The sequence below is a fragment of the Mytilus californianus genome, unplaced genomic scaffold (genome assembly GCF_021869535.1).
Source record: "Mytilus californianus isolate M0D057914Y unplaced genomic scaffold, xbMytCali1.0.p SCAF_6, whole genome shotgun sequence".
NCBI lineage: Eukaryota > Metazoa > Mollusca > Bivalvia > Mytilida > Mytilidae > Mytilus > Mytilus californianus.
The window spans coordinates 60,632,897-60,704,985 of record NW_026262712.1 but is presented as its reverse complement, the minus strand read 5'-3'; the positions used below and the strand labels follow the sequence as shown (position 1 = coordinate 60,704,985).

The 72,089-nt window shown below is 32.3% G+C and overlaps 1 protein-coding gene across 1 annotated transcript; it reads right to left on the bottom strand.

The window, feature by feature from the left end:
* Nucleotides 1–40,630: 40,630 nt before the first annotated feature.
* Nucleotides 40,631–71,711, bottom strand: LOC127706563 (uncharacterized). Its single transcript, XM_052211219.1, has 5 exons — nucleotides 71,346–71,711; nucleotides 55,161–55,257; nucleotides 48,998–49,128; nucleotides 43,155–43,251; nucleotides 40,631–40,863 (listed from the first exon to the last, which is right to left on the bottom strand). The coding sequence occupies exons 1-5, from the start codon at nucleotides 71,655–71,657 to the stop codon at nucleotides 40,631–40,633; spliced, it is 870 nt and encodes a 289-aa protein (XP_052067179.1). The 5' UTR covers nucleotides 71,658–71,711.
* Between the last annotated feature and the right edge of the window lie 378 nt (nucleotides 71,712–72,089).

Below are 72,089 nucleotides of genomic sequence, written 5' to 3'. Positions count from 1 at the left end.
AACAGCAATATCATGAAAAGAGGCCTAATAAGCTATAAAAATTAAAAAAAAAACATTATGACAAGATAGATTTTCCTGCTTGGGAGTAAAACAGTTTTGTTTTTTCCTCATGAAAATTCTGCAGGATTAAATAGGAGGGTCTGGATAGAGATTAATGCATGTAATGTGCACAATAAATAAAGAAGATAGAAAAATAGACAAAACTATAAAGAATAATGGGGTATTAAATTATAAGATATGCAGAAAAATGGGAAAAAGAAAATAAAAAAATAGAGAAAAATGGTAAACAAATTAGAGAAGAAAAAAATGAAGGACCCTCCATCTAGATCATCAGATAGGAAAGGTAGTTTGTGAAATGATTCATTTAAAAAAAAATATTATACAGTCTACATGTATATAGGGAAATATTCGAAACTTTAACAGTGTGCATGCTTAATCAAAAATGGCTGGACTAAATGGTGCTTCCATAAAATGTATTTTAACAAGTTCATGTTCTTGGCCAAATAACATACATTTTTAATTTCATTATATAAAACCTCAGTGAAATGACCCTGTAAACAGGAATTGGTGCAAAAAAAACAACATTATTTGCGAAACAAATGCATGTGACGACTGGAATCGGGTCAAAATCACCTGCATTCGAATATTCCAGGTATGCAACAAGAACAAACGAAAATTCTGTTTGCAAAAACCTCCTACTTTTCCCTATCAATAACTTATTGAAGTGCACCTCCCCCCCCCCCCCCCCCCCCCTAGCTTTTCTACCATAAACCCAAATGGTCCTCCCCCTATGGAGATGTAAACACACATGAACTCTAAGGTCCACAAATTATCAAATAAATTACAAGGAGTGAAGTACCATGAGATATAAGTTATATTATTTCCTGATATAATGGTGGAAAATGGAATTACATATATCACATCATTTCAACTTAATGAAATTGGAACATGACTGGTTAAGTTGAATAATTTCCGGAGAATGTTCACAACGTTGAGTAACGCAGGGTTAACACTGAACAAAGACAAGTTAAAGACAATCAAGTAAATAATTCCAATGATTGCACTGAAGGTTTCCAACACTAAATGCTTTCTTCCTATCAACCTCTTTTAAAAAAATACAGTTGGAAACATTTTTTTAATTTTGATTGATGGAGATAGAATTTACCTCTTTGAAAAAGTTGATGAAGTCGAAAACTATGATTGTTTATTAGAGAAAAATTCAGATTTGAATAATCTGATTTGCTACGCCCTACAAATTTGATCTGTCCTCAAAAAGCTATGATTTAAGGCTGATTCTGCTAACAAAAGGTAATTTCAATCAATCTGAGGAACAGTTTTAAATGTGGAAATCCTAGAAAGGGTCACAATTTTGTCTATTAATTTACCATCAATTTTCTGACTTTTGATTTAAGAGAAAGAAGTCATTGAAGGAAATGAAATCATTTTTGTAAAAGATTGTTAATGCGCTTGAATTCAAAATTCTGGGGAAAAAATGACAAAAAATGGTTCAAATGTGTTCAAAAGAAATTTGGTGAAGTGATGTAAATATTACAATTATTTCTTTCAAATGGATCTAATCTTTTAATTATTTTGGCAGTATATATTTTTAGGACCTCAACTATGCCATTAGTTTTTTCCACGATAGTCCACAGAAGGTTTGGAATGGCTTATTCCACTTCCAACTAATGTGAATACATGAATTCATTTAATTCCAGTCCATTTTAAATAAATTGCTCCACAGGGTGGAGCCCGATACGACCGCAGAGGTCAAACTTAGAAATGGACAAAACATTCAAGCTTGATACAGCTCTGAATTTGGATTGTGATTAAATATTTGACACAGCATTATGCAAAATATCATTATTTAGCACATGTTTATCTATGTAACATTCATTTTTGTGGAACGTTGAATTGCTTGTTTTTAATTTCACAGTTAGATATATTGATGATGTTTTTCCTAAAACAAGCCAAACTTTTCTGATTGGGTTCCATTAATATATCTTCCAGAACTCGAAATTAAAGGAACAACAGACATGGCTTCCTACGCCTCAATTTTAGACGTATATTTCGAATTTGACATCAGCGATCATCTCAGTTCAAGAATCTATGACAAAGGAGACGATTTTAATTTTGAAATTATCAATTTCCCCCATCTTAGAAGCAATGTTCCAACTGCACCTGCATATGGGATATACATTTTCCAACTCATTCGGTAATCAAGAGCTTGCAGCTGCTACTCAGAATTTGTAAAACATCACCAGTGACTGAGCAAAAAGTTGATGAACCAGTCTAGTCTTTTTTCTAAAAAAAGTTCATCGGAAGATACCAAGACCTTGTTGATAAATATTCCATATCAACTTCACAAAAAATACATGATGGTCTTGAGGTAATTATAGATTCTAGGTACTGACGTTGTTTATCATCTTAATAACGTGTTATAGTGTTCTTTAATTTATTTTGTAAATTATTAACGTTTACTGTTTGGTCCATTTTTGGTAATATCCTTTAGACGTGGCTCGGTACTTGTACATCCCGCTATTATGTTGTTGTGCTGTTGTCATTGTTTTGTATTCTTGTGTTTCAATGTTGCGTATGTGCTTTGTCTATATGCCATTTTGTTTTTCTTTGTTGACATATTTGTTTGTTTATTATAGTGATTGAGATAAACACAATGTTGACTGCTGTACCCCTATTTTTGACATTTTTACCTATTATGTCTGTTTGTTTTGTTCACACATTGTTGTCAATATAATGGAATTTTATGCGACTGTCATACAAGTGAGAGGTTTAGCTAGTTTTAAAACCAGGTTTAATCCACTATTTTCTACATAAGAAAATGCCTGTACTAAGTAAGGAATATAACAGTTGTTTTCCATTCGTTTGATGTGTTTGAGCTTTTGATTTTGCCAATTGTTAAGGGACTTTCCGTTTTGAATTTTCCTTGGAGTTCGATAATTTTGTTGTTTTATTTTTTGTTATGTGTATACCTTCGAATATTATAAGTATACTTTTGCAGATTAAAATTGTACTTTTGTAAATTAAAAGTATACTTTTGCATAGTATAAGTATATGTATCATTTTGCACTTAATAAATATACTATGCAAATGCAAATCATACGTATTCTGTTTCCAGAGCAAAGTTAAAAGTACAGTTTAAAAGTATATCGAATGGCATAAATTTTTATACTTTAATAACCGTATTTTCTATAAAAAAAAGACCATAGAGAAATTAGAATAGATATTGCATAACAACCGCAGATTTATAGTATAGCTATATGTGGAAATTTATATAAGTTGACTATTTAGGACATTTGAACAGAACCACTTGAGTTTGGCAAAGAAATTGATAATACACTTCCTTATTCTAATACTCTGTAAATGCTACATACAACCATATCACAGTTGTCTTGATGTAATGTGAATATACGTTTGTCTTTAAAAACAAACTTGGTATCTCAATTAGCAATAATATCGTCTAGATGCAGTTATATATTAAACTATTTGATTTTAGCAGGATAAAGTGATACAAGTTCGGCATTTGAAAATTTTCATAAGCGTCATCGGAAGTTCGGCAATCTCCTTTAAAACACCGTTCAAAAGCAAACAGAATAAGCTACAGTCGATATGATTGGTCCATATAATTTATGCAGTGTTATTTACCAGGAAACAAATCAATGCATTTGTTAAAAAAGAATATTCTTTTTGAATGAAATCAATGAGGTTTTGTTATGAAATAGAATGTACATGACTAATCACAACTAATGGACCTTGAACACGTAGTTGCCTTTGAGGTATGTTTGCAATCCGATCAGTTTATTGAAAATGATTCAAATATCGTTCATGATGAGTTGCTCAAATTAAAATTTATAATGATACAAAGAAAGTCTATGTTATAAATATTACAGTTTCCATTTAAATTTAGCTGTTTCATGAGCATTTACATGTACTTGTAGGGAATGAATGTTGGTCACTGAACACTGGTTACAGACAAAAATGCAGCAAAAGGCAGTTTTGTTTTCTTTTGTTATTTGTTTTCTGTCTCGATACCATCATAGTTTAATCACTTTGAACTGCATTCACACATAATTCCTATTTTTTTTTTTTTTTAGGTTTTTATCATCTTCAAAATAATCCTAAATAGATCAGGTAGCATTTTTTTGTAAAATCTTCAAACTCAATTAGCAATTAGATGAGTAAAAAATATTTAGATATAATTTTCATCTGGAGTTTATCAGCTTTCCAAAGCAAATTGTGCTAGTATAGTGACTGCAGTTTATTGTTTTTTATTGTCTTCTCCTTGTCTTATATATATTGTATTGTCCAAACTTTTGTTTTAGAGATTAATTTTGAGGAACATAACTATGATATTTTGTTATCAGCCATTTATAGGTGAAGCATTATTCGGACAATTTCAAATTGCTAAAGTGATAGAATTTGGAGTTCAATCAATTAGCATTTACCGGTCCCTGATTAATTCATTGTTTAAAGCATAATGTCTTAGTTGTAATCACTAACGTCGCACGAAAGTAATAATTATTATTGTCTTAGCATTATCTAAATTTTCGAAGTATTTCTGTCGTTGTATGATAATTATCAAAACATTATATTATGAGTAATACCACCTAATAGTTTGTACTTAGCTATAACAAGACCACGTGCTCTATTTGCAGAAGCTGCAACTGTTTTATCAGTTACATTATAATCTAAAACTTCACTTAAAACTAGATCTAAATGAGTATAAGTAGTAGAGTATTCAAGGATAGTATTTCCATATTTAAATACAACATTTGACTTATTAAGAGAAGGTGTTCTAAAGTGCACAATACTACATTTCTTGGAATTAATAGTCATACAATTAATTCCACAACATGTATCTTATGCGTTAAACAGAGTTTGTAATTCTTTTTCATCATTTACTAGAATAACCAGATCATCAGCATAAAGTAAAATACAAACTTTTTCATCATTAATATCAATATAATTTCACAGGTACTGATTTTCATGGATAGAGGTCGACCTAAATCCTGGAAACATATTAGCTTTAGTGAAGTCTTATGAAAACCATAAAATCAAGTATCTACAAAAATACTACTTTTCCACCAAAGTATGTTCCCAAGAAAATATAAGAATCCGCTGTACTCATAATGTCTTTTCAAACTATATGAAAGTTTGGTGCTCCCAATGGTGGAATATGGTGCTGGTATTGGGGGGTGCAAAAACTTTCTTTTATTGATGCCATACATAATAGAGCTTGCAGATTTGTTTGAATTTTTTTTTAGTTGGTAAATGTACTCCAAATGCTGCACTCTTAGGGGATTTGGGGTGGATACCTATCTTTCAAAAACAATGGCAATGTTTAATTCGATTATGGTACCGATTGAAAAATATGAGTTTTAATCGGTTAAACAGAAAGGTTTTCATATAAGCAGATATTATGATTAGAAAACACAAGTGTATAAACAATTCGAATTTTTATGTAGGGAAAACATTTTCTGAGTACAATGTAGAATATTTGTGTAACATTACAGACTATATTGATAGTACCTCAGTTATTAATATCATTATGTTTATAATGTAAAGTAAATATGTTGATCAGTAGCAATGCAATTTACAGTCAGAGAAAGCTTTATCTGTTAAAGGTGGCAACTAACTTAAAACATATAATTTATTTAAGAACAGTTTTGAAACTGAAACATATTGTACAATTACAATGTTATTTATACAAAGGAGTTCTTTTGCCAAATTTCGATTAGGAGTGGCACCATGAATAATCAAAACGGAGATATTTGAAAAATTACTTTCAGAGGAGCGAGTATGTGATAATTGTAAAGATATTTTAGAAGATGAAGATCATGTTACTTTGTCGTGTCCATTAAATGTTTATGACGATTTTAGAAAAAAAATATTTGATGAAGCAAAACATTTTAATTGTGATTTTTTGTCTTTTGATGATAAACAGAAATTAGTGTTTTTATTTACAGATATTAATATGATACGTAGCTGTGCCAAAGCCTGTTTTCTTATTTTAAATAGACCTAGAAATGTTTATACTGTAAATAATGTTCTCATAAATATGTAATAATAGAATTTTCTATAACGTTTCAATGTTATAGTCTATTATAATTCTGTACAAAACAGCTCTCGTTTTTATACCTATATATTTTTACACTAAATGTAATGTTGTATTATATATCATTGAGTGACGAGATTTAGATGACATATTGAATTGAATTGAATTGGATTGAATAATAAATAATTTACCTAACTACTCTCTTCAAACCAAAGTGCTAAGTGATTTTGTCCGTCGTTTGTTACTTATCCGAGGGTCTGGATGGGGTTTAGAGAAAAGAGAATAATGGGCTAAAGGTGCAGAATATATAAAGGGCTTAAAAACTAAAATATAAATGAAATAGGTCAAAAGAATAGAGAATAATGGGGCGTTTAAATATAAAGAATAGAGAATAATGAACAAAAAAGATAAATAAGAGAAAAATGGTCTAACAATTAAAGTATAAAGAAATAAAGGACCGCCTTTCTGACCCTCGTATCAAACAATTTTTTTTATTAAATTTTTAGAGAAGAGGTGTGAGTATTCTTCAGAGAAAAGTAGTTATTTTACTTATACGCGTTATACGAGGTTTGCTATTGTTACAACATCAACACGAACAAATTACAATTCGACAGATATGCTTCTAACGCTCTACATATAAGCTTTTTAAAAGTTAAGTGAATGGAATATATGTGTGTGTCCTAATATCTGTTGACATAATTTACGTATACGTCTGTTGATTACTTTTTGAAAAAAACGACCTTACATAAAATAAAACTGTGTAAAAAGTATCTTAATGGAGTCAAGATCTGGACTATTTATATACATGTAACTTGTCATCAAACCTCATAGTTTGTTAGGAAGCTTATTGTTAGCAAAATAACATTATTTAGCAAATTGTTATTTTTGTAAGATTTATTTTTGTGGACGTTTCGCCCCGAGGGTATCACCAGCCCAGTAGTCAGCACTTCGGTGTTGACATGAATATCAATTATATGGTCATTTTTATAAATTTCCTGTTACAAAACTTTGAAAAACTAAGGATTTTTTTATCCCAGGAATAGATTACCTTAGACGTATTTGACACAACTTTTTGGAATTTTGGGTCCTTAATGCTCTTCAACTTTGTACTTGTTTGGCTTTATAACTATTTTGATCTGAGCGTCACTGATGAGTCTTATGTAGACGAAACGCGCGTCTGGCGTATTTAATTATAATCCTGGTACCTTTGATAACTATTTACACCACTGGGTCGATGCCACTGCTGGTGGACGTTTCGTCCTCGAGAGTATCACCAGCCCAGTAGTCAGCACTTCGGTGTTGACATGAATATCAATTATATGGTCATTTTTATAAATTTCCTGTTACAAAACTTTGAATTTTTCGAAAAACTAAGGATTTTCTTATCCCAGGAATAGATTACCTTAGACGTATTTGGCACAACTTTTTGGAATTTTGGGTCCTCAATGCTCTTCAACTTTGTACTTGTTTGGCTTTATAACTATTTTGATCTGAGCGTCACTGATGAGTCTTATGAAGACGAAACGCGCGTCTGGCGTATTAAATCTTAATCTTGGTACCTTTGATAACTATTTACACCACTGGGTCGATGCCACTGCTGGTGGACGTTTCGTCCTCGAGGGTATCACCAGCCCAGTAGTCAGCACTTCGGTGTTGACATGAATATCAATTATATGGTCATTTTTATAAATTTCCTGTTACAAAACTTTGAAAAACTAAGGATTTTCTTATCCCAGGAATAGATTACCTTAGACGTATTTGGCACAACTTTTTGGAATTTTGGGTCCTCAATGCTCTTCAACTTTGTACTTGTTTGGCTTTATAACTATTTTGATCTGAGCGTCACTGATGAGTCTTATGTAGACGAAACGCGCGTCTGGCGTATTCAATTATAATCCTGGTACCTTTGATAACTATTTGTGGAACGTTGAATTACTTGTCATGTGTATACCTTCGCATTTTATAAGTATACTTTTGTAGATTAAAATTGTACTTTTGCAAATTATAAGTATACTTTTTCAAATTATAAGTATACTTTTGCATAGTATAAGTATAAATATAATTTTGCTCGTAATAATTATACTAAATATGCATATAATAACTAGTTCTTTGCATATGCATATCATACTTTTTTTGTTTTCTGAGCAGAGTTAGAAATGTGGTTAAGCATATCGGATGACATAACATTTTATATTTTTAATAACTTATTTTAAAACGTCCACAGAGAAATTCGAATTGATATTGCAAAAGAACCGCAAACCTATAGCATAGCTATTTGTTCAAATTTATATACTAGTAAGTTGACTATTTAGAACATTCGAAAAGAAGCGCACGAGTTCGACTAACAAATTGACAAAAAACTTCCTTATTCAAATAATTTGTAAATACTACATACAACCAACACACAGTTGACGCTATGTTATTTGAATATACGTTTATCTTTGAAAACAAACTTATGTATCTCAATTATACCTATTTACGTCTAGATGAAGTTATATATTAAACTATTTTATTTTCTCGGAATAATCTGATACAAGTTCGGCTAATGCAAATTTTCATAAACGTCATCGGAAGTTCGGCAGTATCCTTGAAAGCACCGTTCAAAAGTAAACAAATAAGCTACAGTCGATGTGATTGTTCCATATATTTTTTTTACCAGGAAACCATTCAATGCATTAGTTTAAAAAAAGATTTTTTTTCTGAATGAAGTCAACGAAGTTTTTGTTATGAAATACAATATACATGAATAATCACACATAAGGGACATTGAACACGTAGTTGCCATTCATCAATGTTTGCAAACATATCAATTTATTGAAAATGATTCAAATGTCGTTCATGATGAATTGCTCAAATTAAAATTCATTAACAAAGCTTGTTACTGATAAATAATGATACAAAGAAATTCTTTAGAATGAATATTACAGTTTCCGTTTGAATTTAGCTGTTTTATGAGCATTCACAACATTTACTTGAAGGGAATGAATGTTTGTCATTGAACACTGGTTACAGACAATAATGCAGCAATTACAATTGTTTTGTTTTTGCTGTTTTTTTTTGTTTTTGTTTTTTTTAACTGCATTAAATAAAGGCAACAGCAGTATACCGCTGTCGAGTAGTCAAACATCGATTAAGCGAAAACAAATCCGGGTCACAAACTAAAACTGAGGGAAACGCATCAAATATAAGAGGAAAACAACGGAACAACAAAAACACTGAAATGCAACAAAAATTAACGCCAACATTCATAGAAATGGACTATTTGATAACAACTGCCATATTCCGGATTTAGTATAGGAGATTTTAAGAAAAAACAAATATATCCTACTTTTTTCATTTTTTTTATCTTCAATATAATCCTAATCAGGTAGCAATTTTTGTAAAATCATCAAATTCAATTGTAATTAATAGGAGCTAAGTCAGTAGAATATATCAAGTCATACTTTTCATCAGGCAGTTTAAAGGTTTCCAAAGCGAATTTCGCTAGTGTAGTGACTACAGTTTATTGCTTTTTTTATTTATTTTCTGCGTTTTATATATATTTGATTTTCCGAACTTTTGTTTTTGAGGTTAATTTTGAGTAATGTTAATATCATAATGGTATTTTGTTCTCAGTCGCCTATAGGTGAAACATTATTCGAACAATTTCAAATTGCTAAACTGATAGAAATTTGGTGTTCAATCAGTTAGCATTTGCCTGTCCCTGATTAATCCATTGTTTCCAGCATATTTCCTAGTAGTAATCACTTAGGTCGTATAGTAGTAATAATTATAGCTGTCTGAGCATTATCTGAATTTTCCAAGCATTTCTGTTGTTGTATGATAATAATCAACACATTATATAACTGCAGATTCTTATATTTTCTTGGGAATTTATTTTGGTGGAAAAGTAGTATTTTCGTGAATACTTGATTTTGTTGTTTTCATAAGTTTTTAATAAAGGCTTACATGTTTTCTGGATTTAGTCTGACCTCTAACCACGAAAATCAGTACCCGTGAATGATAAATAGTTTACCTTACTACTTACTTCGAACCAATTTGCTAATTGATTGAGTGATATGCATCCATTTTTTAGATTTATTTTGCATACCACATTTCAATAAACGCCGAACAATCTACACAAAGTCATATGAAACAATAACTTACAAACTGGAACAAAAATATAAAAACAACAGTTAAGAATATGAATCAAAGATACGTGAAATGCGGTCATCACAAATAAGAATGTCCATGACCTTAAACAAGAAATTGTTATTAACGATTCTAATTTCCCCCCCACACATAAATATTTATATTTAGCATAGGTTTTGAATGTAACCTTTTATTAATGTTAATGAAATGTAGCATACATATACCAAATTGTACATATGTAACAGCAAAATATTGAAATTTCAATATTTCTTTCAAAAGTATTTGAATTATGTTACAATTACAATCATGTCACATTTTACTTTACACATATCTAATCACATTTTTATATTTTCAATATGGCTTATTAGGTTACCTTTATACGATTTCTTTGTATAACTTTATTCTATAAAATTTTCAAAATTGCTGTTGCAGGGCAACATTTTTAGAAGAATGAGCTAGCAGTTATCTATTTAGCTCCTATAGATTCGAACAATAAATTTCAATCTGCTATTCTATTTAATTCATCCTTTATTTTTAAAGGTTATCAACGGCACATCGGATACCTTTGATTTTGTTTAGAAGGTTTGACTTTGACTTGGGATAACATTTTAGTCCTCAGTTAAATGTCTAAACAACAAGACAATAACTGAAATATTACACATGTAATAAACAGTTTTAATGGTTGATGCGTTATCAGTTGTCTGAAATAATTAGATAATTTGCATTAAAATACAAGGTATAACGATCAAATCTACCAATTAACATTTTGCGATCAATATTCTTATTAGATATAAGAAGATGTGGTATGAGTGCCAATGAGACAACTCTCCATCCAAGTCAAAATTTATAAAAGTAAACCATTATAGGTCACAGTACGGTCTTCAACACGGAGCCTTGGCTCACACCGAACAGTAAGCTATAACATTTATATGTGAATAAATCATTTATCGTCTTCATTTGTACAAGAGTTTTCTCCCATCTTAAAGGCGTCATTTAAGAAATAATTCCTTCATGTCATACTCTATGCTCATTTTAACATGGGTAGGCATTATATTTGTCGATATTTTACACTGAGCGTTAGCGAGGTGTAAAATATCGACAAATTACTGCCTACCCATGTTAAAATAAGCATAGAGCATGACATGAAGGAATTATTTCGATTCTAATAGGACAAATACGGTATTTTTATAGGTCGAAGCGTACATGTATACCTTAGTTATGTTTGGCTGTTCCTATTTCCTCCCAAATAAACGTGTACAAAATATACCGAAAAAACGGTTCTGCAATGGAATTATGAAATAAACAGATTTAAAAAACTTTTGATAAATAATTCTAACATTTATTATTCTAAAATAGAACAATAAATATCAAACAAGTTTTTGTTTCTGTTCAGAGATTTCTTTACGTCACAGCTCATAACGATTGTGGAAATGGCGGGTGACAGTTGCACATGAAGGTAAGACACATTTATTCCTTATTTACCATGTTAATAGTGATTGTTCCCCCAGTGATTGTAGCGTTGGTGATATGTTTAAATCGGACAGTGGATTTCTCGCTAAAGAGGATGAAACAGCGATCTGGCATGAATTATTCTGTGCAGATGTGGCACTAGCATTTGACTCTGTTTTGTTTTCATTCAAAGCAGAATCTGAATTGGCGGTTGCAACTCGCTGAAGTGTATTGGAAAGCTCTCTACGTTGCTTGTCAGTTAGACCTTCAATGTAGCTGTCCAAAGATTTAACATTCCGGTGTCCCGTTACAGACATAATAGCCCGGTCATCGACTTCCGCTCTTTTCAATCCTGTTGCCACAGTGGCTCTCAAGCAGTGGTTTGTGTATCTGATAGATAGACCAGCTTCTTCAGATATTCTTGACATCATACTTGCCAATTTGTTTTTGCCAATTGGTTGTGCAGCATACCATATAGTTGGTTTAGGATACTGGAGTGCTTGCTGACAAAATGCTGTACACCTTGGACTAAGCTTTCCTAGATAAAAGTCCAAGCTAAACACTGGACAGTGAATGTCCCCAGGTTTAGCGTACATTCTTACGTCCCTTGAATTTTCATTTGAGTCTACACCATGATGTGTTTTGTCACACTCATTGTAAGTCATTTTGTAGTACTCTTGTCCTTTGTCATCTTTACATTTTGCATAAGTTGTTTTCTTCAAATCAGTAAGCCCCTCCTGTCCCCTCCTTCCAAAATTCAGCATAATGTCCCAGAAAACTTTATTTTGGAGAGTTACTGGGTGATCAGTACTGAAGATTCCACTGGAATACAGCTTTTTGATATCACCTTCAGCTACAGCCTTTTTATGTACAGTTATATCTTTCCCTTCCCTTTTCAATTTTTTCATCATACCCGTGATTACATGATTTGATGGCATAAATGATTTGTCAGTAATTATGTTAATTTCCCGATTATAAGGAGGACCAGTTATATTCCAAGAAATAGCAGATCGAATTCCGACGAGTGCTGACTTTGAATAATCAGTGCCTTGTTTGGTCTGCAAACTTGCATAAAAGTAGCACAATCTGTCATTTAGGATAGTTTCATCCAGTTCCTCAAAACTGCTGCCGTACTTATTTTCAGTTAGCCAACCTGAAATTATTTGTACCATTTTTTTACGTATTCAAGTAATTCTTATAAATATTTTATTTAATTGTGATGAATTTTATATGCATATGATTTATTTCAAAGACTTGATTCATATAAATAAATAATAGAGGACTGTATATTGCTTTATGCATGTTTTAATTTAGCGTTTTATGCCAAAAGCATGTTAGTGTTCGTGCATATTTTGTACATGTAGACTAGAGCGACCTACGTATACAGTATTCTATCAATCTTTTTATTTAGACTAAAAACATGATATTCAGCTTGTCTTCTTTTCATGTACCAACATGTTCATGTCATTCAAAATTTTGTAGTGAAAATAAGTTATGCTTTTGCTGCTGTAATACTTAACGAAACAGTAAACCCTGGTAGTATTTTGGAAGTACACCTATCTATAGGAGGATGGGGTTCGATTCCCCACTGGGGTGTTTTGTTTACTACTTCAGCATGCTCATAACTGTTATAATAATTTATTTAATATATTTTTTCAAGTATGCTTGCATATATGATAAATAACACTACGTCAAGTACAATAAAAAAAACAAATATCAAGGAATATTTTTATTTTAATTCTACATCTTGACAATCGAAAGTACATCTCATTTAAGAATACAACATTTGTAATTTGCATCATTTGATTTTTTTAATTTCTTGTTATTTAAGTTATATTCCATAACACTGAAGAGTAAATTTTATGTTTGAAAACGATAAAAAAAATATTGCTAGGTTGCTGACTCATTGCCGAATACCATTAGTACGGCATTACCTCACGATTTTCTATATTTATCATTAAAATGTTTTATTGAAACCAATTTACCATCAATTTATGATTATATTTTCTTTCCAATGTAATATTTTTGCATTTTATGGTTTTTACCTCTTAGAAGTTTTACACCCCATACTGTCTGCTGGTTGGTTCTTGGCTCAGTTCTTGCCAGCGCTAACTTTTCAATTTCTTCTTTGCTAGGCAGCTCCTTAAATCTTGGCTTTTTGGCAGGTGGTTCTTGGTTTATACATTTAGCAGTTAAGTCTTCATCAATCTGAGATAGTTCCTCATCTGACTGTGACTGTTCATTATTTTCAAAATTGAATATGGTGTCCTCTGTCAATTTTGAGAACGAGGAACTAACTCTGGCATCACATATCTCGTGTCTGAAAACCCTTTATGTTCCTCCATCAGCCATAGATTGTATTATGTACTGCCTGACAGCATTGTGTTCCATAAAGTGGTCTGTTATCTTATAAGATGCCCCTTTATAATCTACTTTAAGTCCAATTTTCAACGGCGATACTGTGTATCTATACATTTTGACAGCAGGCGATGAGTCATCGGCGCGCGGACATGTGCATTTACATGGGAGGTTTGCTAAATGGACGGAACAGCCGTAACAAACGCTGCCGGTTGCAGCCATTTTCAGCCATTTTCATATTAAATAAGCTTTTAAACACTAATAGAGGGAAATTATATGATGTTTTACATCAATAACTGATAAATTTTATGTAAGCAGTTAAAATATATGAAATTTATGAAGATAAAAATGAAAACAACGAGAATGCAAATAGTAAGTTTATGCGCATGTGTCAAACATATTTTATGTGCTAATTAGAACACAGCTTTGTTTACAAAGCGTAATAGGGACGTCATATTAGAATGACGTATATAAACAAAACGGCAACGGCAATGTATGGAATTTCATTTAGTCGATGAAAGCCTTCACAAACGTTCATTTTCAGGGACATCAATATTTAGCAAAACGAGTTTACCTTGGTTTTTTTTGTCGTTTAGGTGATGTAGCATTGAGGTGTACTAGATATGTCTTTAGAGCACTGATTCCTTGTGGACTATCACGTAATATAAATCCGGCTCAGCGTGTCTGTCTAGTACAAAGCTGGTTTCATAATTATAATACATTCCGGTAAACATTCCGGTAAACATGTTCTTATAAAAATTAGGAGAAGAGGTATGATTGCCAATGAGACAACTATCTACCAAATTTCAAATAAAGTGGATGTAAGCAATTAAAGGCAACCGTACGGCCTTCAACAATGAGAAAAACCCATACCATATAGTCGGCTATAAAAGGTCCCGACATGAAAAATATGAAACAATTCAATTGAGAAAACTAACGGCCTAATTTATAACAAAACAATTAACGAAGAACAAATATGACAGACATGAACCAACGACAACCACTGATTAACAGGCTCCTGTTTTGAGACAGGCACATAAAAATGTGGCGGGGTTAAACATGTTTGTTAGCACTCAACCTCTCCTAACCTTGGACAGTGGTGTAACAGCACAACATAAGAACAAACTATAAAATCAGTTGAAGAAGGCTTTATCTCATCAGATCGATACAAAGCAGAAAAACATCAAACATAAACACAAACCGGACGTGGCAGGGTATTTATCCATCCCTCATCCCAACAACAAATAGTACAAATAAGTATAGATCTGAGAGTACTTGCAGTTACTGAGAGCTAGTTCAAAGCCAATAACAGCTAATAAAAGACATCATGTATCTAAGACTAAAATTTAAATCAGTACACATCCAGCATCTATTGGATTATGTTTAAAGACGTCATTAACAGTCAGAGGAAAACATGACCTTGTGCAATGCCAAAATGAAAGAATCGACAGATTGTAGTACCGTTAAAGTGCATATGTATATAACACAAATATTTAGTATGATTTTAATTTAATGATAACAAAATCAATATTTATACAAATAAAAACAATCTAATTAAAGTGTTGAATTGGTAACCTTTTAGAATAAGTTTATTTAAAGGATTGATTAGTAAAACCCGGAACGTATATAAAATTCCGGGCTCGGTAAATAACATCACCGTAAAATTTAGGATGTGCTATTCCGTCTGAAATAAGTTTTTTACAAGTACAGCCTAACTTGCAAACCAAATCCTAGTATCTATGGAAGAATTTAGTACTCTTGTCTTGATATATATATATATGCAATATTTGCCACTGGACGTTTAACATTGAACCGTCATAATTTATACGTCAAATGAATTGTATATAGATCTTTTATCCAGAATTAGAATTAGCTTAGCGAGTTGATAAGTTTCAAGTTACTATAAAAATCCATCAAAACGTTTATTAATGTACACAATGTATTCGGCCAAAGAGTGTTTTTTTTTCAGCAGACCTATATCGGAAAACGTTCAAGGTCTAACTTTTAATTTTCAACTTCTTCAGTGAAACTCTAGTTTTTTTTATAAGTTCCAAAGAAAGCTAACAAAAAAAATATTCCTTACACGTGAAATAAAATTGGCTTTACATTTGTGTTCTTTTGGGTTGTTACTAATTTTTTCGAACGGTAGTAAGTTCAGTAAAATACATAGACTTGAATAAACTTATTACAGGAACACCTGTCAATTATACTGATTTAAGAAGAATCTCAACCTCATATAACTAAAGCTTGTTGATTAACTGTGAAAGTTTACAATGGTCCATATCTATAGAACTAGCTTTTACAATGAGTTTTTTTTAGTGTACAAATCAGTCCAATGGACAAATGGGCTGTTGTTCTGGAATATATAATCAGGTGACAAAAGAATTAATGGACCTTGCAGCGCAAATCTGACAATAACAAAGAAACGACCAATTTACTTCATGCGGATAACTACTCTTCATTTCTTGTTTGAAATGTTGTCAAAGGTAGGAACCTTTTCAAATAGTTACTAATCATGATGCGCAGTACTAGTCCAGTCAAATCCATGTACATTTGTTTATGGTTTTAAAATTCCATCGAAATAGTAATTTGTTGGTGAAAAACCATGTTCCGGCTCATGTTGATATTACTGGCGCCACATGTTAACATGGAGGAGATCAACTCAGGTTTTTAGTGGGTTTCGTGTTGCTCAGTTTTTAGTTTTCGATGTAGTATTTCATAGATTGTTGATTTTCCTTTTGTTGTTTTCGGGGATTGTTTTTGCCATGATTTTATCGCTCTTTCCTCAACATTTGAGTTTTGATTGTCCCTTCGGTATTTGCCGCCTCTTTTCTATCAACTAAAGCAACAATTTGCTTTTATAAAAAAAACAAAATAAGTCGAAATGCTTAAGATATGTGATAGACTCTTGGAATATCTATTGATAATATTATCTTCCAAAACAAATGCCATCGAATTTTAAAAAAAAATTGTGCAGCTAACCATGACTTGAAGATAATAATTAATTTTAAAAAAGTATCATGTCTTTGTCTAAATAAATAAGATCATCGAATTTATGTTATGGTAATGCTTGGGTAACTCCTCTCAAGCTATTACTGCACAAATTGATATTTACTCATGTCAGGACCTTTATAGTGAGGATTTTGCTCATTGTTTAAGGCCGTAAGGTGACCTATAGTTCCTTAATCAAATGTCATTTGGACTCATGTGGACTGTAGTTTCATTGGCAATCATATAACATGTACAGCATGTCCTTTTTTAGATATAAAAATATTTATATATATATAAACAAGTCTTAATTGCAAACAACCTTCAAACCTATGATTGCGTTGGATAAAAACCGAAATTTTTATCCAAAACAAATTTCTTGGTAGAGGGGTCTAAATACAGCACAAACAACATTTTCCAAAGACCAAAAAAGTGAAAAAGTATATTTTAACAAAACGCATTTGACTAGCAGGTCGAACAACGGATGTTCTTTAACCCTGCTGACTGCCATGGAGTTTGCCAAATAAACGGATCACCAGATGTAACAAAATGGATCTTAATTATTAATTTAATACCAAACAGAAAACAATAAACTTGCGGAAAAGATGGTATACCGCAAACATGAGGTGCAAAAATTAGTACACCATATCCGGATTTCGACAATTAATGTCTCTTCAGTGATGTTAGGAATCGAAACGATATTTGGAAGGCCATATAATTTACCTCAATTTAGGATAGACTCTTGAATTTTGAAGAGTCGAAATAGGACGAACGGATTATATAAACCCGACGGCAAATATAATACAAGCCCAAACGAAAAAATATAAACAAGTCTAAATTGAAAACAACTTTCAAACCTATGATTGCGTTGGATAAAAACCGAAATTTTTATACGTGTGCATGCAAAACAAGTTTCTTGGTAGAGGGGTCTTAATACAGCACAAACAACATTTTCCAAAAGAACAAAAAAGTGAAAAAGTATATTTTAACAAAACGCATTTGACTAGCAGGTCGAACAACGGATGTTCTTAAACTATGCTGACTGCCATGGCGATTGCCAAATAAACGGATCACAGATGTAACAAAATGAATCTTAATTATTAATTTAATACCAAACAGAAAACAATACATTTGTGGAAAAGATGGTATACCGCAAACATGAGGTGCAAAAATTAGTACACCATATCCGGATTTCGACAATTAATGTCTCTACAGTGATGTTAGGAATCTGTATTTACATAAAAAACAAAATTTAGCATTGACCTCAGTTTTTATTCGAACATTACCATGCAGCTATTTCGTTGTATCGGATGGTATAGGTACAATGTTAAGTAAGTACTCAAGGTCATTTATTTTTTGAGATTTTACTTCTATTCTTGAATGCAAACAAATGCTTGAATTGGACTTTTGGTTTTGAGCGTATTCCGGACACAAATGTCGTTCACACTGGAATGTTATTCTTTTATCTATAGTAACTTGATGCACGAAATATGATTGACAAATCAAACCGACACATATATATAAGGAGATGTGGAGTAAACGTTAATCAATTAGGCATCCGTACAATGAAAACCAAAGACACTAGGAACTCGACATACGGTCTTCACAAATGAACAGAAGTCTCTTCAATTAAGCTCTTAATCGCCCTCAATCTAAAAGCTCATATAAAAAACAGACTTGCTTACAAATCATGCAAATCTTGGTTTACATCTGGTTCTGAATTTGGCTAATTTTCTTTTGGCGATTCGTTTTCCTGGTTTGACTTTTGCGGTTGAATCTCATTTTTTTTAATTTCTTAACTATTTTTTCCTAGTTGTTGTGTTGTTATCTGATTTTTCTATTTGATACATTGTTTTCTTATCTTCCTTCGAAAAGTTCGACGAATTGTCATTCTTCTCGCTTCTTTCTTGAATGATCCATAGTTTTGTGTGTTTCAAGTCGTGGTAAACTCATAGCTTGTAACATGTGTAAGTTACATTTTGTATCTTGAATTGACTATCGCTAAAGAGTTTCTCCCTCAATTGAAACCTTCTTTTATTAGAAAATATATATTCCCAGGATCAGAAAGACAAAACAATTTGTTTGACATCTAAAAGGTATAACCAAAGCCGTATAACGACAACTTTACTTGATAGAGTTTCAGCTTTAAATAGTTTAATTACACTTGCATTTTTTATAAACTGGACCTAACGGAAAATGTTGCGCTGTTACATTACTGTCCTAGGTTAGGGGTGGGCGCCCGTATACATGTTTAACTCCGCCACATTCAGTATGTGCCTGTCCCAAGTCAGGAGCCTGTAATACAATTGCTCTGTATCATGTATGCAGATATGTATACGAAAGTTTCCGCCATTGTCCTTGACCTCATGTTCATGGTTCAGCCGCTGCTTGAAAGGTAATTATAGTGGTTTTTTATTGTCATGGTAATCTCTTACTTATTATGAGTAAAACGAAAACTATATTTTAAACGAAAACTATATTTGGTATATGGGTTCCTTGCAACGTCTAGATGTCCTTCATACAGAGTCCACCTGACCTCGAACTCATTTAATGGGTAAGTGATCAAGGTTAAAGTTACGTGATTATGTCCTTTTCTGAGATACTTTAAGCAGTAAGTCAACTTAATGTGGTGTATGGAATGATTATAAGGGGTACATGTCAGTCAGGCAGGTTTCTTCTGACTTTGACCTCATTTTCATGATACATTGGTCAATGTTGAGTTTTTGTGTTTTGGTCTGTTTTTGAAAATACTATAAGCAATAGGTCAACTATAGTTGGTGTATAGAATGATTGTGAGGTGTACATGTCTGTCTGGCAGTTATCATTTGACTGTGACCTCATTTTCATGGTTTATTGGTAAATATTAAGTTTTCACAGTTTGGTTTGTTTCTTAGATACTATAAGCAAAAGGTCAACTACATTTGGTGTATGGAATGATTGTAAGATGCACATGTGTGTCTGCCAGGGTTTATCTGACCTGGACCTTATTGTTATTGATAATTGATAATGTTAAGTTTATGTGATACTTGTAGTAAAACCTTTATTTTTAAGACTTTCAACATCAAATCAATGACGATCATTAATGCAGGCGAGACATTTCAGCGTGTGCACTCTTGTTCTCTTCGTTGAAGGCCGTATGGTGACTAATAGATGCAAACAACTAAGTCGTATGGTTTTTGGTGGAGAGTTGTCGCATTGGTAATTATGTCACATCTCCTTATTTTGTATTCATAAACATTTTTCTAGATTCCCACATCGAGCTCGTTTATTACCGATCAACCAATTGAACAGAAACTAACTACCAGTATTTGCTTTATTATTTAATTTGTTCACGCCATCTGTATTCAAAAAGTTTTTTCTTGAGAACTTTGAAATACAGCAATTATTCGACCAAATGGTACCAGAAATAGAGATTGTTTGCGATACCAAACCAAACACACAGTTATGTTTAGAAGTTATGGACAAAATGAATTGACTCCAGAACGCTTTGGTTTTTTTTGTTTTTTTTTTTACAATTTAGGATACAAAATTCCGTCTGCCGCGAGGGACGTTAGCAGTTGTATGGAATGTATAAAATGACAGTTGGTGTTTAATGTGCTGTAGTGAACATGTATGAAAATTGCAATTAGACTTGAGCACATTAATAATAGACATAGTATGTTGTTGACGACCGTATGTACACCTCAAAATGTGCTTAGATTGTTTGTTTAGATGGGTTGTTGTCTCGCTGGCGTTAATCCAAAATCTCCTTTTAGGAATTTGCTATCGATATACATTAAGAACAAAAGTATATCGTAATATGTTTTGATATGGTTTGGATTTTTATTTCAGCAAGACCTTGAAGGGGTACAATTTAAAGAAAATAACGATGTTATGTTGCATTATTTTTTATTAAAGCGACACAGGTGATTGTTACATCAATACACATGTAAAAGAATCTAACTAAAACCATTGAAGGATATAAGGGTGAAGTTATGATTGCTACACACTGGCGACATTATCTAACTTGGGGATCTTCCATTTGATATTTTAAAAAGAGCAGCCTTAGCCAAGAAGATGTTTTGCCAAAAGGCGTCCCAAACAAATTTTAAGATGTAAATTTAATTTACTATCTGTGCGATAAGGTTTTTTTATGTATAGTTGTGTCAAACAAATATTATGTAAACTGGTTTACCGCATTAAAATTAAATTTTCAATAGCATTTTCGCATTAAAGTGACAAGAGAATAAACAAAACAAAAAAAGTTCTCAATTTTTTTAAAAAATTACATACATCATCTGAAAAAATTAAAGAATTACATGTTCCATATAATGGCAGTTACCTCCTTTTTACCCTTGTTATGAAAACGACTATAAACAAAGGACTAGTCAATATAGTATAAAGGAGTATGCCCAGTATGACCCCTTTTTGGCCCCAAAATATAGCAGTTTTACAAAATTGTTAAAATGTAAATTTTTAGCTATTTATTGGAAAGAAGAAAACTTCTGTTACATAAATATGGGCTGTTTTTGACAATACAATGCACATGTATCGGGTACTAGCATCATTAAGTCATGTTAAATTACTGAAATCTTCGAAATTTTAGCATTTTGGTTAATTTTCAGACGGTTTCCGTCTGAAATGGAAGTGGCCGCATTTGTGTTCATTCTTAATATTTAAATGTAAGTTGTATTTGATGATAATACATAACATATATAAAGGTTGAGAATGAACACGGATGCGGCCACTTTCATTTCTGACAAAAACCATCTGCAAAAAGACATATTATGGCATATTTAATAGATTTTTCATATTAAAGCTTGAATTTGAGCGTCTTTAATGACTAAATCAGTTCAAATCTTTCACATAAACTAATTGAATCGACCAAAGTAGACACTTAAGTGTTTAAAAAGTGTCCAAAATCTTTCGACAGATGAACCTGAATTTTGAGGCCAAAATCAGCCCTTACCGGACCTACTCCTTTCAATACATATTTCACATCCTAGAAATTTAAATCATACTAAACTCATTGTACACATATAAAAATACATTGAACAATTCAGATAATTATATACAAACTATTGAATAGAAAAATCCGACCTTTTGCAAATAAATATATTATACTATTAAAACAACACAGGTTAGTATTACATCAATACAAATGTAAAATAATTTAAATATTTTCGCAATAAATCAAAAGACAATGAATATTCTTTTTCTCAAAACTTAAAAAAATATATATACAATCCTGAAAAAAATATAAGGAATTACAATTTCCAAATAATGGCTGTTCTTTCTTTGTACTCTTGTTATAAAAACGACTTAAAACAAAGGACTAGTGTTAATAAGTATAAAATTTCAATACATTTAAAATACATATTTGAAAATGAGCAGCCTTGCTCAAAAAGATATATTGCTAAAAGACGTCTCATTCACATTTATAGATAAAAATATAATTTAATATATGTGCGATCAAGTTAATTTCAAATATAGTTGTATCGAAAACAATTATTATGTAAATTTGGGTTTTTTTGTTTTTTGTTTTTGTTTTTGTTTTTAATGAAATCTTCAATGACATTTTTGCAGTAAAAAAACCAAAAGACTGGTCTGAATAAGTATAAAATTTCAATACACATTTCACATTTTAAAAGTTTTCAATAAACTGAACTCGTTGCACACAAATAAAATTACAAAAGTTTGAAATAAACTGAACTCGTTGCATACAAATCAAAATGCATTGAACACTTATGTAGAAACTAACCAATAGAAAATTCCATAACTAAAACTTTACTTAAGTATCGGAAAGACTATTTTCGTAGTACCGTCTTTTGACTCCGGAGTATATAGTCTTTCGACAGGTTACCTATTCTGTTGTAGGACGGTCATTCTGGTACTTGTTCAAGAAAGAGCAACTACGAGAAGTAAAATCAAGCTTAATGTCGGTGCAATTTGGCGGAAAAAAATAACTGTTTTATGTTATCAATACCACAAAATCATCAGAAAAAGTAGAATAACAAAAATACCGTTCTCTAAGGAAAATTCAAAACGGAAAGTCCCTTATCAAATGGCAAAATCAAAAGCTGAAATACATCAAACGAATCGAAAACTAATGTCATGTTCCGGACTTGGTACATGCATTTCCTTACATTAAACCTAGTTTTATAGCTTGCTAAACCTCTCACTTGTATGAGTTAATAGAGTTAATTGTTTCCCCAAATTGTGCCGATTTTAAGCTTAATTTACTTCTATGAGTTGCTCTTACTTGACTGAATACCATAATGTCCTACATCAGAGTATATAACCTGTCAAAAAATGTTATCCCCGGCTTAGTATATTTCTAGGAGTTTGATTGGTTAACGAACGTCGTTACAAAACCCATAGCCCCTGGGTGTTGCTAACCCATATCCCCGGACGTTGCTACCCATTACATCGGGGAATTTCACGCGCGTTTTCCTTAGTTCCATGGTTGTTCCTTATGCAATATCGAATTCTGTAGATTTTCCATGATGTCTGTATAATTAAATACGTACTCCACTAACGATTTTATCTTATTACATCAATTATTTGCACTCATTTTAGTAAATGCATCACTATGCAGCCACATTGTCAATGAATGGTACTACTGACCTAGCTATGCAAATGACCCACGTTGACGTCACACTGTTTATAATGTAACTCTCACAACATTGCGCGCCAAATTCGACCCATTTCAGTTTCTCTGTCTCTAGTTTAAAAACGTCTTATATTTGTCTACCTGTAGGGTTCTACCAAAGGTAGTACCCTACACCCCGTTAAAAATATGTCAAATTCGCAGATTTCAATAAAAGATATTTAAAAAATGAAAAAAAAACGTTGCTTTCACGTTAAACTTTGTGGTCGAATTTCTCTAAAAATCGCCAGATTTAGACTAAGACCGGGGATAAATTCGTTATCTACATTCATATCCGTAGATATGGATATTTTAACACCCTTCAGTACCCTGTACACCCTTCTGCTGCGCCTCAGAGTGTACTTGGATACTTCAGGGTGTTAAAATATCCATATCTACGGATATGAACGTAGATAACTTATAATATACCCCTAAGTCAAAAGTCGGTAGTATGAAAGTGGCTTTTCAAATAACCTTTGGTAAACGTTAGATAATCCATTATGAATCATTTTCTATCGCCACATACAAATGCAAATACGTCTGATACTAATGTTAAGTATAAAATATGTATACGATTTTCTGTAAAATATTAATACAAGCAAGCAAACAAATTGCAATAAGTATTTAAACGATACAACATTTAGACTAATCGGGTGGTAACTTTCCTTTCTATGTTAAACGTGACCAAATTTTAGCATGCAAAAATAACATTATGAACAATACCACTCTGCTCAGCTCGTTATTATATTGCATGTGATGGATGGCTTGGAGGCGTCAATATGCTTCATATGACGTCATACTTTGTGATACGATGTTGATAAGTGTGACGCGAAAGTTTATTTTCTTAGTTTGCTGATAAAACAAATAAAGGTAATGTTTTATAATGTAAAACACACAAATACAATCTGATAAATCAATTATTAGACTTTCAACATATTGATGTAACTGACTCTTTCAAATATCATTATCCAAAACACAAATGATATATATTGTTTATTGTTGACGACCATAGGTACATCTCTTTATGTGCTAAGATTGTGTGTGTAGATGGGTTGTTGTGCGTATATCTAAAATATCTTGTGTTTCTTTTACCCCATTTGTAGAAATTTCCTACCGAAATATACACTACCCAATTACAATAAAGGTTTGTCAGAACATGTTAAGTACTATTTTATTTCAGCCAAAGTTTAAAACATTGCAAGTAAAGCAAATATTTATGAACAAGCACACAGATGACTGTTTGTGATAGCAACAACACCAATTAACATGTGCACTTAACTTATAAAAAATATTGAAGGGAGAATACAGAAAACCACATTGGCAACGTTGCCTCATTTTGGGATCTTCTATTTAATATCCAAAAATTAGGTCGCCTAATTCGAAAAGGTATTTTGTAACAAAATGTTTGGTACAGATATGTAAAAAGGCAGTAAAATTTTTAAAAAATATTTTGGTTTTTAGTTGTTCTTTGTGTATAATTTTACAAAAAAAAAAGTATGTAAAGTGTCTCGTTTGAAAATTATGCAAATTATATCACATTTTTGCATTAGTTTTCAATTACAAGGGTTAAATGGTGGCTTTTATATACATTCTTCTTTATCTTGTTAAAACAAAGTGACTATAAACAATGGACGAGTCTTAAGTATAAAATTGGAGTAAAAATTATACAGTATAAAAGTTTGAATCATACAAAATATATATTGTACACAAATAATAACATCTACCAAAATTTAGACACTTTTGTACAAACTAAATGAAAGGCCATTCCGGATTTGCGATATAACGTATATAAAACTTTCAATGGCTGACATATTTCAAATGCATATAAAATTAAAAACCAATTGTTCAGAGAACAATTGAAGGTCTTTCCAAATGCACATATTTTGTTATGAAGATATCAAATAGGGTTTAAAATGTCATTTCTGGTATCAGACGTTAGCTTACTGAAAGCTGATTCCAAAGATATATGGTTTCTATAAACGTTTGCTTAAAAAAAGGTAGATAATTGCTACTTCCGGTTTGAAAAATGTCACTTCCGGTATTATACGATAGGTTACTTGACACTGATTCCAAAACTATATGGTTCCATACACTTTTACATTGAATTAATTAAAAAATGCTACTTCCGGTTTACTTAAGGTCACTTCCGTTTGAAATTTTCAAGGTCATGTGTTATCCTACCAAATTCAAAAGTCCCTCAGGCTTTATCATGTATCAATATGAAGTTATAGCATAGGTCAAAATCTACAACGTAAAATTTACCTTTGACCTTGACCTAAATTTTGTGGTCGTATAGCAAGGACCTCAAATCAAAAGACCCTAATTCTTTACTATATATGGTTGATGAGTTATCTCACAATACAGCTTATTTCAAACATTACAGGGGACGAAACTTCAATTAAATGTCAAAGCAACCTTTAAACCAAAATATATATGTTACAACATGTCGCAACTGACAGTTTAGTAAAAATATTATGTCGATATCGTATACGATTTGTGAAGAGAAGCAATAATAAGCAAAAATCGAAATTTAGAACATCACCTTGACCTTTGACCCTGACCTTATTTTCTTTTTGCTGAATCAAGGAACTCAAATCAAACGACCCTAGGTCTCTATAACTTATGGTGTACCAGTTACAACTACATTTCACTTATTTCAAATACAGAAGAGAAATAACTCTCATATGGAGTCTCCGGAAAGCTTTGGTCAAAATTAAAAGTACATTTGTAACTTTCTGAGGATATAACGAGCAATTTGGAAAAATTAAATTTGTCGGTTTCTTTTACGATTGCGAAGGAGTAGTCATAAGAAGAAAAACAGTGTTCGGGGAGATAACTCTTACAAAGAAAAGTGTTCGGTTAAGCGGTGTCAGTTTCAAAAGCGCATTAACTGTTCGATATCATATATCAAATATCAAAGCGACATAATTTGAAACACCAAAACAGCAAAAGAAAAAAATTAGGCGGAAGAAAAAAAAATATCAATACAAAGGCAAAAGGTCTTTCCAAGAAAAAGTGGAAAGACCTAATAATACATATGTAATGTAAAGTTATTTTTAAATTGAGATTTATTCCGGTAAAAGGGAGATAATCAAATTTGAATCATGTTCGTTCGCCTTTTACAAAAAAATGATACGTCCGATACTTTAAACGTTAAGTATCAGTTATGAATAATTTCATCGCAAGTCCGGAATTTCCTATTTTGTATTAGTTTAAGTGCCAGTCTTTATAAGAATCAGGCAATTTAGAAGAATTTTAAAACATGGCCGATAAAAAAACGCCGACCTTACAATCCTCTGTTGAAGTTACTCTCATCCTGGGTAAGATGGTAGGTCTTTTGTTTCTGCGTGTCTGGTAATTCGTGAAATCTCTAGATAACTTTTGGTTAGAATGATAGCAAATTACGGAGTAAGCTCCCTTAATTATAAATTTTCTTGTGCATTTCAACCGAATTATATCTTGAAATACCAGAACAGGAAAACGAATGTTATATTCGTGCACTATTATACATTTTGAACTTAAATTAATGTAAACTTTAGCGGGTTTTTGTTTGTCATGTGTTCACCAATGTCTGATTCTTAAGCAGATTGGCACTTAAGCTGCAAATATTTGTGCAATAATTGTTTGACAATGCAATATTCAGTTTGAATAAGTGGCAACTTAATCTTCCATGTAAAAAGAAACCAACATTTAGTATGCAATGTTCGCGGTAAACTACGCATGTCGCATGAAAATGGTGACGTTTATTTAGATCAACATGATATTCTTGTCATTTTATAAGTTCACAATCAACAGTTTATCATAAACTATCAATAAAAAGAAGTTCAGGACGATTGTTTTTAATGTACCTGAAACACAAAATCGGGGAAAAGTCACCATGTAGGCATTCCAGTAGAAGATTGTATCTAACTTTCTTTTTCATTAAGTAAAATATTTACAGTATAAATTTTTAATACGCCAAATTCACCTTTGTGATCAGATGAAATTACCTTAAAAACCAAAAAAAAAAAACTAATTCAAAAGTTGTAGAGCTTATATAACTGAAAAGGAACAAAAGGTATTAACAGATCTGGACATGAAATAACAGCTATGCGTGAGGGAGATACATTCCTTAATCAAAAATTATATATTAGAAGAGCAAATTTCAATAAAACAGTCTCCTTATTTCAAATGAGAATCGTGAATATTTTGTGCTCTTCAGTTTGTTTTGTTTTTTATTTTTATTTCAAGAAAGTTATCTCAAACTTTTAAATAGATCCATTAAAGACAAATCTATTTTAGACAGGTATTTAATTTTTTCTTCACATGTTTCTTTTTTTTAAATCCAATCTCAGATCCTTTGGTTTACTGTACCAATTACCTTTCTTTTATTTCAATAAATTTTCAACATTTATATAAAATAAAAATTGGTAAATAAATAAACAATATATGTACATTGTCGTAAAATATAAAATTTATTTGTATGAGCTTTAGAAACAGGATGAAAAACGAGGCTCGCCGAGCTTTTCTCCTGTTTCGTAGCGAGTACAAATAAATTTTTTCCGACAATGTACATATATTGTTTTTATCCTGAAATTTACACCCAACAGTTGAAACTTTAATTGTTAAAATCTAAATCATTGTCTCTTATTTTTCAAAGTTTAAACGCGGACCGCAAAGAGGACCCCAAAATGAACTGGTACGCAAAAAGAAATATCCACATTACCGCTTGCTCAACATGGAAGCGGGGTAACAGGAGACTTTATTTGTACAAGTACAAATAAAGCAAAAATTTATTTGTGTACCTGTTATTTGTACAATAGTTAGCTGATTGCAGGATAAATATAAAAAAAACAATGACATCTTTATGAAAACGATTTTTTTTTTCAAATGTCATTTTTATAAATCATAAACATTCCATGCACAAAATGTTGAACAAAGATATGAAGCATAATGGTTTAAAGTGTATTTAACAGTCTGCTAAGATAAAACCTACTGTTCACATTTTAAACTGAACATCTTATGTCTAGAGCTTGTCCGTCTCTACAGCAAGACGAACTTATGATTACATAACAGTTCTCATAAAGCAGGTGAAATATTTGGCATTACATGCCTTTTCACGTGTCAATTTAAAAAGTTGTGCATTTCATTTTAAATGTTTAGAAGCTATAAAGAACTTACATGATAAAAGAGTTATTGTCAATTTCGTTCTTAATTCCCAGTCTTTGTAAAATTGGGCAATTTTGAAAAAAAATCAAAACATGGCCGAAAAAACCCACCGACTTAACTATCCTATTTTGAAGTTACCATCATCTAGAATTAGAAATGGTAGTGCTTTCATTTCTGCGTGTCTGGTAATTCGAGAAATCTCTAGATAACTTTGGTTAGAATGATAGCAAACTACGGAGTTAGCTCCCCTTAATTTTTAATTGCTGTTAATAACCAAATTATATCTTGAATTACCAGAACAGGAAAAGGAAACGAATGTGATATTCGTGCACCGTTATACATTTTTAACATAAGTTAATGTCAACTTGAGTGGGTTTTTGTTTGTCATGTTTTTTCCACTGCCTGAATCTTATGCAGATTGGCACTTAATTGCTCTTTACACACAAAACGACAATGCTTCCATTGAAATCTGTTTTCTTTAAAAGCCGATTTGTCCACAAAAAAATACTGATAATAATAATTTCATTTTATCCGAATATGTGTGTCAGTATTGCTACAACTGCTAAAAGGAGCACAAATCGAACATTTGCTTTTTTTTGAAAATATCAAAGTATTATAAGAGATATTTGTGTTTATAACAAAATAACAGGACAACTTATAACGAAACTGCTTGAAATCCCTTACATGTATATCGTAGAATAGATGATAATTTGTGCTGGTTTCGATTATTAACATATTGCTATCCTTGATACCAGTTTTTGACCTGCCTATTAACAATATTGTAGCAAAACAAAAATAAGACGTATAAATTTGAAATTACCCTATTATAATTGAATCATGTATACGGAACATGTTTGTAATAATCATTAAACAACGGGTTATCGTGGGAGCATGTTGGTTCACAGAATTTACTTCCTCTGAATCATCATGTCTGATATCGATTTGATATTATATCCGGAATCCCATCGCACTATGGTGATGTTTTTGTTGTTCAAATCAGGATATCCATTACATTGCCCGATCCACCAAGCCCCGTAACCATAATCATTCATACAACTACCTGCATATGCGTCATTATCACTGTCATAGGTAGAAAAATATCGCCTATCGTTGTAAGCATGCATATAATATCCTGCAATTATTTTCAATATATCTATCAATAAATAAATTTGGCTTCTGGCATTTCAAAGGATTTTTAACAATATATTTTTCTTCTACATATATGTTTCGTTCTTTTCGTAGATGGTCTTGTAATGCATATTATTTTACCTAGCAATCTAGTTTTACATTACTTTGTGTCGTTGGATTTCTGATGTGAATTGTTTCACATTTTTGCATGAAGGGTTTTGTAGCTTTTTATCGTGTTTTAATTTTTGCTCATTATTGAAGGCCGTACTGTGTCTGTATTTAGCTACATCTATATTCGTTGGTTTCTAGTGTATAGTTGTCTCATTGGTTATCATATCATATTTTTTTATTGCTATAACTTATATAAAACCAAAAACAAATGGTAAAGTTATGTATGGGTATCAAATGCCAGATTTAATCAATAACCAATTACATGTATATGTTACAGTAAATTTGTATAATTAGGGATTTTGTACAATAACTGGTAACTTTACTGATTATATATTATCACTAAAGTTTTCAGTAATCATGCATTATCACTAGGAAAAAATGCCAGTTATTATACATAATAACTGGAAAGAATAATTGATTCTATAAAATCAAATTTAACATCTTAAGAAACGTGAATATTAAACTCTTAAGCATTATATACTAATACAAATCATTTATTTTTACAAACTGCATTCTAAATTTGGATGACATTTACTATTAAAAATTCGCTATGTTTTTCTTTTGTTTTAACAGCAACATCTACTTAAAAAAAAACAACTTGTTCTTCACATGCATATTCAATCTGATTTTACCGCACCTTGAAGAATAATAAAGTTTACATCTGAAAGTTCTAAAAAAAATGAATCAGACACTTTCAATTAATTTCTTGTATAGGATCTGAGAATAATTTCATGTTTCGTATCCAGGCATTATTCTATTCAGTCCTTTCTTGAACGATTGCCATAATATTTTTGTGGTCTTTCTTTCCGCGATCAACATGCTGAACGGTCTCAAAGCATAACAGCCAATGTTGGCCTCCTCCAAAACTGTGTTCAATCTGTCAAGCATGTGTTCTGTCTTTTTTCTGTACGTTCAGTTCCATTAGTTTGCTAAGTTTTAATTGCCTGTTCATTGGAACAAAGACAACATAAAAAAGATGTTCAATAACCTTTATGGCCATTTGCTTTACAGCAACTTGAACTGCGTATTTACAGTAAGAACATGAATGTGTATTTGACACCGTTTTGGCCGACAATACAATCCATGGCATACATATACAATTATTACTATCATTGAGAATATTGGTATTATTAATTTCAATTTTAAATACTTTTTGTTAATGAGTTAATGTGGTTCAACAAAGTTCAATATCTTATCACTGAAAAAACTAGTCACTTTATATTTGATAATGGACAGGGAATGAAAACTGTCCACTTAAACCTTAATGGGCTAAGAAATACAAATGATTTATTTGTCTTTATTTGATTTATGTTTATACAATAACGGATCTTTGTATTATTGATAATTCCTGAAATCATATCAGGGAATTTGAAAAAAAAACCTTAAAACTTTCAATGATTATCTAAAGTCACTGGTCATTTTCAACATATTCCCTGATAGTAAAAATTCACTGTACCATATATTTATATATATGTATATATATATATATATATGTAAGAGTCAAATCTATGTCCAGCCTCAAATATGTGTCCTTTCCTCAGATATCTGTCCCGTGACGTCATAACAGTTTTTGTTTTTCAAATCTGTGTCCTTTTTATTAAGTAGACTTTCAGTTTTGTGGCGTAAATTGGAACAGGCACATATAGAATGCGACGGGGCCAAAATGTTCAACCCTACCCTAATTTCGGACCGTTGTGTAACATCAACACATAATAACAAACTGTAAAATTCAATTGAAAGGGTTTGTGTGGCTCATCAGATCCGCACAAAGCTCACAATTCAACAATCAAAAACTGAAAAAAAGACAAAAAGCACAAATAAATTTTTACCGTTTAATTGGCCTTCAAGACTTCTCTTCTTATTTGATAACCGAAAGATAAAAGTGTACGTTATTTAGCACTTTGTTAATATGCAAGAAACTGTAAGCTCCTCTACTCCCCGTTTCCATTCCCTCTTCCATTGATTATCGACTCCTGACTACCGCTCCCCGCCCCTTATTCCCAGGTTCCCTTATCCCTTTTAAACCCCTTTATGTGCATAGTTCAACACGCATTTACTTTTCAATGGCTGGCCTTAACTGATGTTGATTTAATTCTAATATGAAGGTCGTGTTGATGTCTTTGATAACAAAAATATTAACTCGAAGACGTTTTGATAATTATGACGTCAACACATAGGACAGTGCATACCTTGATGAAAAGGACACAAACTTGAGAGAAAAAAACACAGATTTGTGAAGTCTATGACGTTATATAGAATCGGACACCGATCTGAGGAAAGGACACAGATGTGACGCTGGACATAGATTTTAGGCTAACATATAGATTAAGTTTTAGTATTTACTTATTATAGTTGCAATAAAGATAGTTTAAAACAAGCCATAAGATACTTTGCCGATTTTCAATTAATTCTCGTAAGACAAGAATCGGTTTCTTGAAATGCGTGTAAATTTTAAGTCTAACCGGAGCTAACTAGACCGGATAAGCATTATATGAATAACCCGTCATCAGTCCACAGTTTTGTCAAGTAGTAATTTTTCAAGCCACTTTTGACTGACTTTTTATTCCTGAGGCTATCATCCGCACTATATATCATTCTTTGGTATGACATGATGTTCATTTACAATACTTTATGGTTTTTTTCAGTGCAAGATGAGAATCATTCAAGAAACGGATGTCAGGAGCCGATATCAAGTTTATACTTTTTATAGATTATTTAATGCATTCAGCTTGGTATGTTTCTTACAAATGTTATCTGATACTAACTGCATTCTAGAAAAAAACGTCGTAGCAGAAAGAAAAAACAAATATCCACAAAGTATACTGCAAATAAGTATTATAATAATAAACTCAAGCCTTTGTTAAACAAGGGATAACTTTAGGTATTTAGTAAGAGTAAGCCATTACTATAGTATATTCTTCATAATGGAATGTGTAGTTTATACAATAGTTCAATCCTCAACATTCATAAAAAAAATGTCATTATCATTTAAATTATATTTAGAATAAAAGAGAGACGAAATATATCAAAGGGATATTCAAACTCATAAGTCAAAAATAAACTGACAACGCCATAACTTAAAACGAAAAAGACAACAATCAACAGTTCACAACACACAACATAGAAAACTAAAGACTAAGCAACACGAACCCCACTGAAAACTGGGGGTGATCTCAGGTGCTCTTGAATGGTCAGCAGATTCTAATCCACATGTGGCACTCGTCGTGTTGATTATGTTAGTACAAACCCGATAATAAGTGTAATTCTGTAGGTCACATTCAGAGAAAAGGGGACGGGATTGAAGTTAAGACAATTGGAACATATCCGCTATCATCTGTGAAACCGATATTCCATAACGGTCAAACAACTCGTGATGGCGTCCGTAAACTTTACGAAAGGACGATTGCAACTTCACCACTTGGAACTCTTGGTTTAATAGCTTCCTTGTGAGCAGTAACCCTCTATCAAGGAAAACATGATAGGAAATACAAGCCCTGAAATATTGTATCAACTGGGAAATATATACTCCGTATACAGGCGTTGCTGGAATATAACTTTCACAGTTTTAAAATAAGTACTTGCTGCAAAGAATCCCCACCTACAGATCGAACATCATAACCTTTTTCTTTTAATCACTACTTAATTAAATGAAATAGGAGATACTTTAATATAAGAACTATCCACTAAAGACAATTAAACAGGAGAGCGAATAACTGCAGATCATCGTACGACCTTCAACAGTGAGTAAAACCCCATTCCGTTTAGTAAGCTTCAAAAGGCTCAGGGAGGACAAGCAGTGAAACAATTCAAAAGAGATTACTGATTGCCTGATTTGAACTACAACAAAAAACCGAAAAACAATTATTGCAGAAAGTAACAAACAACTACCATAGGACTACAGGCTTCCGGTTTCAGATAGGCACATAAAGATAAAGGCAACAGTAGTATACCGCTGTTCAAAAGCCATAAATCGATTAAGAGAAAACAAATCCGGGTTACAAACTAAACCGAGGGAAACACACCAACTATAAGAGGAAAACAACGGAACAATAGAAACACTAAACTGTAACAAAAACAAACGCCAACATACATAGAAACGGACTATTAAATAACAATTGCCATATTCCTGACTTGGTACAGGACATTTTAAGAAAAAATGGCGGATTGAACCTGGTTTTATGGCTAGGTAAATCTCCCGCTTATATGGCAATGTTGAAAAATATCGCTAAAATGATAATGAGGCGAAGTTAAACATATTTGTGAGCGCTCAACTTTCATCCTTAATCTGAGACAGTTGTATAAACGCATATTATATGAAGAAATTGTAAAAAGTTGTTGGAAAAGTCTTGACTTCTTATGTCGTTGTCAAACACTATAGGAAAACTACTAACAAAAAGACAAATGACATAAAGTACCGGTCCACGAGAACTAGCAGTTACTGAAAGCTAGGTCAAAGCGCAGTTGCAACAAATGATATTACCATGCTTCCCAAGGACACCAATGGAAGTGATAGAAAAGTATATTTGATGTTTAAGTTTAAGATATTAAAGCATTTTTAGTAATTTAATAAGGCTGCTGAATAATATCATTCATATGAAAATAAAGATATGTGATTTGATTGCCAATGATACAATAATCCAACAGATACCAAAATGAAGAGAAATAAGCAACTATAGGTCACCGTCCGACTTCCTGCAATGATAAAAACTAATACAGTATAGTCGGTTATAAAAGACAACGACATGATAAAATGTAAAACAATTCAAACGAGAAAACCTACGGCCTGATTTATGAGAACAAATATGACACACAGCAACAAATGACTAAAGATCATTTAAATTGGGTCTTCAGAAGAAAATTTAGCGTATACAATTTTGTATCTTATTATCGATGTTTACAAGGGAATCATATGACCGACCTGCATATCCACTGTATCCATTTACTACAATTCGATACTTTGATGCTGCATCTTCTACTTTAAAGTTCTGGTACTCAGCAAAAACGTTTGTGCCGTTGTTGTGAACTAGTTCCACCCGTAGTTTATATTTTCCACTGGTGGTTAGAAGATGTAGGTATTTGTTACCTTGATAAAGAATATAAACATATATAGATGGCAAAGATATTTAGTATCATCTTGAGAGTTAGTCATTATGTAATAGGACTAGATAAAATTGCATTTAACTAGATTGCTGTTAGTAAAACATATGACATAAATCATGGAATTTGTGTGAATATATCCCCGTCTTTAGTGATCTGTTCACTTATGGACGAAATATTGTAAACGATTTATTTAAATCAAAAATCAAATATTATTTATCGGGTTTTTTTTTGGGGTTTTTTTTTTTTTGTGGCAAAATAGTCACTTGTTCACTCGGTTTTATTTTCGCTTTTCGGGAAATACACTCGAAAAATCACTGTAGTGTACTTAGATGAACGCAACATAAGCTTGAATAATAGAGAGAATCGATGACAAATAAATACGAGTATCAGAAATTAAAACACACATAATTCGGACAATATTCAAGGAAAGTAAATCATGCACAATGCGGCATACTAAAATTGAATGTTATGATCTTTTTTGTAATGGTATGAAAGAGTATTTCTAATGCATATTTATGCAAATATCTGTGTAACTGTGATTTAACTTCACTGTTTTTTGGTTTTTACATTGTTCGAAAATGTTGGGTTTGGACAACAATCAATTGAAAGTCTTTAACTAACATTTATGAACAGTCCCTGATTTATGTGTTATTAAAAGGTATGACATGTTTGATTAACCAATTTAATTATTATGAACATAGAGATCTTAGTATATGTAAGAGAATGATATTCCCTTTTTATATGATTCAGTACAAGCGTTTGCGAGTACTTATCATGAAGAAAGGGATTATTATTCTCTTACAAACGTAAAAATATTTTAAATTGCTAACGGCTCAAATGACTTCTGAATAAATTTGAATCAAGAAATAAATTCATGGTCAGTTCAGCTCATATATGCATTTCATATTATTAACTAGTCTGGGTGATGCACGGAATGCATCATTTTGGGGAAAATATAATAAGTTATGTTTTAGACACTTGATGATTTAACAGTACAGATTAGTAGAGAGTGTATATGTTTCCTAATAGTGAGTATGAATGTTAATCGTCTATTCCTTTAACAAAGACTTAACTTTTGTGTATTCATAGTTCAAATCAATAAATTCAAATTTGAGCTGCAGCTATATTTTATTCCACATCCAATGTCCCTCTGTACATCAAATACTTTTCCGTTTTGTGAGGTTGTCTGAGGTAAGTGACTGTTGTTGAAACATTCAATTTTAAATGAAAATTAAAGAAATAATCTATATCTCGGGAAATTTTTACTTTCAGCTATTAATGTATTGGAAAATTTGAAACAGGTATTCTTACCAAGTGCGGATTTAGTAAGTTTAGTTTTGGTAACTTATTATCTAGATGTTTAGGTTTTATGAGATTTATTTCTGTTTTTGAATTTTGAGTCAGAGTGTTGCAGTTTCTTTATTTTCACTTAAACCTCAATCTATTTTTTTTAGTTTCAAAAATCTTTTAATAGATTTCAATCAGAATTCCTATCACTCTAATAAATTTGCTTCTGCAATTTTTTTTATTTTGTTGTTTTATAATTCAACTTTTTGTCAGTTTCAATCACTAATACTTCCAAGCTGATAAATGTGCTTCGGGGCATTTGTAACTCATTTATATAAAATCTTTGCTTTGAACTGTAAATAGGCCTAAACAGTAGGATAAATCCTTACTAAAAACATAATTTACATTCATTTTTCACAATTAAGAAACACCAAATCCTACAATTTGATTGGTCGAGAACACTTTGCTATACTAGTATTCTGAATTAATATGCACATTCTTGTGAATTGTCGATCAACACAGAAGTCTTTTTTTTTAATAGTATGTTAAACCACTTTTAAAATGAAAAGAGTTTAAATATTAATGTTGTGAAAACTCGATAATTAATTGTATATATAATGTATGAAACTTTGAAACAACGATGAATCTTGGAATATGCAGATCAATTTACTCTGCGTCAAATTTTCGCGGGTTTTTATCTGCCGCAAACATAGCGAAAATAAAACACACGCGAACAAAAAACGTTGTACGGTATATTTACACTTTGACGTAATACGCAACTATTTTAATTTTATTCTATGACTCCAGGGACTTAGGTATATGACAGGAGGGCTGAAATCCATGACTTAACAGTAGTAACTATGACATTGACGATACGACGGATACAGCAAGTAATGACTTTATTCATTGTTAAGTCTGTATTCTATTTTCTGTGGTTTATCGATAACGATTCATGTACCTTGTTTAGTTAGTTGATTCTTGTTTAGGTGTTCCTTATGATTAAGTAAACTGTGACTTTGTTAGAACTCCTCTTTTTGAAAGGTGTTCTTGGTGATTCTTTTATACCCTGTATTTGTAGCTCTCTGGTTTAGGTGTTCTCTGGTATTCTTTTATACCCTGTATTTGTAGCTCTCTTGTTTAGGTGTTCTCTGGTATTCTTTTATACCCTGTATTTGTAACTTATTTCTTAACATACTCCTGCAGTGTTGACAACCTTGACAATAAACATGACCTTCAGACTTGGACATTCCTATAAGATTGAAACAGTATAACCAAATAGTATATCAATGAGTTTGCTGCTGACAACAAGATTATTTAATTTCTATTTTTTATTAATAAAATATATAAATAATTTGGCCCTTGGGAGTCAAGTACTCAGCAAAGGGAAATTTAGCTCCAGGCCCTGTCGACGACACTTGGTATAGATGGACCAAGCTCCATGGACATTGACACTCCGTCAACCAACCGGAACCAGATGAGTTCCTATAAGGGGATGAAGCGTTGCTCCATCTCATAGCAGGTGGCTACGATAAAAGGGGGTTAGATTGACGGTGGAGAGAGAAATAAATGTAGATGTATTACATTTAATGACTTGGGGGAAATGAGAAATTAGACCAGTGGTCAATTTCGAAAGGGTCCAAAAAGTCAGGTGTGAAATAGCTGAGTGACCCCCAAGGTAATAAATGGGAAAATTGGGTTTTAAGGAATGAAACCTTCAACTACACACTGTGGAATTCTATTAAACACAATTTAAGCTGCACATATTTTAATGAAACACACAACTGACTAATTCATGAAAATAAAATGTGTAAGAGTTAACATGTAATCTTAGTGCTACATAGATTTATATATATATATATACATACATAATATACATATAACTGTAAAAAAAAAATGTAACTGTTACAAATTTGTTGCTATGCGTTCTTAATAGAAGATTTATCTGTTCTAACATAACGACAATAACTATCAGATCTCCATCTACCCAATTTTTTAATTAAGTGATCTTCAATATAAGCTTTACCAGCACTGGTTGCTGCACCTATACGAAAAGAATGTCCATTATATAGGGCGGATTGGTATCCACAGGCTTCTAATAAAATTTTTAAATTTGTAATAAAATATTTTCTTTCTAAAGCTGAAAAATTTTCATCAATGAACAATGGATCTGAAAGTGCACATTTTCCTTTAACTGATCTTAATTGTAAGTAGTTCTTTAAAGTTGTATAAGGGCATAGGATATTATTTAGCCTATGCAATTGTATGTCAATGCCTTTCCTAAAAGGGTCTGTTTTTGACTGCTTTAGGTGAAGAATTACAAAATCTTCATAAAATGTAACATCAGAAACACATAAATTAGATTCTGAATCAAAGTTAGATGCATTATCTACAGTAAATTCACCACAACGTAAAAAACCATGAAATGCTACAATACAAACAGTTTCAAACATTAAGTCTATAAATTCTGAAAAAAAAACTCTCTTCAGTTTAACACACATTTGCTTTAGTATGTCAGAAGTAAATTGGATTTCTTGGCCTGACTGACTGTTTTTGTGAACGTTTAACCGACTTTAGAAATAAAGAGAGTCGAACCATTGATTTGTGGTCTCTGTCTGATGATTGAAAGGGTGAGGGAATATCGTCCTTGAGGCACATGTATCTAATACCACAAATATACAGCTTAATAGTAGAATATTGTAATTTCAGAATTTGAAAACAATGACCAACGAAATAAAATAAAATTTCTTCAGATATGGCAGGTAATTTGTTTCCATTCAGGTTGACCCCATTTAAAAGTAAAAATGTTTTGAAATGGTTATATCCTGTCTCATAAACAGCTCTTATCCTCATAGCTACTGCATTATACCATAGTTTTTTTACTGTGTTTGTTAAGACCACATTACTTCTGACACACTTGGGCATATATGAGAGTGCTGCTTTGCCTGTGGAGCCAGTTTTCGGAAGCGAGTCATCTGAAAACGAGACAAAGCATCAGAAATTTGGTTTATATGACCAGGTACATGTTTAGCACTAAAATGAAAATTAAACTTAGCTGCACACCATGTTAGTTGACGCATAAGTTTTATGATTTCTAAACATTTAGAGCGTCCCTTTCTGACAATAGCAACAGTAGCTTCATTATCACACCAAAATAATATCTTTTTACAGGGCCAGAGGTGGCCCTATAACAATGCTGCTACTACAATAGGGTATAACTCAAGGAAAGCCATTGACAAATTTTCAGTTAAAGTAGGTAAATTAACTGGCCAATATGAAGAGAACCATTTGCCTTGAAAATATCCCCCAAAGCCTATTGTAGAAGCAGCATCTGTATATAATTCAAAGTCATAACTGGAAGTGAAATAACAATCATGAAACATAGTGATATCATTCCAGTTTGACAAAAATCTCAACCAAAATTCTAAATCTACCTTACATTCTTTAGTTAAATGTACAAATTTATTTAAATGTTTAACAGTAGTTGACAAATAAATTAGGTACGACAGAAATGATCTGCCAGGTAAAATAACTCTTGTGGCAAAATTAAAATGTCCTAACAACTGTAATAACTGTCTCTTTGTACAAGATGATTATGACAACAATTTAGAAATAAACTCACATATTCTCTGTACTTTAATATTTGGAAGTCTTGCTTCCATTTTGTTTGAATCTAAAATAATATCTAAATACTCTAGACAAGTAACTGGTCCTTCAGTCTTGTGTTTGGCTATTGGAATATTTAAACGTTTAAAAATGGTCATCATTATAGCCATGCTTCTTTCACCATCTTCACTTGGGTGATCAATAGTAAGAAAATCATCAAGTAGATGTAAAATGTTCTTAATCTTATAATTTTTCTCTGCGATATGGCAAATTGCCTGTGACACTGTGTCAAAAGTTTTAGGACTAGACCGGCAGCCAAAAGATAATCTTACATAATAATAATAAAAAGACTGCCATTTGAAACAAAATAAAGGCCACTGGGATGGCAAGTAAGGACAAATTTTGAACGCGTCGGATATGTCATATTTACAAAGTGTACTGTTCCTTTCTAATTTTAGAATAATTCTTATAGCATCATCAATTTTAACATACGACATGGAACATTCTTTTTTATCAATCATGTCATTAATACTTAGAAAACTGTCATTGTCATGTGTAGATGAAAGATCTTAATTCAAACGTTTCTTCCCAGAGTATTTTCCTTTAGTAATTAACTCTGATACAACTAAAACCTGAGATCTTGCAGAAAAATCATTTTTACACTCTTTAGATTCTGAAATTTCCCCTTGAACTAAACAATCAAAACCTTGTCTCAGACCATTACATAGATATAATGCAAAATTTTTATCAGGATGTGATGATAACTCTTCCTCCAATTTATCAATATTTATTGGTGTTGAAGCTTCACAAAAGAACTTTTCCTTGGATAGTCATCCTGAATTTGGTTTCTCCAATTTATTTCCCTTGGAGGACACTGAAGATGTTGAAGAATGAACAGGCACATTGCTATTCGATTTCCTACAGGTTGCGGCACCATGGCCTGTTGCACGACATTTTGTACACTGGTGGAGGAGATAACACACTTTCCTATAACAACCTTTAGGATTATTGAAATTATTGCACATTTCCCGACCTTCATGAAATACTCTTGAACGACCTTCCTTGTCTACGGATTGTAGGTTGCTAGCTAGATGAATTTGATCTTGAAGAGGAATTTTCAACCTGGACTGATGATTGCAATGGGCAGTATTGTGTAGCATGATCAATTAAATTACAGATTTTACACACATTTACTGAGGATCCTGCTGTTATCAAAGAAAGGATGTCACGATCACGAAGGCTCCAATCGACCTTAACATGCCTTTCCCGCAGAAGTGATGCTGCCTTTGCTGTAAAAAAAGATAGTCATAAAATTTTGGGCCATAGAAATTATTAATGTTAATAATGTCAGCTTCATAGGCATCTAATTCATCCCGACGGTCTGGATAGGCACCACACATAATTGTGGACAAGTATCCAAGAGATGGTGTTGTTGATAGTGGCAGTGGTGGGCGGTGCACGGCTAGTGGTACGTCCTCCATATTTCTATTCTGGTACCACTGCGCTAGATCAAATTTCTTTGCAGGACCGCTTTCTGTACTTTTTTGGTTGGCGATAAGGCTGACTGTCTGTTGGAGACCTGAGGCTCATTGTGCTACAGACTGCGACACTGGATAATGGCAGCCATGTCGTTGCCACCGACGCTGTCGAACTACGCACTTCCGGTTGAATCGTTGACATCGCTCCGCGAACTACTTTCATCAGCTGTTGGATTACGCAATCCGTCGGTCACATTCGCGGTACTGTCTGAGGCACACGCTGAGGCTGAGGCACTCTCGGAGTTTTGTGCTATAGGATTCAGCACGACATGTTCTGGATCACTAACATGTTCCTCGTTCTGGGCGACATTACCGTTGCTATTTTGGCGATCTTTATTTTATAAATAAAATTGTTTAAGAACGGTTTTAGCAACATTTTTGGGTACAACAATCCCCAACTGCTGCAGTTTTATCTAAGTTGCTGTGACGTCCAATTGTCTGGATTATTTAAGTCCAAATATCTATTTGAATACGGTTGATTTCTTGAATTTCGTCTGGAAGCCATAATTATTAAAAGTTCAATATCTTTGTAACAGTTACGAAAATGTTCTTTGAAATTGCTAAGTGAAAGTGAATGTTAAATATAGCAATTTTACAACACAAATTTTCTTTTAGTAAGATAATCGCAAATGTCCAATATCGAAAGTTTCTTTTAGTTCGTACTCACATATATGAAGATAAACGCAAATGTCCAAAAACTGAATATTGCAATAACATATGGATATTAACACCTAGTTAATATTATACTTGAAAACAATATTTTGTAACTTTAGGATAACTAATGTATGACTTTCCCTGTCAGCAGCAAAACTCAAAATGAACAACAACCTAGCATCCTGGGGACATTTGAGAAGGGTATGTATCACTCCTTTGCCTTATAACCAAATAAGGAGTGATCATGCAGCCAGAGGCATGTCAGTACCAAACATGTGCTACACACATGCAAACTATGATGTGTCATCAATAAACAATGATTATACATTATATAAGCTTCTAGTTAGAAGCTTATCCTGTCTAACTATGATTGGAGTTCATGCGATTTCTTCTGATTTTATTTATTTTCAACAGTTTTATGAGTTTTGAAAAAGTTGATAATTAACTGTTGTTTTAACTAAATGAAGGAAATTCCTGCTGTAGAAAGCATTCTTCTTTCTTGTGTTGGGCCCTGTATAGCTATGATTGGAGTTCATGCGATGTCTTCTGATTTTATTTATTTTCAACAGTTTTATGAGTTTTGAAAAAGTTGATAATTAACTGTTGTTTTAACTAAATGAGGAAAATTCCTGCTGTAGAAAGCATTCTTCTTTCTTGTGTTGGGCCTCGGTTGCAGATAAGTGGACTAAGCATTTTATCTACAGTATAACTAAACTGTCAACCATGAGGATATGAGCTTAAACCCCGCACGTAACAGGTGCGTTCTACTCTATCTTTGATCAGCTAGTTGTCCTACCAAAGGTCGATAATTCTCTCCGAAAGAAAAAAAATGATCTACAACAGTTTTGTAGAATTTGAAAAAAACGTACATAAACATATATTTGAAGCAAAGAATACTCACCAAGCCAAAACTCATACTGAAGTTCACCAAAGCCATTTTCATACTCAACCCAGTTCCTATGAAAGTTTTCTTCTCCATCTATTCTTCTTTGGATAACCTATAAGTATTTATCTTTATAACTAAACATTAGATTAATATATTTTATGTAATTAAGAAATAATTAAAAGCTTGAAATTGAAATATTAATTTCGTGTTATGTAAAGACAAAAAATTGATAGAGGGGTCACCATTTGTTTAACTGTACCGGTATTGTTATAGCATGTTTATGTTGGAACCCTATAAAACATGTAAAACTACCTTCACATTCCACATTCATTAAAATTCTTGAAAAGAACTAACGTTCTTTGAGTTAATACCATAAAAACCCATAAGGGATTCCGCGGAACTCTGTGTTTCGTCTGTGATTGCTGCTGTCAGTGTAAAAGTGTAATACTGACTTAAAAAGTGAGTCCATTTATCAGTAAAATACAGAATTTTTAAAAAATCAAACATTTTCTTTTGATGCTCTTTCTTGGTCTTGAAGATTAACTCCTGTCCAAGTTTCATAACAATCCATACAAATTTATCATGTCACAAATATTTAATCCCAGACTGTCTGTAAATGATAACTGTAAAAAACGAAGTCCGTCTATCAGGAAAATACTAAAAATGAAAAAAAATATATATTCAAAGTTTTGCTTCAGACATTATCTATTAATCATTAAAAAGCTTCTGTCATAGTTTCATGAACTCTACGAAGTTTTGACAAAGTAATTGATGTGTAACAAACTTTAACCCCAGACTATATCTCAATGTTAACTGCAAAAAAAAACTAAGTCCATTTATCAGAAAAATAAAACCAATGTTTTTAAAACTAAGCTCTGGATACTGTCTTTTGTCATAAACAAGCTCCTGTCCAAATTTTATAAAATTCCGTGATAGTTTGAAAAAGTAATTGATGACTGAAAAACTTTAACCTCAGACTTAATATGGATGTAAACTGTAAAAAAAACTAAGTAAAAGATGGAAAAATAAAATAAATATTTTCAAAATTTTGCTTTGGATACAATATTGTAGTCATAAACAAGCTTCTGTCCGAATTTCATAAAATTCCATGTAGCTTTGACAAAGTTATTGATGACTAAAAAAATTTTAACCACAGACTGAACCTAATTGTTGACGACGCCGAAGCCGACGCTGACGACGGAATCTAGGATCGCTATGTCTCGCTTTCGCGAATAAATTTTGCAGGCTCGACAAAAATGAATTATGAAATGAAACATGATGAAGTAGAATTATGATACATAGAGAATATCATATGGCTTTTTCGATATCACCTTCGTATCAACCCGAGACACCAATATGATCCCAAGAGTTCTTCAAGAGTACATGTATATACCCGAAGTAGATGTTTTTCGCTTGAGTTGTGATCCGACGTAAAGCAGATTATGGGTTTGATAAAGCCTTTCCAAACGTGAATGATATCAATGACGTGACGTCATACAGATTAGGGGTGTGATAAAGCCTTTGCAACTGTGACTGCTATCGATATCATCACGGATGGCTGATACAGCACGATTGTCATTGATTGTATTATACATATAATTTCTTTGTTTTTTTTTTTCGCTAAAAATATCTTTATTGCACTTTTCTTTGCTGTAATGACAATTTACTCGACCTACAGCAGTTGGCCGAGTATTCCTGTGAATTAGTCACCGAATAACCAGGGAAATTATCCAGTGAATTCATATATTTATTAGTTAGTTAGTTTTACAACTCATAGTTAATACAAACATTTTTGGAAAATATGTAGTCACATGATTACGGAAAATGTACAGTTTCTAAAGATAAGAACTTTATGATCATTGACCTTAACCTTTTGCAAAGAACCGTTAATGCCGGTTGATCAGTTGTCCTGATGAATTTATGCATCTTATTGACTGTTCTCGCGAACAGCTTAAACTTTAATTAAATATTGTAAATGGTAAGTCTCGACAAACTGGCTTTTTGAGCCCTCCGTAAATATAGATAATAAGAAGTTTACCCAAATTCATTTTGGTGGCATTTGTATCTATATGTTAACTACCTATCTGCATAATTTTATGAAGATTGAGAGATCAGGGAGTCTAGCCATCGCCCTCTGCCCTTTGACCTGAGTTTTCAACGTTTTTATAGATATCGGAGATGACATTATTCTGGGAAATCCTTTTGATACTATCTGTATATAAACATATAGTCTAAAAGATCATTCACTTTTATCGACATTGAAAGACCAGGAGGGTCTCACGGTCATTTAAGCTGTCTCTGGTAGGTTTTCACTATATATTTTGAATATCAAACTGGCACTTTGAGCCCTCTGTAAACATAGAAGACAAGAAGTTTACCCAAATTCCTTTTGTTGTCATTTGTATCTTTATATTTACTAACTATCTGCATAATTTTATGAAAATTGAAGATCAAGGGGTAAGTGTCTAGCCATCGTTCTGTGCTCTTTGACCTAAATTTGTGACGATTTTTAGCTGAAAAGTGACAATTTAAGCCCTCCGTAGATATCGGAGATGACATTATTCTGGGAAATCCTTTTGATACTATCTGTATATATACATAGGCTAAAAGATCATTTCATTTTATGGTCATTTAAGCGGTCTCTGGTAGGTTTTTACTATATATTTTGAATATCAAACTGGCACTTTGAGCCCTCCGTAAACATAGAAGACAAGAAGTTTACCCAAATTCCTTTTGGTGTCATTTGTATCTTTATATTTGTTAGACTCAGATCGACGTCCGGTCTCTAATCGACGTCCGTTCCTCCAATCAGTGTCCAATATTTTAACCTGCATGATGTAACGTAATGAATCACAAAAACGACGTCCGATCGATGAGGAGACTCTCATCGCGATGTCTTATTTCATGCAATCATTTATTTTTTAAATTATGAAATAATTCTGTCATGCCATGCTCTGTGTTCAGTTTATCATGAGTAGGCATTACATTTGTCAATATCGTTATACCCAGCGTTAGCGAGGTGTAAAATGTTGACAAATATAATGCCTACCCGTGTTAAAATGAGTATAGAGCATGGCATGATAGAACTATTTCGATTCTAATAGAAAAATTTAGAACTTCGAAGCGGACCTATAATAGGCGTTTGAAATGCTTCCATTTTGATTTGATGAAGCCAAAACGTTATAGAAAATCAACCGTTTCACGATTAAAAACAGATACGTGTAAACGTACTTAAAATTTAGAATGATTTTATTTAATTTACTTGCGAGCAATACGAACACAAATGTCTATTTTAATTGCGGCGTTGTTCAATTTCTATTATGATGTCAATCTATATGACCCAGTCATATATTCTGTTGACGTTGCAATTTCTATTGTGATGTCAATCACGTGCAGCCCATGTTTTATTGGAATCAGAACATGGCTTTGTTTCCAAAGTGAAAGAAAAACGTCATATTAGAATTGATCTGTGTTTATAATATCTGTCTCGTTTTGTCAAAGACAAAGATAATCGAAAGACATCTAGAAGACGGCATACAGACTCAAACAATAAAAAGAATTAATACGTATAGCCAATTGTTGAAAAGTATTATTTGTTGGACTTATCTTTTTCAACATCTTTTTGAGTTTTAGGTTCAACCCACCCTTTAATAAAGTTGTGATTTCACTGCGACAAATCCATTAAACGGACGTCGATTTGAGAACAACAAAAAAAGACGTCGATTAGAGGGGCATAAAATTGGCCGTCGATTTGGAACGTTATTCTATTGTGACGTCAGATTTGGACGTCGATTTGAGGAACGGACGTCGATTAGAGACCGGACGTCGATCTGAGTCTTACATATTTACTAACTTTCTGCATAATTTTATGAAGATTGAGAGATCAGGGGGGTCTAGCCATCGCCCTGTGCCCTTTTATCTGAATTTTCGACGATTTTTAACTGAAAAGTGACAATTTCTTTTATATTGGTTTTCCGTTATTTCTTTTTATATTTTTAAATGTTACTAAAGTGATCGTTTGTTTTTGTTTCTAGAAATAACATGTAGAAAAGTACTACTTTGATTGCATTTTATTGATAAAAAAATCTATATTTCATAAACATAAATGTGCGATTTACATAAGGGTTTATATTTCAGGACAATGGGAATTTGCGACAGCTTGAAGGGGTCATAAAACGATTTCCTACATATCTTTTTACTCCTTTTATCTATGAATATCATGTTTTAAATGTTATCGAATATTTCGATTTTTATTATTTTCAACTAAGAAATTTGAATATCGAACCGACTGCTAGCAGCCGGTTGGATATTGAATATCGAATAACGAATAATGAACCGGCTGCTTACTTCACATACATGAAACCGACATCATCATAAAGTAGTTTTTTTTATTGACAACATTATTTCACAATTGGAAGACGTCTTTTCAAGAAACAGTCGCTATTCCTATCATACAGGATCTTCCAGAAATACTGAAAAGAATAATCCTTTACCATCACGTTCCGCTATGTAGCGTATCCCTTTTCACTATATAATTCTAGATTTGGTTACTATGTTGAACGCGTGTAAACCATATACATTGGCATGAAGGATACAACAGATACGGTCTTATATCTAGAATTGTATCTAGAAATTTACATAAAGGTTAGTTGAGAACTAAATTTTACGACAGAATGAATTTTATCCTCTTTCATTTTCATTGCTATGTAGCAACATTCCAGCAGCGCCTGCATATGGAGTATATATCTCTCACTGTTGATACCATATTCCAGATCTAGTGTTTCCTATCACAAAGTTCATGGTACACGGCTGATTCTTGCAAGGAAGCAATTGCACCGAAGGTTTCATATGGTAAAACTTGAAGTAATTCCTTCGAAGATTTTACGGATGCCATCTTGACATGGTAGACATTTATAAAATATCTGTGTCAGATATGTCCAAACTGTCGTAACCACAATCCGGTTTTCTTGTTCTTGATTTTGACATCACCAAATGACACTGATTCCCTAAATTTTACTTACAAAGAGAAACATGGCATTTGCCGATCGGCTTACTCTTCCATATCATCTTAGATCACCTCCAGTTTTGTAGGTTCGTGTTGCTCAGTCATTATGTTCTATCTAGTGTTTGTGGACTTATTTGTCTTTTCGCTATCTATCGTTTTCTCATCGTGTGGTCAGTTTCTCTTTGACTTATCTTCTCTATGATCTTTTTTTATCTTTCGTCTCTTTTATGCAGTTTTCTAGGCATATAAAAGACTTATCGTCGTGTCTTGGCTTGACAGTGGATTTATCATTATACAATATCATACATGTTATTACAGAATTATAAACTCAATAGTTTAGTTGTTGTCGTTGGTTCATATTTATTTCATTCTATTTTTTTTTTTTTTTTTTTGTAAATTGTTTTGTTATAAATTAAGCCGTTAGCTTTCTTGATTGAATTATTTTCATATTTTTCATGTCGGGGCCTTTTATAGCCAACTATACGGAATAGGTTTTTCTCATTGTTGAAGGCCGTACGGTTGCTTATAATTGCTTACATCAATTTCATTTGAACTTTGGTGGATAGTTGTCTCGTTGGCAATCATACCACATCTCCTTATTTTCATATTCATGGTTAATTGGGTTCATATAATTTTCCTGCTTCTATTTACTTTCGTAAAGAAAGAAACACAAATTTCACAGCAAATCATGGCCACTTGAAAAAAAATATCATTGTAACTGTTTTTGCTTTATCAACTTATAAAAATGAACGATATTGGGAAGAATACTGATAAGAATCTGACATGTTTGACTTTCAGAAAAATGATACTGATTTCATGGGGGTTTTCTACCACATTTTGTTGTATATAATACCGTCCAGCCGCCGTTTGTCATGTTGCAAAACACCTTTACCCCCTCGTCGGCCTTGGAAGGATATATTGTATATATTCCACTTTTGCGTCTGTATTCAAACAATTCCGTACAATCTCCTACTTGCATATTTTCTAAAATGTAGAAATTACATAATAAGTATAATTTTATGAAACATTCAGTATAGTATTCATTTTTGCTTCGCATGGTTACATACACTATACACGTCATCGTGAAATTATCACATAAATAAAGTTAGTTCTGACTGGTTTCGAAATTCTTTTGGCTTAAATGAAATATAAAAAAAACAGAATCTCTCACCGAAATGGCAGAAAAACTATACATGGAAATGTAACAGTATTGGCATTCGAGACCCTATCCATGAATTATAATAGGGGTCGCTTCTTATATAACATGTATAATGGTATTCGCAGATGTGCCGCTGGTATAGGTAACTGTTTGAAATGTTAATTAGATCAATTGGGTCCAATTTTACGGAGATAATTAAACAATGGATAGACATATATACGTCAATGGATCATACATATCCATCTCATGTTTAGTTGTCTGTGAAAACTACGTACTTATATTTTATCTTATTGGTCGTCCCTCTGTCTGTTTCACTCTGCTCAACTCTTGATAAAATTGCATATCACGGCTTTTCGACGCCAAATACGTTAACCCGGCCGTAATAACTTTGACCCGGACATATCGCATAATATATGATACGACGTTGATAAGTTTGACCCGAACTTATAAAGTTATCTTCCGGTTTGCTAGTGAAACAAAGAAAACACTTGTTTCTATCATGCAAAATACGCAAATATAACCCGATAAATCGATTATCTGGTTGTATGCATATTGATACTGTAAAATATCAGCTGCTCGACACAATATGGAGCCTTTTTTATCTCGTTCGCTGCGCTCACTCGACAAAAAGCTTCATATTGTGACTCGCAGCTGATATTTTACGATATCAATATGCAGACAACCTGATAATCGGTACTAAATATTATGAATGATTTATATCGCTTACATCTAATTCAGCATGTTCAGATGTCAATTGTTTTACTGTTAGATGGGAAATGTTTAATGCGTCCTGTTTTTCATTTGAAATATATTTATGATTAAATCATTATATAAATTGGAATTGATTTAAAATCACGACCTGACGTCTGCACCAATTCTTCCCCCCTACAGAAATATCCCCATACATAGATACTGACGTAACTTTGATACTAGGAAGCATTCCGTACCTTTCGAAAGTTTAAACTTTTAATTAATAACTTTAATGAAAACAATCTATATAAGGTTCGTCGGAAAAACAAAGAAATGGAATAATCAAATTTAGAAAGGAGGAACTATTTCAGGGACAGATATGTAAAAACATTGAATCTTAACAGACCTATGGTAAATGATTGTATATATAGTCCACATTATCGCCGAGTTTCGAATTATTACAAATGCAGATTATCACTTAGGCTGGAGTAAACAGAACACAACACCATGAAAATGCAAAACGAACACACAGGTTTCTACTTCACATATAGGATTCTTTTAAAGGATAAAAGTACTTTGCTCTTGAACTTGATTTGTCTATACAAATGAGACTACAACACCTCCTTCAACACCGATTAATCTCATTTTGATGACAAAATCCCTTATACCACACTCAATAATGTATTTTACATCTAATTGATATAAAGGGCTCACTAACATAGACTGGGCCGTGTCTATAACAGAGATGCAACAATTGCAGTTTATCTGATGTTTAAACTCGTGAATCTATATTGAATAGAGAAAAACAAGATGTCTTATCAACACTAAGCATTGACATGCTATGCATTCTATACCCGCCGTGCTTAACGATGTACGCAGGTGAGGTTCATGAATTTTTGTCAGATGTTCTGACTACTTGGGTTTTTTCCTATGAAACAAGGTAAAATATTTTGCCCCATATCACCCACTTTTCTTTTCATAGAAGATTTCAATATGTCATAAAAATGTTATAACCAAAATTTGAGAAGATTCTAGATTTTTTTCGTACGATTTGAGACCCAAATAATGCCAATGCTAAATATAAGTTAAAGGTCCGAGTCAGTCTTTTCCCGCCATTTTTAAAAATCAAATATCGCAAAAAAGAGTTCCGTAACCTATCAATATTTTTAGCTTATTTTGTTCCTTTACCAATGCTCTTCTGACTTGTAGTATCAATTTTAAATTCTATATTTTTTAAATTTCACCTAACTACATCCTTAAACAGACTTATTTTATAAACACAATTCAATATGGAATAAGGCATAATCGGTGATTTTACAGATCAGACTAATGTGCTACTTTTTACAATCTACGATCTACGACAACATGTCTTTTTTTAATTAATATAAAGGCAGATGGTATCAGTCAACTAGTTAGTGTTGTACTACTGGTATAGTGTTGACCTCATAACCCTGCCAGATAATTTTACAATTTGAAATGAATTTAACCGGTATGAGAAGCTTGGTAATAATACAACTCATGGGCATTCGATTCTGAAGAGTTCTTGCATTGAGTATTCATTTGCAATTTTATCACAAACTGATGTTGATAAGCACTATCGAAATATATACAGAGAAAACATGCTTTCATAGCTTATTTTTCAAAATATTCTGGTTGGATCTTTGCATGTTTTATTCGAAACCGAAAGTCACGTTTCTATTAATTTTCCATAAAAACGACTTTCAAACAGTAAAGGATATTTTTGTTTACAAAGAGTTCCTTAGCATAAAGGCCCGTTAGTGAGTGGCAAAAATGAAGGCTGCAATCGATCTTTGTTATGTGAAATCAACTTATCATTGATCATCTTTGGTAATAGAAACCCGAAGGCAACTATTCCGTTACTACAAGCGCAAAAAGACAATAAAAGCTGCCAATGTGATTTTTTCTTGCAATTTCGATTTATAGTTCTTAAAGCAGTATATATGTACGCAGATGATTGAAAAAGAAAAAAAGGGTACTGCAATTATTTTTTAGCTAAAAATAGAAAAAAAAAGTTTTTTTAAATGCTGGAGACGTTATTTCCTTTTCAGCGCTGTATCACATCGTAGTGATCTTCAAAAAGCAACATCGCAATACAGTTATCACGTCGTACATGCCTTCGTCGTAGACTTGCTTAAAATACAACAGTTTCATTATCCCTTTCAAATGTTTTTTAATTCACATAACTGATTAAATGACTTTCTTCCCGAGGTAGAAAGGCAAACACATTTTCCCCTGCTTGTCAGACACGCGCGTTCCGCCTATGAACATGCATTAAAAATGGTACAAGTTCTATGCGTAGCATCTTCACATCTTATGCGTAACAATTCACAAGACCCGAACACGTTTAACCGTTTTAATAAAATTTCTTCGATTTTTTTATGCTTCTCATATAGCGCATTGGCAACGTTAATAAAATAACGGTTCACATTTGGATTCATTAACACGTGCTTCTGTGACCTATAAGTTTCTATTATAATACAACGCGTGAATTCGGAATATTGAAGTCCAACAAACAACAAAGACAACAATTATGTTTTAGAAAAAAAACACAAACAAAAACTTATAGAATCATACATATGTCGCACCAGAAACTTGTACTTAATTTTGGGAAAATCTGCCGAATTATTCGCCTCCTGCATTTTTTTTAATCTATTCTATGTAATATTGTTTCAAGAAAAACATTTTCTTCATTGTTGATCAATTGTACTTTTAACGAAAAAGGACTGATTAATTGCTGCTTGCTTGCCGTCCAATTGTCAAGTATTTCATGCATTTTAAATACAACAATCTGTAAAGAGTTAATGCTATATGTAGGTTCTGTAAAGTGGCTCGACAGGGATGAAAATTTGAAAACAATAGTATTTTGGATAGGGGCATAAATTGTACCCTGCAACAGATTACCTACGGGACCCGTAAAGAGTTGTTGCAAGAGGTCTTAAACGTGCAGACAACGTAGCAATGTCTCTAAAAGAGGCATCGGATTTAACATTCCTATTTTTCAAAGCGTTTTGTATTCATACCAGCCAACAGTGTGGCGCTGGTACGACATAAATACTACACGAAAGTCCGTAAGGATGAAATTATATATTCAACTATATTCAAGGCCGTACGCTCCACAGAGAGTCAAAAAATAAATAAGCATGTCACTACCACAGCTCAGATTAAGGACTCTGAACATTTGAAGGTCCTCATTATGCATTGGTTACATAAACTACACACACAAAAAACGTAAAATATCGTTTCATCTCGGCCTCTAGTACTAGTGTTTTACTACTAATCTTGTATTGCGTTCAACTAGTTCCTTACCTACTATCAAAGATCTCATCATTAATTTTTTTAATAAAACATATGAAAATAGTGGAATTAAATTTTTTTAGTGTAAATTTCTTGCTTTAGATAGTCCTTTTGATTGACAGTTTTGACTTTTCCACTCTTTACACTACACTTCCACACATTTTCAAACAAAAGTTTTCCTCTTTGATGAAATGGTTGTTTAAAAGAATTGATGGCAAAAGTATTTGCTTAAACTCATAAAAAGTCTTTTTCTCCCAAAGAGAAAGATAGATATGCTAGATATACTTACTGAAGGTATGGTGAGATAATTAAAGCTCTAATTATTTTCCTTGACAACATTTATGTACGTTTCGGCAATAAAGTTTATTATTAGGTTATAGGTATTCCTATGGGCACCAATTGGGCCTCTTTGATAGTATATTTGTTCCTGTACTGTTATGAAACTCAGTAAAGACCCGTCAGATTTCCATTTATTTGATAAATTCAACAACATTCACCTCTATCTTGGTGATATGTTTTCGTTAAATATTCCAAAATTTTATTGATATACTGGAAATTACTTTTAAAAACTCAAATATTAACAGCAATAACTGACTTTTCCTAAACTCGTTCGCTATGCCCGTGTCCGTTTTGGATTTCAATTAGCGTAAACTGTGTATTACTGGTATTTTTTTAAGTCAGGGATTTCGTTACCACAAATTACCTAAAACCTTCTTCCATGGATACAAACATTTGGTTTGCAATTTAGGCTGTACCAGACGTATTTCAAACGGAATAGCACATCCTAGTTTTTACGGTGATGTTGTTTACCAACCCCGCAAATTAGATACGATCCAAGTAAACTACTCAATCCTTTAAATAAACTTTTTCTAAAAAGTTACCAATTCAACACTGTAATTAGATCTTTGAATATTGTTTTAGTGGTATTTATATTGATTTCGTTTTTAGAAAATTAAAACCATACTAAATATTATTGTTATACGCATTTGCACATTCACGGTATTACAATCTGTCGTTACCTATATTTTGACATTCCACAAGGTCATGTTTTCTCTGACTGCCAGTGTTAATGACATCTTTACTAAATCCATTGTATGTTGGATATGTACTAATTAGTATTTTAGTCTTAGATACATGATTTGTTTTATTGGTTGTTATTGGCTTTGAACTAGCTATCAGTAACTGTGAATACTCTCAGATCTTTACTTTGTGTCTTTTTTTTTCAGGGATGTATAAATGCCCTGCCACGTCTGGTCTGTGATTGTTTTATCCTTTGTATCGATCTGATAAGTTCAGCCTTTTCAAACGAGTTTAAATAGTTTTTCTTATGTTGTACTTTTTCACCACTGTCCCAAGTTAAAGTTAGGGTTGGTGCCTTCAGGCATGTTTAACCCAGCCATATTTTGTGACTGTCCAGAGTCAGGAGACTGAAGTTCAGTGGTTGTCGTTGGTTCATGTCTGTCATATTTGTTTTTCGTAAATTGTTTTGAAATTAGGAAGTTAGTTTTCTAAATCAAATTCTTTCGTATTTTTACATGTCGGGACCTTTCATATCCGACTATACGGTATGGGGTTTTCTCATTGTTGAAGGCCGTACGATTGCCTATAATTGAACTTTGGTGAATAGTTGTCTCATTGGCAGTCATTACACATCTCCTTATTTTATACTAACCAAAAACTTGATACTGGAAAGAAGAACTAACGGACGAATGAAGGACGGGCGGACAAATGAACGATATTACGGACGAATGAAGGACAGACAAACAGACAGCCAAAAATGCCCGATACTATCGTAGGCAGAGCATACAAATATTAAGTTTATTTCAATCGAATATATAAATATTCGTTTTACCTTGATCCTTGACGCAAAACACACTTCTGTCCTTTTTGGTTTCACAAACTTCTCCAGCTTTACAGGGATTTCCAAGGCACGTGTCATACATAGGATCCTGATATTGAAAAGAATAGAACATCAGTAAAGAAGAAAAACTGAATATTGTATTAATTATCAGCAGCATTTCATACATTTTTTTTTAATCGAACAATAAAAAAAGAAATAACATAAATAGTATATTATAATTACCCACATGTATCGTATTCGGAAAAGTGACAGCCGACTTAACCTATCGATCAAAATAAAAGAATCAAGACCAAGTGATGATCTCCGCAAAAGAGAATTAATCAAAACCGACGAAATGCAAGGGTTTCCAAATTTAAAAAAAAAAAGAATCACGCTATAAAAGATAAAAAAAAAAGAAGGTCGAATATTTCAAGTTCTAAGATTGAATTATCAAGACAATACAAAGCTGTAGCTCTTTAAGAAGCAAATATAGATATACATCAAAAGGAAATATTAGAATTATTTTGAAAAACATCACCTATTTTAGTGTCAAAATATTCAAATAATTTCCATATAAAGATAATGATATGTGGTATTATTGCCAATGAGACAACTATCCACCAAAGTTCAAATGAGGTGGATGTAAGCAATTATAGGCAACCGTACGGCCTTCAACAATGAGAAAACCCCATACCGTACAGTCGGCTATAAAAGGCCCCGACATGAAAAATATGAAACAATTCAATTGAGAAAAATAACGGCCTAATTTATGACAAAACAATTTACGGAAAACAAATATGATAGACATAAACCAACGACAACCACTGAACTACAGGCTAGGGAAAGGCACATAAAGAATGTGGCGGGGTTAAACATGTTTGTGAGCGCTCAACCCTCCCCTAAACTGCACAGCATAAAACAAACTATAAAATTCAGTTGAAAAAGGCTTAACTCATCAGATCGATACAAACAAAAACATCAAACAAAAACACAGACAGGACGTGGCAGGGTATATATCTATTCTTCATCCTTAACAACAAAACGACACTAAGTACAGATCTTAGAGTACTCGCAGTTACTGACAGCTAGTTCAAAGCCAAAAACAACTTATAAAAAAAATATCATGTATCTCAGACTAAAATATCAATCAGTACACATCCAACATCCAATGGATTTAGTGTAAAGATGTCATTAAAAGTCAGAGAAAAAACATGACATGTGCAATGCTAAAATATAGGTATCGTTTAATTTGACAAATTTGATAAATTTCGGACATATCTTCGATTTTGCAATGAAACGTGTAGTAATAAATTTCACGTAAAATTGGATTTTACTATATTTAAGAAATTATTGAAAAGAATCAAGGTTCCAACTGCCTCAGGCAAAGTCGAATTTGCTATTTTTAGGTCCCTTTTTTGTCATATAGCTCTACAATGGTTTTGATCTTATACATCCATTGAGTTTGAGCGTTCTTGTTGATAAATCCAAAAAGGCTCTTCGGACGCGCGAAATGAGTAAAGTGTTTGTTTTGTAGATATTTATTACTTATATTATTATATTTTGGTAAACGAATATGCATTGCTATTTCATGTTAAAGGGGGACCTCGGTGGACGAGTGGTCTAAGTAGTCCAATTACTGTATCACTAGCCAGTCAACACTGATGTTGTGAGTTCGAATCCCACACGGGGCAGGTGCACTCGACTCCAATCTTAATTGACTAGTGCCTCGTTCACACGTACATTTAATTCGAATTGAATTCGAATCGAATGCGAATCGAATTCTCTAATCGCGTTCACACACTCTTCTTTTTTAATTCGAATTGATTCGAATTGGCTAATTCGAATTATCCAATTCGCATTAGAAATGCGTTTTTGTTAATACGAATTAAAAGTTAACGTCGTTCGGACAGTAAAGCAAATTTGACGCGCATTGCAATTCAAATTAGAATTTACGTTCGGACGTAAAACGTTTCGAATGCGAATTAAACTAATTCGAATTAGTTAATGCGAATCGAATTCGAATTACGTGTGAACGCAGCATTAGATTGTCAGTTTTCCTACCGAAGGTCGGTAGTTCTCTCCGGGCACTCCGGCTTCCTCCACCAATAAAAACTTACCGCCTCGAAATAGCACAATAGTGTTGAAAGTGGCGTTAAACACCAATCAATCAATTCATGTTAAGTAAAGAACTTTCAAATGATTTACATCAAATATTAACGTGCAGTACAACATGTTTCATTTGTTTCAGAGCAAAATTAAAATAATAGTATATCAACAAATGATCTGAAAAGTAATGTATCTCTGACTTGCTTTCTTAACTTTACTACCTTGTCTGTTAATTTCGGTCTAATTGTTGCAAATGCTAACTGAAACGTTAGTATTATGAAAACTTATATAGCTTATTTTGTATGTAATAGTTCTTTGAATCTAGATATTCCAGAATAATCTAGCAAAAACATACCAAGTAATCTATTGTTGGATCAATCGGATTTATCTTTATACAGATAAAATAGTTTTACAATAATGTCTGCTGTGGTTGGTTCTTTCTTTTTGTTTGAATTTTGGATTAAACCTCATTCGAAGACAAAATTAGTAGGTGAACGGCAACAATGGTTTGATATAAAACCCATTTATATAACGAATTAATTGCATAACAGTTATAATTAGGTACAGACACTTAACCATCTTATTTCATCAAGTCTCTGAGACATGAGGAGACCGTAGATACATCCGAAGTTAAATCCTTTAAATTGTACTTTCTGCAATTCGTTTGAGTCGTATTCATTGTTTGTAGACTATCATTTACTCGAATAGCCTTCAGTGGTTTTGTGTAAACTAGGTGTGCACGAATATTTGATATTCATTTCCCAACGGCCATTCAGACGAGATGAAATGCATATCCTTACACGGAATGACAGTCATGGTCGGGTAGGTCACACAAGCGGCCAGGTCCGCCAAAATGCACATAAATACTGGGTAGGTTACACAAGCGGCCAGGTCCGCCTAAATGCACATAAATACTGCACAATTAACAGCCACAATATAAACAGAAAGAACGGCAAGGTCCGAAAAAACAAATATCTATTTAATATTTGAGCAATGTGTTTGCAGTAAATCAGGAATCAATCTGTTTTCATTTAAAAAAAAGTAGATTTCTCTGTAGAACCCTCTTGAAAAAATTAATGTAACTTTATATATACATGTATATAAGAACTTTGCATTATACCTTGGAAAAGAGAGTCGAAATATACCAAAGGGACATGGAAGTTTGGCATTGTTACTGTTTGCAAATCGGTCTCTGCTTAAAGGTCCACATCAGGTATTAAAATAAAATCACATTCAGTCCGACACCGACCAATCATCAAAATAAAAACATTTACTATACGGATCCTTCGTAGCATTCAAAGTTTTTGGTGTCAATTCTTATAAAAAAAAATTAAAAACTCTACAGTTAACCTATTTAACTCCTGAAACATACTACCAACTTAAGATATGTGAGCCATGTATTGGTTGTCAGTGAAAAGTTAAACAATTTCTCCTTAAAATGATCCAAAAAATCACAGTCTTACACTTCCTGTACGTGGACTTTTTGAGCTTCTTTTCATGTGTCGTCACCTAATGCGCTATTTAAACAGGAAAATACACATTGAAGCCAGCACCCGCACATGAACTGTATCAACATTGTTAACCTCTCTGATAGTCTCTGAATTGGTGTAAGTACACAAATAAGCAACGTTTTAAGGGAAGAATACTAAAACTTCGTTGACTATATAATGTAAATGTCTTATTTACATATATTGCAAAGTGCTGGTGAAAGTGCAAAGATTTTACCAATTATCGCTGCAACTTTCGTCTCGGTCATATTACTAGTGTTTTAACACTAAGGAAATAAAATGAAAATATTCTATATTTTCTTTTCGGGTACGCGTTAAATACCCTGGTCTAAATTGCATACAAGGCGAATCTACTCTTAACCTGTTATGTGACTCTTAAAATTGTTTTCCGTAACTTGACAAAACCTGACAGACAATACATCGGTCATTACTTCTTGAGACACTTTCAGGCACATTTCTTTGGTACTTTCAAACTCGAGTCCATCATCTTAATATTCTGAAATATTGAATCCTTTACAAAGCCAAAATGTTACTACAGGGCGTATCATTTATGTAAAAATATATCAATCTGAGCTCAGCCTTGATGCCTCCTTCAAATTCACTGATTTTTCATACGAGTCCTGGCGGATCGCCAACTCGTAGTCAACCGCAAGCAATCGTAAATAACTCGCTGGTATCCGTAAATAATTCATCACGACTCGCAACATGTCGCAGACACTGTTACGGATCCGTGAAAGGACAAGCAAATTTTTTGATACGGAAACGGAATAAGAATGGAAGGAAACGAAATGAAATTTACCAAAAACAAATCAAGACGAAAACAATATTTTCTGAAAAAACTAAATATCATAAAAATTATAAAACAAGAGGCTAACTTGTGACCTACCGAATTACTCATTACCGGGTTTGTAATAACATGAGCAACTCGACGGGTGCCACATTTGGAGCAGGATCTGCTTACCCTTCCGGAGCACCTGAGATCACCCCCAGTTTTTTGGTGGGCTTCGTGTTGCTCAGTCTTTGGTTTTATATGTTGTGTTTTGTGTACTACTGTTTGTCTATTGGTCTTTTTCTTTTTTAGTCATGGCATTGTCTGCTTATTTTCAACATATGAGTTTGAATGTCCCTCTGTTATCTTTCGCCCCTCTTTTTTTTTTTTTGATCTATAGGGTGAAAAAGAGAAATATGTTTCTTTAAGTCTATAAAAATAATTGATAAGACCTGATTTTGACACACTCTGATTCTCTAACTTAAATAAATAATATGCAGAAATCACTTGTCGGCTTTGTGATTACTGCTATTTTTAAAAAGTGAATAAAAGAAAACGGGATATTCGATTTATGAAATAAGAGATAGTTCCGTATTTGTTATTTGCACTTTTTTTAAGTTATCGTGCGACAATCAACTTTTAGAAAAATATAAGTATGCAGCCACGTCCAGTCAGAATGGGGCGTGTAGAGAGAGTGCCTTCTTTCGTATGCACCTTTTTTCATTAAAAAAAACCCGGCCCATTTGTAAAAAAAAAAACTAGTACGTTTTAAAATTTGCTCTCGAAAATGGGCCGGTTTTTTAAAAGAAAACATGTGAATACGAAAGAAGGCATTCTTTGCATTAAAAACTTTTTTTTTTAGATTTCAACTGTTATCTATAGTAAAGAACAATAACATAGGTTGCATTTCTGTAAATATAGACAATGCAATTTCCCATAGGAACTCCTTTTACGGCTAAAACTGTACCACTTTTACTATGAAGTTTCGAAAAAAAATATATCCTAGAATGGAAAGCTCATATGCACTACTATTTTTTTCATAGGTCAAAATATAGGGCTGTGCGGCATATTTTCAACATGTACATGCCCCGAACTTATAAGAGTTTAAACTTGTACTTAAATTCTGTACTACCCCTACCTTCACTATTGGTCTCACTTAGAATTCAAAGCTGCCGCTATATTTTTTTATTTATACTGGTAACATTCCCAACTTATGTCTCTATGAGATAAAACATAAAGATCATATCTGGGAACCAGTAAATAAACAAAACAATTTATCTATGAATATTAAATATCTCCCCAAAAGATGCGTGGTTTGTGAAACAGCTGTATTTACAAAGTGCAACCTTATATATTCCCATGAAGTCATAAAATATATTTCAATATCGATCAAATTTAACCTTTTTCGATTTAATGTTAATTTTCTGTACTGAAAACATTTTATAATAACCTTACAGTATTACGATATATAAGAAATCTCTGGGTGCCTTTTTAAACGGTCTTTAGCACCGAGTACAGGGTATTCATGATAGTCTTTTCAATTCAATCTCATGCTAACTTTGTATTTACAATCAATAATAAAATGATTGGTACATACTGCAGAGGCGAACTCATGAGTTTTGAAAATAGGGATAAGAAAACTTAGGAATAGCAGTGAAAAATATAATATAAACAAATTTTCTACTAAAAGAGAACTCCCCGTAATAAATTAGATTACAGTAACAAAAACCTTAATCCGACCATGTACTATTTCCCGTTGACAATAACATTTTAAGTGATTGGAATATCCAATAAAAATTCAAACAACACTTGACTACATACGTTCGAAGCGCTTTTCTGTATTTACCTACATCCGGAACGCTCAAAGGTGAATATTTGAAAGCCAAGTAAATATAAGAACCGAAACAATTGAAGAGGTGTATGGCCAAAAGGGACATTAAAAATAGCAAAATCCATCTAAGAGAAACTTTGCCCGATGGAGTTGAAACCTGAGTTTCTTTATACTTTATATATAAACGGCCTATTTTAAATGATCGATTGTTGGTTGCCAGTGGCAATTATTTCATGCATGTTCAGGACTATAACAAATTAACAATAAATACAATAGGTAGGTCATGTAATAGAGTCCGTTCAGGATGAAGATCGCTACTGGAAAATTAGGGTATATTGAATAGGGACAAATTTTGCAATCAACGATCCACTCAAAGAATTGATGTAACGGTGGCAATCTCTCTACACGTCCCATTCTGACTGGACGTGGCTGTGTACTTGTATTTTGCTCAAAGTTGATTGTCGCATGATAACTTACAAGAGTGCAAATAACAAATACGGAACCATCCCTTATTTCAAAAATCAAATATTTCGTTTCCTTTTATTCGCTATTTAAAAATAGCAGTAATCACAAAGCCGACAAGTGATTTCTGCATATTATTCATTTAGTTAGGACATCAAAGTGTGTTAAAATCAGGTCTTACTAATTATTTTTTAGGCCTAAAGAACCATAAATTTCTCTTTTTCACCCTGTAGATCAAACAAAAAAGGGGCGAAAGATAACAGATGGACATTCAAACTAATATGTCGAAAAAAAACAGACAACGCCATGGCTGAAAAAGAAAAAAAGACCAATAGACAAACAATAGTACACAAAACACAACATAGAAAACTAAAGACTTCAGCACCACGAACCCCACCAAAAACTGGGGGTTTTCTCAGGTGCTCCGGAAGGGTAAGCAGATCCTGCTCCACATGTGGCACCCGTCGAGTTGCTCATGTTAATACAAACCCGGTAATGAGTAATTCGGTAGGTCACAAGCTAGCCTCTTGTGTTATAATTTTTATTATATTTAGTTTTTTCAGAAAATATTGTTTTCGTTTTGATTTGTTTTGGTAAATTTCATTTCGTTTCCTTCCATTCTTATTCCGTTTCGCACTTGTAACAGGTATCCACTTTTTAGTCCTTTCCCTTTTTCTTATATTTTAATCATTAATCAAAAAATTCATCAAACTTTCGAAAAGCGAAATGATCAAAACTGTACGTTCAGTTTAGTATTTTTAAAGTTTGCTTAAATATCTAAACAATTAAGTTTTAAAACGAAGTTTATAATTTTTAAATTTTAATTATTTGGTGAAATTTAAAAATTTTTTAAAATATAAAAAATTTGGAATTTTGATATTTTAAAAATTTGATAAAAAATCCAAAAAACCTAAAATTTGAAAACTTTTTGAAAATTTAAATTGATAAGTGTTACACGGACCCATTATAAACTCGTAAAAAGCTCGTAAAATGTCCGTAAGTTACTCGTAGGTCCGTGTTACACTTATCAATTCAAAATTTTAAAAAGTTTTCAAATTTTAGATTTTTGGAATTTGATCAAAGTTTAGAATTATCAAAAGTCCAAATTTTTGAAATTTTTTGAAATTTTGAAATTTTCACGAAATAATTAAAATTTTAAAATTCTCAATATCGTTTTTAAATTTGATAGTTTAGATATTTGATCAAACTTTAAAAGTACTAAACTTAACGTGCAGTTTTGATTATTTCGCTTTTTAAAGTTTGATTTTTAAAATTTTTGATTAAGATATCAAAAATAGTAAAGGGGCGAAAAGAGGGGTACCTGTAAACTGCGAAACGGAATAAAAGCGGAACGAAGCGAAACAAAATGAAATGAACAGTTACTGTTACTAAAAAATTAATGTCTAAAATAAAACCAGAGGCAGACAGTTGTAAGCGGTGAAAAATTGGATAACAAAATAAATGTTTCTCAAAAGCGGAGAATTCATTTTAAAACAAGAAGCACGGCTCTGATTATGATCATTCTTAGTTAGGAATAAAAAGCACGAAATATATTAAATTATTTTCAATTTCAAAATAAATAATTTAAAGAAGAAGTCGGTTTTTTTTTAAAACAAATTGGACATCACATGAGATAACAGTATCCTGAAATTTTTAAGGTTTTGCATCTATTGAAAACAAAATTTAAACCTATTTAAACCTGCATCAAACAAGTTGATTTACGTTTAAAGAAATCTCTAACATAAGCTTAGCGTTTCAGATAAACAATTTCGAACTATTTGGTTTTCCCGGCGCCCATCATTTAGGAGTAACAGTGAAAACTGACTAACTCGCAGTAGGCCAAATAGTATGGTAGGGTTGAGTATGTATATATATTTTCTACTGAACTTTAAGCAAAAAAATGGCTCAATACACGTGCATTATCTCAAATTTGATTTCAATTTTTTTTGTTTTGCTTTACGACTTCTTACTATCTGCAATCATGTCGGCAGATGAAATCATTGAATGTACATTTTGAACGATCATCTTTAACTTTTAATCAACTATTTCTGTTCTTTATAAATTGTTGGCCTTCAAATATTCGGCTTTGAGCGTTCCTGATGAAGGTAGATCCAGAAAAGCGCTTCGGTCGCATGCAATTTTTAACGTTTTGTTTTCATTCTTTATCGATTGCATGACGATCATATATTGCCTTTTATCATTGATTTCAGTTCAAAGTATTGATACGGAAGGAGTACTAAATTTATGGTGTCGCAATGAACGTTGTGCTAGTCACGAATGTGGGAGGTTGTTGATATTTGTTTTACACTGCTACCCGCTATACACGCTGAATTTAAGAGTAAGATCAAATATTAGTTGCTTAGAGCCAGGATACTGTTATAAGGTATCTGAATAAACTCATCATAGATAGATACCAGGATGGATTTAAATAAACGCATCCGAGCTCACCTATGAGCATAATTGTTAGGCCCGGTGTTTCTGCCGTGTTTGGGGAAAAATCCCTGAGTCCGGCTTCATCAGTGGTCGACTCAATAAGTTGTATATTGGCGTGTTATTTATGCTTTTTGTTTTATTTCGTATGTTATATTGGACCATACACCGGTTGTCTTTGGATAAAATAGTTGTTGATTATTAATTTTTATTGCGAGCTCAGTATCATATTGTGTTGTGAAAAGTCGAGCGGACTATACCCGCTAATGCTTTGATAATAGTTCTTGTAAAATTTTATGTCTTTTTTAAGCTATAAAACATTCAGGGTTTAGTGAAATAAGGTTCCAGTGTTTTATTATTATATTTTTTAGTTTCTGTATAGATGGGTTGAATTTTGTTAACATAACTAGTGGCTGCTCCCGTTTCGTTGGGCGTTGTATAAGCAAGTTTTCCCTTTCTGTATTTTGTGTTTGATAAAAAATTTCGTTGATTTCAGATATTTTATATCCTCGTTTGAGGAGACGTGTTTTAAAAGCTTCCTACTGTTTTTTAAAGTTCAGTTCTGCTACTTGTGTTTCTGATGTATCTCAATATTTCACACTTGATAAATCCTTTGAAAACACGTTTTGGGTGTGAGTTGTATCTGTGCAGATATTGAAATGTTTCAGTTGGTTTGATATGGGTTTTAATGTCTAGTATGCCTTCGTTAAAGAATCTCTCTCCTTTTTATATGACAGTGTCTAAGAATATTGTTTCATTACGGGAAAATTCGTAGGTGAACTTCAAGTGCTGGTGCGCAGTATTAGCTATTGTAAATAGTTCGTGTATTTCCTCTATAGGTCCGGAATATATAATCCAGCCGTCATCCCTAAATCTGGAAGTCATTATCATTTTGTTTCTGTGTTGAAAGCGTTGTAAAATGTTTTCAAGAATAACAAACATTGTAAGGTCTGCTAATTCAGCGGATGCTGATCCGCCCATAGGCACGCCCAAGGTTTCACGGTAAAGTTTATTTTTCATTTCATTTTGTTTCGTTTCTTTTCGTTTTGTTTCGTTTCGTTCCGCTTTTATTCCGTTTCGCACTTTATAGGTACCCCTCTTTTCGCCCGTTTTCAATTTTTGATATCTTAATCAAAAATTTTAAAAATCAAACTTTCAAAAAGCGAAATAATCAAAACTGCACGTTAAGTTTAGTACTTTTAAAGTTTGATCAAATTTAAAAACGATATTTAGAATTTCAAAATTTTAATTATTTGGTGAAAATTTCAAAATTTCAAAACTTTTCAAAAATTTGGAATTTTGATATTTTAAAACTTTGGTCAAAATTCCAAAACTCTAAAATATTAAAACTTTTTAAAATTTTGAATTGATAAGTGTTACACGGACCCTCGTAGTTATCCGTGACAACTCGTAACAAGTCGTAGAGTTTTGCCGTAAATAAATCGTTATAACTCTTAAAAACCCGTAAAAAACCGTAAATAGCTCGTACTAATATGTAATAATTCCTGAATCGGTCGTAAAGGTTACCAAATCGTAAGGATCCGTGAATTTGTGCGATCCGTAAGGACTCGTAAGAAAAATCCTCGTATGTGAAAGGGGTATTAAGAGTAAAGATATAAACGATAAATTTCTTACTTTACAGCCATAAATCCACGAAAACCCAAGAATAGTTTGTTTAAGATGCATATTTATATGATATTACCATTCCTTAAACAAACTTGAACGCAAAATTGGTATTTTCTACATACCATACATTTAGCCACATTTTAGAAAACACTGTGTATTGATTGACATGTCTAAGGTCGAAGATAAGTATTTTATTGGAGTGAAATTAACCATAAAATTCAATTTTGATGCATCCGCCTTACACACGGCTAAGTAATAAATCATTTGAAAGCTTATCATCTGTACTTTCTGTTTTACCCAGTCGTTAAAAAATCGAACAGTGCAATTTCCGTCTGATCAAAGTCAAGATCAAAGGTCAAAGCCGGACAATTTCATATTTTTCAAGAGGTCAGAATTATTGCATACTATGTCTCCTCTATAATAAAAACAATGAATATTAATAAAAAAAATAATTTTAGGGGAGAGATTAACAGTCACTTACCAGGCGCACTTGTGTTTAAAACGTGTTTTTAAAAGACAGCACCTTTTTCAGAAATACCAGTAAAAATTATAAAACTAAGTGAAACCAAAATATTTGTTTGTGATTCAACTGTTGATCACCTTACACCAATGAAAATTCTTTATTCAGTGTTAAAGCAGGTTTTAATTCAAAATAATTTAAAATTGTGTGACTATGTTGAACGCATCTATCCCATCGAACTTGACATAAAGGATACAGCAGATACAGTTAAGTCTGCCTCAAATCTTGACTGACATCTAGAAATTAACAATAAGGGCCAGTTGAAAACAAAACTTTACGACAAAAGAGATTATTTCGGCTTCCCAATTGTGAACTTTCCATTTCTATGTAGCAACATTCCAGCAGCGCCTGCATACGGAGTATATATCTCCCAGTTGATACGATATTCCAGGGCTTACGAGATTGATTGTCCCTTTGGTATCCTTCGCCTGTCTTTTTAACATCATAAACTTACTACAAGCACGCTTAATGCTAATCAAATAGCCAATCATAACAACTCATACAGTTTCCCAAAATGCTGCCACAGCTTTTTCTTTTGCACACACTTGTTACATTATAACGTGTATTCGGAATTGTAAGGTTGAAAAAACACAATTTTAAAAAAAATGTTTAAAAAAAACAACACGGAAATGATGCACGAGGGCATCATGCTTTTGGTGGTAAACTTTCATATTTTTATATCTTTTGTAACTGCAAGTCTAAAAGATTTACTATTTGGACTTTTCTTATTACTTGATCTGTAATTTCAAAATGAATCAAATTAAAAAGAATTCCCTAAAACTTTATACAAAACATGAGCGAAATTGCTATTTTCACATTATAATGCTTGTCAAACTATACTTTGTTCTTAAGATCTCATTAAAGAATCAATACTGCAATATCTATATTACTAAAATAAGTTAGCCGACATGACGTAAAACAACGAATCATAGAATTCAACTTTATATATAACTTATATAGGACAATGGTGTTGATTAAAAATTACACCATTCCAGGCCCTTTTGTTTCCCACATAACTAATGTTACCAATAATTAACAAGTACCGGGTCGAATCCGATACCGATACCAATAGTATTTATTATACTTCATGTAAAAATGCAATATTTTGATTGGCTTATACGAGGGTGTTAATTTACTCTATTCTATGGTAAATACTCTATTACCCTTCACGGAGACGCTTGTTCAAGTGTGCGCTTTATTAAATACGGATGGTTGTTATGTACAAGACGTCATAGTTTATTACTTTGAATTTGAAATTTAATCGACAGTAATAACAGAACATTTAGTATAATAAATTAAATAACACATATCTGAGAGGGTGATAGAGCAGATTGTTACCCCTCGAAAAGACATTGTCAACCTTGGCTTCGCCTCAGTTGACAATGTTTTCTCGGGGTAACAATCTGCTCTATCACCCTCTCAGCTATGTGTTATTTATATAATGTCACCTGTAACCTAATCTGTACGTTCCGTCTCTGTCAGGCGCACCAACAATCGGTGTCTTTGGGATTTTCTATATACATGGGTCATAATCACACCTGAACTTCGTCATTATACAAAGATTGACACTATTAAATTCAATCATTGTCACATGTAGTTTCCGGTTGTAGTAAGAAAACCAGGACGGGTTCAGGCAAATATTTTGAAAGCAGAGAAAACTGTTCACCTTATAATCAGCATGACTTTATCAGATGACAAAACAAATACTGAAAATTCAGGCTAAAAATAATGTGTAGGTACTTTCCAAATTGTGAGCCGGCTTGACTTAAAAACGACAAATCAAAGAATTCAACTTTATATATAACTAATATAGGACAAAGGTGTTGGTTGTAGTAAGAAAACCAGGACGGGTTCAAGCAAAGATTTTGAAAGCAGAGACAACTGTGCACCTTATAATCAGCATGACTTTATCAGATGACAATACAAAAACTAAAAATCCAGACTAAGAATAAGGTGTAGGTACTTTCCAAATTGTTAGCCGGTTTGACTTAAAAACGACGAATCAAAGAATGCAACTTTATATATATAACTAATATAGGACAATGCAGTGATGGTGTTGATTACAAATTACACCATTCCAAGCCCTTTTGTTTTCCATATAATTAATATTACCAATAGTTAACAAGTTCCAGGTCGACGGGTTCAAACAGAAAGATTTTGAAAGTAGAGAAAACTGTGCACCTTATTATCAGCATGACGAATACTAAAATCCAGGTTAAAAATAAGGCGTAATTACTTTCATTCAGTCACGGACCCGCGATGTCGCGGGTGTGTTTTAGCATGTCTTTAAAGGAAAGAGAGATCAAGGGAACAATCTCAATCCTTGAATCTAAGATAATATCAGGACTAAAACAAAAAAGTCAAACAAACAAACAAAAGTACACAAAACACTACACCGAAATGTAAAAACGAACACTACCTAAAACCGTAAATGATCTGAAGTGCCCTGGAAGAGTATTCAATCTTTCATATATAAATTTCGTTTCATTAACATGTCTAATCTAATAACTTCTTATAACTTCCTTGCATATACAATCACCAGCATTTATGTTTTAAAAGCTTATGGTAAAAACAGTATTCATTCGAAAATTGATCTTTTTCATTCGAATATTTTACGAAATTAATCTTCTTACCACATTTCACATGTCTAACACTTTATTTAAACAAAAATCCAGGAGCATTATTTCTATTCCGTAAATATCAACCGAAAGACAACTTAGTGCTTCCAAATGCGAGTAACTGATTTTTTTAGCCACCAATTTATGAGAAATGTTATTTCAAAATGATAAACAAGTTCGACTTCGAAAAACATATCTTTTGCTGTATTCATTTCTTATATTTCTTTAAAAACCTTAAATACCCTTTCTTTAATAATGAAACATTATTGTCGTCCTGCTATTGACAATAATTCGATGTGCTATATCAACATAGAAAAGCAAAATGATCAATAGAAGGTTGTTTCCAGAACAATATACATTAATTGCATTTTAAAATTATGTTTTAGGCTATATAAATATCCCCAAGAAAATCTGCTTTTAGATTATTTTTTAGTAGCAATTTTCTGTTAATATTGCGCTACTTACCTCGTAATTTTTGTTTGATTTGGAATAATTGTATTCTGTTCTTTAAGATTCATATGATATTTCGAAACAATTTATCATACAAGAACAAGAAAATGGCATTTTGTTTTGATCCCAGCAAACTTTTGTAATGTTATTTTTAACCTTTGACCTGATTTAACTTAAATTGTACTTTACGAATGTTTAACAGCCCGGGAAAAACACAAAGTCTTGATAATAAGCTTTCGAATGATATATAATATAGCCGTGTGTTAGATGGGTGCACTTAATATTTCCTTTAAGGGTGTTAGCTTCTCTGTTTAAAAATAACAAGCTTTTTAAAAGACTGTTTTAAATTGATAGTATAAAAATAACAGAACTTAAAAAGCAAAATGAAAAGTCCTTGTTCTTGTTTTTTGAGATATAATCAATTGAATATTTGGCGGAAAACGATTCTCTCGAGATTTTTCATACATTTAACAATGGCTCATTTTTTCTTTCAAAATCTATGAAAAAATAACAAGGATGTTATAAGTTTTCAAAAATGGATTTTTCAACTAAATGAAAAGTAAAGTAGGGGGTTAGCGGGCAAAATTGTTATTGGCGCTACATGGATAAAACTATAGGATTCCGAATAGCTGACAAAAAAATCATAAACAAGAGTAGCAAACATCTTTATATATGAGTTTCACGACATCGACAAAAAGTTAACAAAATGAATTCCATATCAACAATGGCACATAATACATATTAAAAATATTGGCTTCTTTATATAACAATCATTAAAAGTGAGAGCAGAAGTCTTATAATTTTATTTCATGTGTTCATTTCTTATAGAATTATTATTTCCTTGCTATATTATGTTTGTTTTTATTATTATTTTTTGTCACAAACTAATCATGGTAATATGCCAATAAAGATATTATAAAAAAAATTGTTGTGCTCAAAAGCATATAATTTATGGTTATATTTTTAATAACAAACGAAAGAGGTGTATTAACCAGTATAGATGATTAACCAGTATAGATAAAACTAGATTTACTTAAAGTGTAAAAACTAATCAAAGATATCAGGTGTACTTTTCCAATGCTTTAAAAATATTATGAATATTATGCAAATTTTCATTTGCTAAACTTTATAATTTTATGATTTAAAGCTTTGTAAGCAAAATATGTAATCATTATGGCAGCAAATGTATTATAAGTTAATTATGTTTAATCTAAATTTGTTTCCGAAAGTGTTTGCTTGAATATTTATAAATATTATAAGTTGAACATTGTCAAAATTGATTTCACCTGTCAATTTACTTACAGCTATACCACAAAACATGAAATTTCATGTTTATTGTAATTTTCTACTAAACATTCAAATAGTTCCAGATATGTCTATCGACTAATATTACAAAATCAGCCATTTATGTAACATGATGGTGGTTTCTGCATAATCCCTCCAAAAATTGATATTTAAATTTTTTTTTATAAAATGCAATGGTGTATAAAAATAAATCATGGATATATTTTGTCTTTAATAAACTTGAAAATAAGCACCTGAATGAATTTAGTGTTAAGGGTACCTTTAAGTCTACCAGAAATCACTCAATTACCACAATTAAACAATAAAATGACACAGTTAGAAGGAAGGGGTATTATAAAAACTTGAACAAAATTCAAATACAATATACATGATATAATGAACTTACTTTGAAATTCGATTTTACATTCTTAGCTTTTATAAGAAAAAAAACCTCAAATGTTCCAATAACTGATAGCTACACATAACATAGAAAGGCTCTCGCATATTTTCTTTCTCACGTTGACTTATGCTGTTGCAAGGATAGCATTTAAAAGTAACTGAATTTACTAAAGATGGACAAAAATAACACTTACCCATCTGTAATGATCAACATCAACATAAACAAATCCCATGTCGTTGTGAAAGTGTTCAGTTTTGGGTTTGTAGTTCAGTTCACAACGTAATATATGTCTGTTATAGTTGTAAGAATGACATCTTGGTCTCCGGATACATTTGTCGAAACAGATCCTCGGGGGAATGTTATCAAATGTACGAATTTTGTATCCTGTGAGCCTAGTGTTCATCCTGTCTGGATTCATAATCCAAATTCCGGATTTGCATTCAGCAGAAGCTATTACTAGCAAATCAGCCAATAGAAGCAACAATTGATCAAGACAAAATATCATGTTGGATAGTAGGTTTTGAGAACAAATAATATTTTCAAATGAATTAAATGATGCTTTATAACAATATATGCATTTTCGCATATATATATATATATGTATATATATATATATATAGGATATTGTTCGTTATACGTGTTATGTATTGCGTGAAAAATCGAATATCGGATTCATAATCATCCAATCGAAAAGCATAGCTCTTTCGCTATAATTGTAATACAATAAACCTAGATTGCAAATCAGACCCTGATTGGTTACTATGCCGGTGTAGTCATATAATCCTTACCCATATCCGTGTTTAATATATTCATTTAATTTATTTGTTCAATCTTTCCTATTTTGGATATTTCGAAAAGTGTTAAAAGCAAACGAAATCTACACTTTTACTGGTTTGCTTCGTTATTATAGATTAATTTCACCAATTTTTTTGGGGGA

What these genes read in the sequence shown, in the direction of transcription:
- LOC127706563 (XM_052211219.1), bottom strand. Translation starts at nt 71,657, where the DNA reads ATGATATTTTGTCTTGATCAATTGTTGCTTCTATTGGCTGATTTGCTA. An exon ending in GTTTTGCGTCAAGGATCAAG is followed by an intron (nt 49,129 to 55,160) that starts GTAAAACGAATA and finishes TCTACATTTTAG; the next exon opens with AAAATATGCAAGTAGGAGAT. An exon ending in TGACAAACGGCGGCTGGACG is followed by an intron (nt 43,252 to 48,997) that starts GTATTATATACA and finishes AAATACTTATAG; the next exon opens with GTTATCCAAAGAAGAATAGA.